Source organism: Hyalella azteca, unplaced genomic scaffold (genome assembly GCF_000764305.2).
Source record: "Hyalella azteca isolate HAZT.00-mixed unplaced genomic scaffold, Hazt_2.0.2 contig3814, whole genome shotgun sequence".
NCBI lineage: Eukaryota > Metazoa > Arthropoda > Malacostraca > Amphipoda > Hyalellidae > Hyalella > Hyalella azteca.
The window spans coordinates 199,631-271,719 of record NW_025934048.1 but is presented as its reverse complement, the minus strand read 5'-3'; the positions used below and the strand labels follow the sequence as shown (position 1 = coordinate 271,719).

At 37.5% G+C, this 72,089-nt stretch overlaps 4 protein-coding genes across 5 annotated transcripts; 2 read left to right on the top strand and 2 right to left on the bottom strand.

The window, feature by feature from the left end:
* Nucleotides 1-1,307: 1,307 nt before the first annotated feature.
* LOC108674958 (eukaryotic translation initiation factor 2A) lies at nucleotides 1,308-13,051 on the bottom strand. The gene is made up of 13 exons (XM_018162944.2): nucleotides 12,680-13,051; nucleotides 10,752-10,893; nucleotides 10,311-10,429; nucleotides 9,613-9,709; nucleotides 8,784-8,959; nucleotides 8,541-8,632; nucleotides 7,808-7,958; nucleotides 7,320-7,451; nucleotides 5,880-6,027; nucleotides 4,595-4,755; nucleotides 4,276-4,401; nucleotides 3,745-3,968; nucleotides 1,308-2,922 (listed from the first exon to the last, which is right to left on the bottom strand). Exons 1-13 carry the CDS (start codon nucleotides 12,714-12,716, stop codon nucleotides 2,797-2,799), a joined length of 1,731 nt encoding a protein of 576 aa, XP_018018433.1. The 5' UTR covers nucleotides 12,717-13,051; the 3' UTR covers nucleotides 1,308-2,796.
* LOC108674966 lies at nucleotides 12,961-23,656 on the top strand. The gene is made up of 11 exons (XM_047879779.1): nucleotides 12,961-12,990; nucleotides 16,719-16,859; nucleotides 17,329-17,483; nucleotides 18,052-18,240; nucleotides 18,486-18,644; nucleotides 18,854-18,935; nucleotides 19,279-19,418; nucleotides 20,026-20,117; nucleotides 20,633-22,527; nucleotides 22,695-22,768; nucleotides 23,145-23,656. The coding sequence occupies exons 2-11, from the start codon at nucleotides 16,736-16,738 to the stop codon at nucleotides 23,376-23,378; spliced, it is 3,144 nt and encodes a 1,047-aa protein (XP_047735735.1). The 5' UTR covers nucleotides 12,961-12,990; nucleotides 16,719-16,735; the 3' UTR covers nucleotides 23,379-23,656.
* Nucleotides 23,657-30,599: 6,943 nt separating this feature from the next.
* Nucleotides 30,600-46,034, bottom strand: LOC108674965 (serine/arginine repetitive matrix protein 2). 2 transcript variants are annotated; one of them, XM_018162951.2, is made up of 11 exons: nucleotides 45,760-46,034; nucleotides 45,104-45,546; nucleotides 44,094-44,249; nucleotides 43,438-43,614; nucleotides 41,977-42,270; nucleotides 41,407-41,633; nucleotides 34,674-39,811; nucleotides 34,426-34,484; nucleotides 33,983-34,111; nucleotides 32,650-32,800; nucleotides 30,600-31,892 (listed from the first exon to the last, which is right to left on the bottom strand). In XM_018162951.2, the coding sequence occupies exons 1-11, from the start codon at nucleotides 45,908-45,910 to the stop codon at nucleotides 31,879-31,881; spliced, it is 6,939 nt and encodes a 2,312-aa protein (XP_018018440.1). In that variant the 5' UTR covers nucleotides 45,911-46,034; the 3' UTR covers nucleotides 30,600-31,878. The 2 variants fall into 2 exon arrangements, with proteins under 2 accessions (XP_018018440.1, XP_018018439.1); XM_018162950.2 differs by lacking the exon at nucleotides 30,600-31,892 and having other exon boundaries at nucleotides 31,972-32,800.
* A 9,799-nt stretch (nucleotides 46,035-55,833) lies between these two features.
* Nucleotides 55,834-71,870, top strand: LOC108674961 (harpin HrpN-like). Its single transcript, XM_018162946.1, has 7 exons — nucleotides 55,834-55,856; nucleotides 65,825-65,929; nucleotides 67,189-67,314; nucleotides 68,073-68,493; nucleotides 69,444-69,706; nucleotides 70,039-70,167; nucleotides 71,227-71,870. Exons 2-7 carry the CDS (start codon nucleotides 65,834-65,836, stop codon nucleotides 71,590-71,592), a joined length of 1,401 nt encoding a protein of 466 aa, XP_018018435.1. The 5' UTR covers nucleotides 55,834-55,856; nucleotides 65,825-65,833; the 3' UTR covers nucleotides 71,593-71,870.
* Nucleotides 71,871-72,089: the final 219 nt, after the last annotated feature.

The following is a 72,089-nucleotide window of genomic DNA, read 5'->3' as shown; positions in this document are numbered from 1 at the left end:
ACTTGGCCTATCAAAGCAGACATCGATGTAAAAAACGGTATATTCCGGGTTTGAAAAACCCTTTTAACTTAAGTTACATCAGCATTGATTTATCATAAACATAGAAGGAAATAAAATAGAAGTGTCGGCACTGAAGAAATAGGCTCATGGCCTGATACCATGTACTGTTTCTTCTCGCTTCGAGTCACCGACATGTGGAACAGCCTCCCTGGTAGCATCGTTGACGCTCCGAGTATGAACGCCTTCAAGAACAGACTAGACGAAGCTATGCAGGAACATATATTCGGTCTTGAAATGCCTGGCACCTTACGGGCCTTGCAATAAGTCCAGCAGATATCTCAATCAATCGTCATTTATGGTAAGATCGGGTTCAAAAGGCCGGATCCCTTGTGGAATCAAGTCACGATAAGTACAAGAGTCGGCCATTTCTAGGTGTCGTAACTCGCAGAAACTGAGGACACGCATAACATAACATAACCTAGTGATGTCAGCGCTGAAGTGTAGGCCTGATGTGGCCTGTAGCCGATTCTTTTCCTTTTCGTGCCTTGTTCACAGAAGATCTAAAATCGTGTCATTTGACCGGATCTTTTCATGACTGCCGATAGTTTGAAATAGCTTCTAGATTCCACCGGGTTCGATATGGTGCTAGGCATTTCAAGTCTGAATTTATATTTTTCCATAGCTTAATCTAGTCTGTTCTTGAACGCATGCTGCCCTATGACTCTAAAATTGCAAGAATTATTTATCGATCTCGGGCAACGCCAAACTGTTACTTGAAAATTATACACAAAACTGTCTCTATATTGAGTTTTTAAAACGTGAAATATAATTGTGCCTAAACTAATTGGATCAGTTTCAAATTAATGTTGAATTATAAAGTAAATATAGCAATAGCTAGTAACTAATAGCGGTTCCATCGTTTATTAGGTCGTTCGGCCGTCGCCGCTTTTTAACATCGGTGAACATTCACAGCTTGTTACGATCTCGAACACGCAACTCACTGCTCCAATTCTGCGTTGCTAAACCGCCCGGCCTCCTCGTCGATTCTTACTAGACACTGGAGAACAGAGCTGGGATGAAACCAGCAAATCTTTGCTCCAATTCTGGTACCCTGAACTCTAAACCCTGTGCCATGTAAAATATAAAACGTTTAGTGAACTTGTTAATAATCCGAGATAGGGCGATGAATACGAAAACAGAAATTTAAAGAGAAATCACATGGCCAAATCGCGACAAGCCAAGTTCTTTTGTAACTCCTAACCTACTTTGCGGAGACTCTCGATTAATTAAAGGAATGAAAGTGGTCGTCTCTGAGCTTCAGTTTATTTCTTGGAACAAAACAAAGCGTTACACAGGAGAAGACAACTCACTCAGTCACAAAAGGCGCGGCAAGACCACAATTGAACTTCAACAATAAACGTAATGCTGCGGCAGCGGCCGCGAGATGGCGCTTCCAAGGTGGCGCGAATGGTGGCCAGACACCTCATCGTACGAGACATTTCATCACTATGTCAATTCACCATAAATTTTCATCATTGTATAAAAAGCATTTTATAAACATAAATATATGTAGGTTAGGCTAGGTTAAATTGGTAACGGATGAAATATCCCAATGATGAAAGGTTTATGATGAATTGTCAGGGAACCGACACGTATTCAAGATGAAGCAAATCGCCATAGCAGTTCTTGGTTTCGTAACCCGCAGAACCTGAGGACGCGCATGCTGCCAGCTGCCGTATTCCATTCATCAAAGTACACACGTGAAAGTTTGATTCGAGTATCGATTAAGAATTCTGCACCTTAGTCCACGACCACCTTCATCCTAGTTTTTCTAACATGAAATACACGAATTAGTCAACGAATGAAGATGTGTTCAAGTTAGAATGAGATTGGTTGTGTGTTTAATTTTTTTGTAGCTTGATCTCAAGCAATTTAAGCACTCAATGATCATATCTTTCGAACAGAGCAATTTTCTCAATATTAAAAATAGTTATTAGTAAAAAATCGAGTGCTCAAAGCTACCTACCTAAGTGAGTCTCGTATGCCCTTACCTTGCGTACTTCGCTTTTCCTCACACTCCGAAAAAAGTATATCACTATCAGCAGCAAATTCTATCGATATCAAAAAGGTAAAAAAACTCAAGTTACAATACTTTAAAATATCGACTGAGAAAATTTCACAGAAGCATAGTATTTTGTCATTAACGTTGTATCATGGAGGAGTTCGGGACGAATTAAAGTAATTTGTAGTTGATCCATTTAAATTCCTAAACCATTCAGTATAAGCTGTGAATGTTCTGTGATGTTAAGAATCGGAGACAGGCCAACGGCCTAATAATAAACACTGAAACCGCTATATTATTTGAATATCTTGGGCATGGCAATCAAGAAAACGATTACTGGGATAAATGAGTTTTGAAAATGGTGCTTCAACAAAGTGGATGCTCTCTAGGGGTTGGAGAGAAGTCACGAACGAAATTCTATTTCCAGAGCATTAGGTAGCCCTTGAAGCATATTCTCAAGCTGTAATTAAATAAGCACATAACTGAAATTCCAGGAGGTCAACAACTGAGGTTTACAATGCAAAATTCCAATAAGCGGCCCAAGGTAACTCAGGGACTGTGATCAGTGCCTCAAATTCCAATCGGTGGTTTTCCCCAGTCAACAATTAAAGTTTACAGATGTAGCACACAGGACGTCACCAACTGATACAAACAAATGAAGATCCAAAAGGTGGCACTCGAGGTCAACAACTGAAATACAGCATAAAAGTTCCAAAGATTAGGACGTCGAGAGGTCAGAGCGCAAGGCTCTTAAGCTGAGCCACGAGTTCGCGCTCCGACTCCAGCAGCGTCGTCTGCTGCTTGTCCAGTGCCTTGCCTTCTGCTTTATCCTTCCTTAGCTTCTCTATCCTCTGCAGCTTCTGCAAAAGTGAACACAAATTGGCTTAATTGCAATACAAAAAACAGTAGCACAAATGAACCGATCTCCTGATGCAGCTTCTGTAACAGCAAACGTAAATCAGTTATATACAATAACTTTCAATACGCAGGATCACAATTAAATCAGTCACCTAAATGGAGATGTATAATAAATTGATTTTTCACACAATTTATCAGAGTTAATTTTTAAGAAAATTTAAGTTATCAGCCCAGAAATACGATTAAAACCGTGAAACTAACTTCTTTTTAATCACTGAAAACGTACTTACAGATATAAAATGTGTCCAAAAAGAGATTAGGCATCCTTGACTTACGACACTAGTACCTTGGTAGTGTCTTATCATATCTATCTCAACTCGCTGTCCTAATCACATGAAATAATTACCCCAGAAACCTCCGCGCTATCAATAAATGTAATAAAATACTGTATCTAGATTTAAAACTAGTACCGTATCCAAATTACAATTTCCTGACTATTTGCATTTGAATATTCCTCGCAATCCATGGAAGGACCTAGAACAAGAAGAGTTATCAAACTTCATCAACTACAATAACCTAGCATACTTCTTTTGAAAAGTTAGTCTTAACAGTAAACGATATACTCAATTAAATATTCAATTCACTGCCATAAAACACAAAACTGAAATTCTATGCTAACATATTCCTTATTTTAATCTAGATAAGTTCAGTATCTGGCACGGTGAAAACGACCACTATTTGTTTAGCCTTTCACGCCAAGAAGTTGATTGGAGAAGTGAACATGATAGACGCTGAATAAAATACTCAATGCATAAAAGTCACACCTTCTTGATGACTTTAACTTTCTTTTCGGAGTCTCCTGATAGCTGGACGGTTGTGACAGCTGCCTCGACAGCTTCCTTCTTCTTGCTCTTCATCTTGAACTCCTCAGGCTCCTCGAAGACGGTCATGTTCTTCTCAGCCAGCGCCTGCAGCTCCTGGGCTTTCTTCGCTTCCTTACGCTTCTTGTTTCGGGCGGCAGTCTTGCTCAATGGCGCTTGGTTTGCAGCTGTAATTAACGAAGCTTTTCATTTTGGTGTTGAATCCCATTTGATAACACGGTAACCATTCATTGGCAATATTGTTGGTCATGTAAATGGTGTAAAATTTATCAAGCCAAATTATTAATTTACAAACACAGTAATGCAGGGTGAAAGGGCTATAGCACAAGCGAAAATCTAAACTACTTTTGATATTAGATGCTGCGATAATAACTTCAATTTTTAGGCTTATAAACAGAAAAGTCAAGGTTGGTGAGAGGTTACCAAGGCCTTTATTCGTGTCAAAAATAAACATTAATAGGATTAGTGACTAACCTGCAGCAGGAGAGTTTGGGTCGTACTTGTCTATTTGTCTGAGAAACTGCTTGCACGTCAACACGTATTGGTCACCGGCGCTCATCGCCGCCCGCTGCCCAGGAGGAATGTACCGCTCCGTTGACGCTGTGGGCATCATCATCAATACCAAGAATAAATAGGTATGTTTATTAACTACTAACGCTTCGTGTGCTTGCTACATAAATGAATATTTGGATGAATGTTAACACGAATATCATGACTCCAGACCAGAAAAATACACCTATTCTTTTCAAGGTATTGAAGTGAGATTCTCAACACGTAAACCTTTTGAGTGTACCTGTCTTGACTGCGCTGGTGATGCCAGCTACCTTGGCGGCAGATGGTACAAATGGCTTCACAGCAGCTGGCTCAGGAACCCATTGTGTGTTGTAGAGCTCAGTACCAGCTGGGCACAGGTACTCGAACTGCAGCGATCCCGAGTAATGGTAGATACGATACCTGGAACCAAGATGATATCATTCGAGATGTGGTTAGGGAGAATTAACAATTTTTTAGATCCACTCGGTCAACACTGATTCCTACTCCACAAGTCACCATTCTCCTCAAGATTCTTTTTTCAACCAGAACGTCATCACGAGTCATCAGTCACTAGTTTTCTGCCAAGCCCCTGTTAGTCATCACCCACCACACTAGTCTTCTTCCTTGTTAGTCATCACTAGCTAGTCTTCTGCCAAGCCCCTGTTAATCATCACTGACTAGTCTTCTGCCAAGCCCTTGTTAGTCATCACCCACCACACTAGTCTTCTGCCAAGCCCCTGTTAGTCATCACCCACCACACTAGTCTTCTGCCAAGCCCCTGTTAGTCATCACCCATCACATTAGTCTTCTGCCAAGCCCCTGTTAGTCATCACCCACCACACTAGTCTTCTGCCAAGCCCCTATTATATCATAACCCACCCATTGTGACCCACTATCGTAACCCACCCATTGTGACCAATAATAACCCACCCATTGTGACCCACTGTCATAACCCACATATTGTGACCCAATCATAACCCACCCATTGTGACCCACTATCATAAGCCACCCATTGTGACCCAATCATAAGCCACCCATTGTGACCCAATCATAACCCACCCATTGTGACCCAATCATAACCCACCCATTGTGACCCAATCATAACCCACCCTTTGTGACCCAATCATAACCCACCCATTGCGACCCAATCATAACCCACCCATTGAGATCCAGTCATAACCAACCCGTTGTGACCCACTGTCATAACCTACCCATTGTGACCCAATCATAACCCACCCATTGTGACCCAATCATAACCCACCCATTGTGACCCAATCATAACCCACCCATTGTGACCCAATCATAACCCACCCATTGCAACCCAATCATAACCCACCCATTGTGACCCACTGTCATAACCGACTCATTGTGACCCACTGTCATAACCTACCCACTGTGACCCACTGTCATAACCTACCCATTGTGACCCAATCATAACCTACCCATTGTGACCCAATCATAACCCACCCATTGTGACCCACTGTCATAACCTACCCATTGTGACCCAATCATAACCTACCCATTGTGACCCAATCATAACCCACCCATTGTTGACCCTGAGTCTGGGGGAGCAGGTGGAGGTGAGGAGGTATCGACCACAGGGCGACCAGTCCATGAAAGTGACATCAGGACACTCCTGCACGCACAGCCTCGACGCCTTCTTCAGGTCCCATACCTGCCGAACATTGGTGTGTTAGTGTCGATATTTGCGCCATGCACCACAAATCCACAATAAATAGAGAGTTATTACACAGGCGTTATCAATGTTTGGAAAACTTCAATAGCCGAACTTTGGTGTATTAGTGTCAATATTTGCGCCATGCACTACAATAGAGAGAGTGTTATTACACAGGCGTTATCAATGTTTGGAAAACATTAATAGCCGAAATTTGGCGTATTAGTGCCAATAATTGTGCCATGCACCACAATAGAGTGTTATTATTATTATTATTATTATTAGTATTAGTATTATTATATATTATATATTATATTATATTATATTTATATTATATTATTATTATAATATAATTATTATAATAATAATATAATAATAATTATATTATATTAATAATAATAATAATAATTATATTATTATATNATAGCAAGTCGCTCCTAGCATTAGTGTGGCAGACAGACCTCCCTTGTGACTGTATAGCAAGTCGCTCCTAGCATTAGTGTGGCAGACAGACCTCCCTTGTGACTGTATAGCAAGTCGCTCCTAGCATTAGTGTGGCAGACAGACCTCCCTTGTGACTGTATAGCAAGTCGCTCCTAGCATTAGTGTGGCAGACAGACCTCCCTTGTGACTGTATAGCAAGTCGCTCCTAGCATTAGTGTGGCAGACAGACCTCCCTTGTGACTGTATAGCAAGTCGCTCCTAGCATTAGTGTGGCAGACAGACCTCCCTTGTGACTGTATAGCAAGTCGCTCCTAGCATTAGTGTGGCAGACAGACCTCCCTTGTGACTGTATAGCAAGTCGCTCCTAGCATTAGTGTGGCAGACAGACCTCCCTTGTGACTGTATAGCAAGTCGCTCCTAGCATTAGTGTGGCAGACAGACCTCCCTTGTGACTGTATAGCAAGTCGCTCCTAGCATTAGTGTGGCAGACAGACCTCCCTTGTGACTGTATAGCAAGTCGCTCCTAGCATTAGTGTGGCAGACAGACCTCCCTCGTGACTGTATAGCAAGTCGCTCCTAGCATTAGTGTGGCAGACAGACCTCCCTCGTGACTGTATAGCAAGTCGCTCCTAGCATTAGTGTGGCAGACAGACCTCCCTCGTGACTGTATAGCAAGTCGCTCCTAGCATTAGTGTGGCAGACAGACCTCCCTCGTGACTGTATAGCAAGTCGCTCCTAGCATTAGTGTGGCAGACAGACCTCCCTCGTGACTGTATAGCAAGTCGCTCCTAGCATTAGTGTGACCGTCCGACCTTCCTCGAAACTGTGTGGCAAATCACCCCTAGCATTGGCGTGGCAGACAGACCTTCCTCGAGACTGTGAAGCAAGTCGCCTTTAGCATCAAAGACAGAACAGGCGGCCGGGTTGCTGCCGTGGACGGCTAGAAAAGTTTTGCCATCTGGAGACCAGGCTACTGCGTTCACAGGGCCATCTTTATCTGCAAAAAAAATATCATATATATACCAGACAAACCTTGAAAATATGGAGCAAAATCAGAAAAGCAGTGCCATGAACACAGTTTTGTTACCATGGTTTGGTGATCATAAAATAATGTAGTTTTACACTTCAGATAATATCTACAAAGATGATGTAGGTAGATATCGAGATAGAAGTTAATGCATAAAAAAATTAAAATTAGGTATCAATTTGATGCTCAGTTTATGCCTGAATGTAATTACCAGTGAATGTAAAATGCGTTTTGATTTCCAGGATATGCATAATTGTGACTCAAGTAAACATAAAATGTTTGTTGATATGCAGGTTAATCACAAGCTTTCATGAGATTGCACTCACTGAACGTAAGTCTGATAGCATCCTCAGTCTTGGCGTTGAGGAGGAAGACCATACGTTCACCATAGTAGCTGCCAGAGTTGCTCTTCTCAGCGCTGGTGAGCAGCAGGACTGCATTGCACTGTTTGTTCCACATGAACTCCACAGAATCCACCTGTCCAAGAAAAATTAACTTGTTGTTCTTGAGAACATTGATAAGTACAATCGGGCGAAAATATGCAATAAGAAATCCTACAGACATCAAAAATCATTTAGCAAGGTTTGATAGCAAATTTTGTTCAAAGAGATTATCACATAAATTACAAATAGTACCGTAGCAAATTGTGCCAAGCAAAATCCTTTGAAGAGTAAGGATAAAAATGTGGCAAAATGAATCCATTCAAGGTGAGCGAAAAGAATCTCTAAAAAATCTTCACAACAACATATACCGTATACTATAAGTTTTGCAGCATTAATTTCAAGTCAAGAAAAGAAACAAAGGAACAGTATGTTTTCACATCATGATTAAGCTGAAGCAACTGTTGATAGAACCATGAGCCAAAGCTAAGTTATCAAAACAAAATGTCATAAATACTTATACAGACCTTCCTACAGACAGAACATCTGATATCTAGAAGCGATTTCAAATCTACCGTCCGTGAGGCCAGTCTAGTCAAGAAAAGTACAAGAATCGGCGATAGGCCTATCCAGGCCTATTTATTTAATGCCGAAGATACTATACTATACTAATACTTACATTATAGAAGCTCTTAGACACAAGAGGGCGTGAGTTCTCCTTGAAGTGTGGGTACTTGTAGACATTAGCCAAACAAGGTGCACCTTTTATACCTGCCAAAAAACGGGTAAGTGTTTACAGACACGAGTAAATTTCCCATTTATAAATATGAACGTTACGAGAGAAAAATGCTAAAAATTCCCATTAGGTAAAACATAACACAATTTTGAGCAAATGCAAAAAGCTTTACTAGGTACTACTTACTAGGAGTAAAAAATGCGACAAGATGTCCAGAGGTAGAAGGGCTGAGTGAGAAATTCTTTAGCTTTGGTTGGACGCGCTTGTGAGCGATCTTGTCAAGACTCGGGCACTTGAAGAAGTGCACTTCATTGGTCACGTTACGACCCATCAGTGAGTCATCGCCTGTCCACTGCGGCTCCCTAGGATGCAGACATCAGTAATAATTCTATCAAAAGGACTTTGAAATTTAATGGAAGGTCTACAAAGCATTTAATACAAGACTCTTGTTAGATAGACTTAACAAGGTTTTTAAAGTACAAGCGACGTAGAGGTCAAATGCCTTACAGCTATGAGTGTCAAGTACAAGTTGATGTTATGAAGAGTGATCTCTACCTATACAAAAAATACAAACTAATTCTCTGGTCTTCAAGGAAACATGCTTAAAGGAACAAAATTTGCCAACCTATATTAACGTACAAAAAATTGTACAATTGACAGCAACTGAAAAAATGAAATGTTGGGAGTCACAACTTTGGGAGTCACGTATACTCTTTGAGAGTCACAACTTTGGGAGTCATGAAATGTTGGGAGTGACATATACATTTCTTAAGTATTTCATAAATGTATTTTGATGGATGCACAACTAGCATGAAATCAGGATACCAAATGCAGAAAATAATCATCCTCCATGAAAAAACATCGAAACATTTTGACCAAAATATAGATGGTAAGCCAGAAAAATACAAATTTTCATAAGCTTTCAAAAAGGAAAATGAAGTTTGAAGGTTCATAAACATTTGGTAACAATTATATTCAAGCATATAGTAGTTTTCTTAAATAAAAACACTAATACCAGTTGAGTTGATTGATCTGGTAGAAGGACTTCAAAAGAGTGCATCCTCCTGTTGTGTTGTAGATGTGAAGGTTTGGTGCACCAGTGTCCCCTTTTTCTGCATATCAAAACAATTATTAAAATATGATACTTCACAATGAACTATAAGTTACCATGGTTCCATCATAGTTCCATGTGTTACTATGAAGTAGGTTATAAAAATTTGATTAGAGGTGTAAGTGAGAAATTGGTGAATGAAGCAATTCTGACAGAAGATTGTTGTACGTAATACAAATAATTGCACCTAGTGAGCTTGAGCAATTTTTAGTTCATTATTATTATATATCCTTCTTCTGCAAAATAGAAAATACTTTTATTCATGTCATAACACATACCTATCACAAAACCTATATTAATCAAATATGTTACTACATAGCTTTTTTGTAGCATCAATTCTGAAATTTCATTTTTGTCAGTGGTTTTATAAAAAATCAGCTAATGTAACAAAAAATTATTAAAAGTCCAAAAATGAACCTAAAGTAAGGTAGAACAATAATCATTGAAAAGTTTATTGCCTATCACAGAGAATATTAATAATCTCTTACAACTACATGCAGAAACATCATTGGGGAGCAGCACAGTCCATATCTAAAGCTTCTCTTCTCCTTATTAATGAATCATGAAAAAGTATTAAATTGGAGTGAGATTGTGATACTCACTGACATAAAGGCACCAGACAGCCAAGTAATTGCCAGCAGGAGACCACATGATCTCCTGAGCTGTTGGATGCTCAAGTGTGTGCTCTAATGTCCATGAAGTTGAGCTCATAATCTGTATGCTAGAAAAAAAAGTAACACAATTTTAACAAATACCAAGAAACTTTCAGATAATACTCATACCAGAAAGTAAGCCAATTAATCAACTATTAAATACATACATATAATCATTGCAAAATGAATTATTATATGGTTGATGAGATGGAAAACAGTTTCAGCAGTACTCAGAAATTAATTTATTCCTTGCGTATTGTTGCATGCACAGGCAATCATACACCATAAACTTATAATATAATAGTTTAAAGCAAATGTACAGAAAATGAGGTCAATAAAAAAAACTCATCAATATTACTGCATTATAAAGCATTTGTATCAAAAACTTACCATCCATTGGCAATGAGAGCAAACTTTTTCCCATCTTTGGTAAAAGTGAATGTCTTGACTTTCCCAGCACACTTAAATTCAAGTTTTTCCTTTCCAAAGGCTGGCCATCCTTCCACCAGATGAAGTCCTCCAGAATCATGAACTAAAAAAAGGAAATGGTTATTACATTAAAATTAATAATACCTATTTTGAAGAATGAATGGAAAATAACATGAATTACTTAATGCATATTTTTTGCAAATCTGAAAAATGTTAATGCAGTGTTTATATTATATAATTCTCTATTTTATAACTTTTGTAGTCCAGAAATTTCCACTCAAAATATATAATTTCCAATGTAAATTTAACTGACTAGGTGTTTTTTTTAATAGTAGTTAAAAATTTGAATTGTTAACTTGACATTTTTAAAAGTTGAGTTGCTTTATTTGGAATGTCATGCAATTGCTGGAGCCTTCTTTATTGATATAGGAGCCTTATGCAAATGCCACCCAATAGTGAGATGAAAAAACCATACTTGTAGTTAATTACAGCCATTTCTAATTTTCTATGACAGTTCCCTTATTTTTTTATACACAATAAAAAAAATGTTTATTTTCACTAACAAGTTCAATAATCATACCTAAAGAGATAGTTTTAACTCATGCTTTTTGGAAAATTGTACCGTAAAATGGGGTAACTTAGACCACTTTTTTTTTTATAAATGATGCCATTTTTTTACTAGCTAAAATAAACTTGAATTGAAACATGCAAAATACAGGTCTATACTCTAGCTTCACTCACCATAAATTGCTGGCTCCTGCCTCTCATAGTCTTTATGTAATTTCAAAAAAAGTGATGGTCTTTGTTACCCCAGCTCTTGGGGTAACTTAGACCTTTCTCTTATACACATCTAGATGTGTATAAGAGACAGAGACTATACAGAGTCTTATATATGGTAATTTTAAGTTTTAACTTAATTTCCAAACCGGTCAATGTTATCCCATCACGGCTGCCATTAGGTGGTCACATTTCGCCCATTGGAGGGCGGCGCCCCCCATTTGCAAACTATGACACTTTCCTAAAATTTGTCATTTGCATATGTAACTAGAAGAGTTCTACTAGCTGTCTCTTATACACATCTAGATGTGTATAAGAGACAGGCGTTAGGTTGTGATCTCTCGATGTGGCAATGTATCTCCAGATTTATGGACAAAGAAGACGAAAATGTTACCCGTTGCAGTGCAACGGGTAACATTTTCGTCTTCTTTACCCGTTGCAGTGCAACGGGTTAGGCATTTTTAGCGCGATTTTTGGGTCGGAAAAAAATCGGTTTTCCGATGCCGACCGCCAAAAATGGATTTCAGATTCGTAATTTACACCCCAAAAAACATATAATTAAAAAAAACACCCTTTTTTTTGGATGTAGTTAATCTGCAATAATACCAAATACAATGCTATTTCAATCTCACAAAAAATTTTGTTCAAATTTGTTTAAAAGATAAATCATCTAAACTAAAGGCTGGGCTGCTAGCCCCTGATGACTGATGTTAGGTAGTAGGTACCATTAAGATGTCCTTAGTGGAAAGTGGAAACTTCATTGTCATTGATCTTAGATAACGGTGATAAGTACTTCACAGAACTGACAGGAGCAGATGGGAAAGTACCAGGTACCTAGATATTTACTAATTTACTGTGCATAATTTGAACTTTTGAAGTATTCTGCAATCTGCATCCCGTATTCCCGTTCATATAGGCTAATCCATTTCAAATTTCACCATGATTATTTTGACAAACTTTGTTTCTAGTAAAATGTGATCATTTCTAATCCTTTTACCTGTATTAGCAACTAAAGCAAGATACCAGCAACAGGCACACCGTTTACAATAGGCTAATTTACACATTTCTGCTCAGTTCTCAATTTCTCATTCTCCAGTCACTGTCAGACTTACTTGCAATTTGAAGAGATGACACAGGATTATCAGCCATTACGATATTTCTATGTAGCAAGACCGGCAATTATAATATTAATTCATTTATTTGATATAGAACATAACCAAATTTGGAATCTTGAACTTCGTAATGGGAACTAACCACAGTAATCAGATTGATTAACATTAAATGTTCGGGTTCGAATTGCCAGTGTAAACAGTGGACCTGTTAATCCTCGACTCGACCCTCGTGGTAGCTTAACTATCGTCGAATGGTAAAAGGTAGGCACTCTCCGGTCCCCACAAAAAGTATCTTTGTCTTATTTACGCTGGTGAGTGGTGACATCGGTGAAATAACATCAATCTAACAGCCAGTTCAAAATGTAAAATCATTACGTCACGCAAAGCATAAATATCGCATTTCATCAATGAACTGCGCTCTGTATTTGATAATTTTAGAAATTTGGCGAAGATTTTTTTTTTTGTTGCATTGATGATGTTATTGTTAGGTATCCACAGTATTCTCGGACAGTCGGACTTGACATAGAATTGTGATTTGGAAGAGTAGGCTATAATAAAAGCGATAGGGTCACGAGGTTTTTAAATGGCGTTTCACTGTGCTTGTATATCTCAAGTCTTTCAACCAACTATAAAAAAAGTCTGTGGGAAGAACATTAGCAGTATTTTTACCTAACTTATTTGTTAAAAATTGAAGAATATTAGAACCTCTCCTGCCTCCTGCTGGACTTCGTATTTAGTCTCGCAGTCACTTCGATTTAAAAGGCATTAGTCCCACTTTTAAGTGAATGTGACTTTGTGAGGCTGTAATATAAAATGTAATTTGTGGACTAAGATGTTACATGTTAGTAACTCGGTATTAGGAATATATATATTTCATAAATCATAAAATTGTTTTGTATTTTCTTCTCTCTACCGAGTGAAGATAATAGGAAGTTGATAGGTATTTACTGAGTATTTACGTCATGAGGCCCATGACCCAAGTCCCACTTTACTGTCACTACCTACTGTGCAGATAGAATTCAGTCCTAGCTCTTACACTACCTCACTACTAACACACTACTGCAGTACAGCAGTTAGCACTAGCAGTACAGTACACTACAACCTCAGCAACCTGTACAATGTAGGTAGGAAATAGGAACATCAGTCCATGACTGATGATGAGTGATGACTCCATGTACACTTGTACAGGTTGTACAGCTACCTACTTAGAAAGCTCATGATTGTGTGTCTTGTTGAATGTTGATTGACGTGTCTCAAACTCCAATAGAAACTTCCGAAAAAATTGCCAATTAGTGCTTAGTAATGGCTACTGACTAGTAGGTAGCCTATAAATATAATAATATGCCCTATATATATTATAAGTTGAGCAGCAAATAATCATAGTGAGTAGTGACAAACTACAAATTTTTAGAATCAGTTCATTTTAATTTCCTCATTTGCTCAACATTTAAACCAATATCTTGTGAAGTTATGCATGATAATGCTAGACTGCTAGTTGAGCAGATAAGTTGAGCAGCAAATAATCATAGTGACAAACTGACGAACTACAAATTTTTTAGAATCAGTTCATTTTAATTTCCTCATTCACTCAACATTTAAATCAATATCTTATGCATGATAATGCTGGTATCCAGATTCCACTTCCAGGATACTTGCTTACTTGGCATCTACTTATTTATAGGACTCGTTAACTCGAAATTGAACTTGAGGATGGATTTGGATTTGGGGCGTGGTGACTCTGAAGGGAAGAACGACATTTCAGAGTCAGGCCTTTGCAACGGCCATCAACCACGTATCACATTTTCATTTGTTAGTAGAAAGGAGGAAGAAAGGGAAACTATAAGAGCGAGGAGGGTGTGAAAGTTCGTGTTAGGGTAAGATGAGAGCTAGGTGAAAGGGAATCAAGAGGAAATTCATATGGTTTATTATTGCTATATCTCAGTTTTTGCCCTATGTAACTTTACAATTGCGTTAGTTATGTGGCCTCTAACGCCCTAAGTGACTGACTATCTGCGTTATATTGAATTATTATGGTTATTTATTTTATCTTTATTATACTGCTGCTCTCTACTGTCCCCCGCCCCCCGGCCTCCACTCTTGCCAGCCTCCTCCTCTTGCACTCTCCAGAAAACGCTTTCCAGTTTCCACTCTCAGTCATAGCGGCTGTCACCCCCATTGACAAGCCCGCTATCATTGCCATCCATTCATCTCCTGTTCTCTCATATACCACTCTGTCATCCTCACCTCTCTCATCCAGTATCACTCTCATCATTTCCAGTCTCTCCCGCTCATATGCGTCACACTCCATCATCATGTGCTCCACAGTTTCCCTCTCGCCTCTGTCACACATGAAACAAATATCCTCTCTTCTCTCATTCCACCTATATGTCCGCGCATTCACACTCAAAGCATATGCTCTCACACAGAACATTAGATCTCCACCTCTACTTCCATCATATATGTACTCATACCTTGGCACCTCTTTTATCCTGTACAACTTCAGGCTGTCCTTTCTTTCCATTCCTTGCTTCCACACTCTCAGACCCCACAGTTTCACTCTTTTCTATTTCCTTCTTCCATTCTTTGACGTCCCATTCGATCCCTGTTGCACCCTGTACTGTTATCATCCATTCCTCTCTTGGTCTATTATTTCCAGGGCGAGCCCGTGTTTCATGTAGTCCACACTTTTGTACTATTGCATGACACTTATGTTCCCATTTGCTCACTCAAATTCCACAGGTACACCTTACGTGCCCAGCGTGCATCATCCATTCTTTCCAGCCGTACTTTATACCTCAATCTCAATGTTGCTTTCATTCTTCTCTCTCTAAAAGTACTCCATCCCATATCTCCTCTCATCCCTCCACTGCAGTCCATCTGGGGGCTCCAAGGGCCAGTCTAGCTATCCTATTCTGTACAGCCTCCAATTTATCCAGTTCCCCATCATTCCATGCAATAACGTCCATTCCATACATGATCCCAGGTACCGCTACACTTTTCCATACTTCTCTTAGAACATCATATTTACTTGCTCTCACATTTGCTGCACTGCCCAGAATTCCTAACCACTGATTTGCTTTACTAAGGCTCAGCGCCTTGGTTCTCTCACATCCTCTTTGGTCAACACTCATTATTGAGTATCTGTACTCATTTGTCCTCCCAATCACATTTCCTCCCAGCTGCCACACTCTGTCCACATCATCAGCTGCTCCATTCACAACTAGCACTTGACTCTTCTCTGGGCTAAAGCACACATTGAAATCCTTGCCATATTCAGTTATACAGTCAAGCATACTCTGCAGTTCAACCCCATTTTCACTCTTTATTACTGCATCATCAGCATACAATAGCATTTTTAGTCTTTCATCTCCAACACACACTCCCACATCCATTCTTCTCAGTCTAGCAGCCATCTCTTCAGTGTACAGGCTGAAGAGAAGAGGCGACAGGATACATGACAGGATGAGTCTAAGAAACCCCAGCAAGTTATTAATAATGCCATTAAATTATTAAAAAATTGCTTTGTTACATCGTTTTCTATTAATCTAGCTTTTCACTTTAGAAATTCAATCTCTCTTGCCAAATTGCCTATGGCAAGGCCAAGGTGGGAAACTAGACATTTTTGCAGACTTGAGTAGTAAAGTATAGTTTCTAGGTAATAGGTAGAGGCTAGAGGCAATAAGAGGGATCAGGGATTATCTATTGTAGCAGCATTTTGAATTTATATACATCCATGCTCCATAGGATATTGAATAAAAATTTGATTTAGATCAGGGAATTTGGAATGAGCTAATCCTAAAAAATTATTTGTTTGCAACTTGCCAAATACCTAGCAAGGCTAGCTGCAGCTGGAGCCTGGAAGAAAATTTCTTCATTTCTTGATAACCTGCTAACATCTCTGAGTTAGAAAAAACCTTTGAATAGAAACTCATCACTATTCTGTTACTAAATAATCAGAATTATAACTTTCTCTTAAAAGTTAGTGAATGCAATATTGGCTTTTCATTGTTCTGCTTAGAAATGTTTACTTTTCTTTCAGAATTTTGCTCATTGTGGATGCCTCATGAAAACATGTTTCATAGTCCAGCTGGCCCAAGTGGGGCATCATCTGCTACCAGAAGAAGAAGAAGAATGATTTCTTCTGATACTGAAGATACCAGTCCATCTCGACTTAGTGATGGTGAGAGCTCTGATATTATACTACTTATACTATTTCCTCATTATATTGATTAGAAAGCTTTTCAGCTCTCAATGTTTTTTTTCAGATTTTTTCATATCATTATCTCTGAATGTCTTGCATTTGCTGCTGTTTTTCTTTTGGGCAAAAATGATTTGAGTATTTTATATATTATGCAGCAGTAATTCATTGTATCTCAGCACTCAGCAGACTAAATATTTAAACAGATTTGAATGTTTGCCTAATTCAATTTAGCCTTCAAAGTTAAATACTTAAATATTAATCAATTAAATTTTATTGAACCAACTTAGATGTGAAATGGAGAACCTTTATTAATTTTTTTCAAATTTAATATTGGTATATCTTAGCTGTATTCATATTTAATATTATTAGAGATGTTAATTAATAAATTTTAATAATAGGTAGATAATATTAAAAAAATGATATTAATTTTCATAATTTACTTCAAAAGATTCAAGCAGTGACAGCAATGACAGTTCTTCCAGTGAACACAGAAGCCGGCCATCATGCTGCATCTGTCTCAATAAGCTCTCACGACATGAAGTTGCCAGTCCAGAACTTTGTGACCATCTCTACTGCATCATTTGCTTACAGTCTTGGGCTCAGGTATACCTTGAGGTTTATAAGGATTTCTAAAGATCAGTTGAATTTTACATATAATGTCCACATTTATAAAAAAACTTCTATGGTGATTGATTTTATTGATGATTGATGAATTGATTTTCTATTGCAATATGTGTATTTATATGCTGTTATCAATTAAAATTTAAAATATACATGTGTTCTCTTTAATACTTGTATTTATGGTAAAATTTTCTTCTGTCTGTCAAGAGTTGATCCAAAATTATGAATAGTTGCAATGAAATTTTCTTTGCTAGTGAGACTAGATCTTTTATGCTGAAGTTAACAGAAAGTTGCTTAATCCAAATAAAAGAATTAGGCTGCTGTGATTGAGGTGGCTGTGGCCAAATGTTTTGAAAAAATTGTGTTTTTGCAGCCAAATGCTTGGGAAACTATTTATTGAAGATGCTATTTATTGAATTGACCTATAAAACTATTTATTGAATTGACCAACCCTAAAATTTTTTATGAAGGTATGGTATCTTGTTTTTTGTATGAATTAGGTGAATGTTAATTATATATTTTAAAATTTTAATTGCATCAACTATTCCAGGGTAGAGCTGAAGCCACTTGCCCCATTGATCGTCAGCCGTTCACAGTGATCAAAGTACGCAAGATTGATGACAGCACAGTGATACGAACTATTCCTGTGTTCTTAAAGGAGATACCTCTTCCTGGAGATGAAAATTTAGAAGCTGCAGCTTTAATAGAAATTGATGATGAATTCAACACGTATTGTGAGGTGAGATAATGACGAGGTAATTGCTTGGTGATATCAGGAATGGTAATGAATATCTGAAGGCTTCATTTGTATGCTTCATTCATTTCTTTCATTCATATTTATTTCTCTGCTTCCAATTATTTCAGGTGTCAATGTGAAGGAAATTACTGTCATAACTACGTAAAAATCTATTTAACCAGCCAGTGTGATCAATGATCACTGTACAAAACGAAAACGGAAAAGCTTAAATAAATTTAATATGCCAGGTTTGCCGAGAGTGTGACCGAGAAGAAGCAATGTTGCTGTGCGACAGCTGTGACTCAGGCTATCACATGGACTGTCTGGAGCCTGCCCTGGAGGTGGTGCCTATCGAGGAGTGGTTCTGTCCATCCTGCAGCCTAATAGTGGACGTCACAAGGGCCATGGTATTGTCTTGTATTGATTTTATGTGTTTTTTGGGTCACAGTGCTTCTTACCATATGTGTAGACTGAACATGGGTATTAAAAATACCATTTTACTTGTATTTCTGATGATTAATAACTAAAAATCAGCTTTAATCTTGTAAATATTGTAGCTTTTATATTTGTTTGAAGCATTTATGACCACAAAAAGTAAAGTTCTGTTTTTTTATAGGCATCTGTTAGCCAGGCTGAACCCACCCGGCAGCAAAGAAATAGGCCGCAAACAACGAACGTATCGCGGGAACGACAAGACGGTAACCTGAGTTTATTTATTGACTTAATTACCTAGATATTTTGCATATAACTCCGCTAATGATGTTACTGACATGATGTTAGTGACATGATGTTACTGGCATGATGTTAGTGACATGATGATACTGACATGATGTTACTGGCATGATGATACTGACATGATGTTACTGGCATGATGTTACTGACATGATGTTACTGACATGATGTTACTGACATGATGTTACTGACATGATGTTAGTGACATGATGTTACTGACATGATGTTACTGACATGATGTTACTGACATGATGTTACTGGCATGATGTTACTGGTATGTTACTGACATGATGTTACTGATTTGTGCAGGCGGCGGAGGAAGCAATGAATATGTTCACGTCCTGCCTCGGACTCGAGAAGTTGAGCGAGTGAGGAAGCGTGTGCACAAAATAAGGGAAAATAAAGCAAAAAAGAAGAAGCGTGGACGAAAAAAGAAGAAAAGGAATGAGGTACTCAATGTTGGCCTTGTTGCTATGTAGTTCTCCTTCGTATTAATCCTTTTTAGTGCATTTGCTTATTTATGGAAAAAAGGCGCCATTGTGCTCGTCATGTCCGTCTGTCCGTCCGTCCGTGACTTGTCGTTTTCGTCGATGAGAAAATGCGCTCTCTGTCGCTCACTGCAGTGAGTACCGAGTTATATTTTTTATTTATGTAGGTTACTCCCTTCCATAATCACTTGTAAACGACTAAACGTTTAACTCGATAAATTGCTTGTGAACGTTTTCTTCCAGCATTTCATAATTTTCAGAGGAATATTCTAAAATGAGAAGTAGTTGTTGGAGGCTGTACAAAAATTGCATTATGATTGACTTATTTTAATTATTCCGTATGTTATTTCAACATTATGTAATTTCATGTAACATGTAATTTCAACATTGATATGATTATAATATGCAATTTTTTGTAATGATAAATGAAAACATTTTTATTATTTTTTTTATGTGATTGCATCTACTTTTTTATTTATAATATATTTATAGTAAAATAATTAGCTGTTAGGTTGGCTTGTGAGAGTGAGAATTAAAATTGTATTTATTTTCCCATACATAATATCAGGGAGACAATAATGAAAACCAGTCGAACGCTTCCATCATCCCTCTACTGTATGCTTTTGGAGATGAATGTGGTGACTTCGATGCCATGACTACGTAAGTTTATTATTATTAATTAAGTTTATTATTAAATTATTTTATCTTGATTGAAACATTGATCATTTTACTCTCAGTTATATTTTATTCGAATTTGTTATGTGTCTCTTGAATGTTTTTTTTTCTTCTGAAGCTCTTTGAAGCCTTCAATTGAATATATGTAAATAAATAACATATACTGTATGATATCTGCCATCAGATGATGCTATTCATTCAATTCAATTTTAAAAGAATTTTTATTTATTTTTCCTTCAAGATTCCATAAAAAATTTTTGCCTCGATATCCGTAGTTGGTTTTCAAATTCTGTAATATTTGTTCCTTCTAAAACGAGTAAATTTCTTCAGTTATTTTTCCATATAAAAGATGCTTTTGATCGCGTTACATTAATGGTGAAGCTGACGTTTTCTGAACTCGTTCTACTCAGCCGAAATTTGTCACATTATATCAATACTTAACCTTATTAATTTCTTCATGTTTTCTAACTTCAATAATGTAAATTTTTCTGTGTTTGTAGATTCGATCCCATCGCGGAATCTCTTTTAAAGCGCTCTGGCAATGCAGAGACCAAAACCAGGGACGTGGCAAGCGTCGTCCGTGGTGGCATGTCCGTACCTCTTCCTACTTACTGCGGCGGGCGATCGGAGATTGAGAAACGTGTCGAGACTTGCTCGAGCTCCGCTGTAAACTTGCTTGATGACTTACTGGACTCGCAAAGTACGTTGTTGACCAAGCAAGTGGATATCACAGAAGAACGCAAGCTTGTTGCACGAGGCAAGAAAAGAGAACTTGCTGATTCTGACGATGAGTCACTTCTGTGTATGAGGCGACCTCTTCCTAGCGTTAGGATGGAGATGGAAAAACAAGAACGAAAGATAAGCGAAGAAAAACGGGAACTTGATAAAGCTTGTTTAAAAACAGAAAAAATAAATGAAGATGAAGGATGCAGTCATTCAGGTACAAGGAAACCCGCAGATGTTTCCTATGTATCGGTCGAAAGACAAAGTAAAAGATCTGATGAGAAGCGGAGGGATTACTGGCCATGGAATCGGTCATCATACTCGCCATCTGATAGTTCTGGCTTCCGTAAACGTGATCACTACAAATACCGTGAAACGAAGGAAAGAAATAGTTACGATAACCCCAGTATTTGCTGGGGATATCATGCCTATAATATAAGAGACCGCGCCCGTGAGGATTCTCGAAAATATGGTAACTCGCGCGAGGTTTCTCGTTGTGCTCATAGATCTGACGACAGATATGAAAGATACAGTCGAGATAGACACCAACGTGATTCAGGCAGATCACTTGCTAGTGAAAGATCTCATCGAGAGAAAAGGCATTCAAAGGTTTGGGGCTTTGGGCGTAGAAATGGCTCAAGTGCAAACACAATTCCTAGTCATTCACCTTGCAAGGTTATGAAACAAAATGCTGGTCCAGTCGATTCAGATATTTCTTCGTACCTGAATAATCGAGAAAAAACGACTAACTACAGCCAGCACACAATGATCTTGCCTAAAGCTTTGATGTCTTCCGTTGCTTCAAAAAATAAGGAATTCCCAGATTCTTTGTGCATTAGTTCCTCGATTGTGGGACCCGTAACGGAAAAAAATGCATCAATGAACCTTGGCAGAAATGAGACAAACGCTACGACTTCTGATGATTTAGCCAGCATGAAAGAATGGGCTCTCTATAACGATTCAAAAGCATTTCAAACTAAAAATTCTGTGAGCACGACAACTGGGAAGTCTGAAGATTCTGATCCGTATAAAGAAACTCCAGCCAATGAAGCTAACAAGTTTCTTGATGTACCTCTTAATGTAAACACTCGTAAATCTGAAGATATCGCCTCAAGGATGACGTTTCTTTTTGGCGACAATGATGATAATGTTGACACGGCTGAATCGTATAAATGCACATCTCAATCGACCAATAGAGGCTTTAGAAAAACCAATAATATAAACCTGATTAAAAGTTCAATAGATAAAGTCCGGCAAGCGGAGGCAAAGTCTCTTGGGTCTGAAAGGGAAGCTAACTGTGAAGATAATCTGCGGATATTAGTCCCGTCGAGCTGTAATGGTGAAAATTTCGCTATAAGTGAATCATTGACTATTCACGAAGAATTTAATCCGACTAAATCCAATGGTATGACAGAGAGTTCTGACGCTACATGTGCATCTATCGCGGTAGAATCGCCGTCTATGATTCAGACCAGTACTCGCATGTGTGCCTCTAGTGTCATCAGTTTGTCCGACACTGCGCGCTTGAGTGGCAGTAGCTTAGCAGACGAAGCTCCAGCAGCGGAAGGCATGCCTATTTTTAACTGTGTACGGAAAAAAGAAGAAGCAAGTGTTCCCAATCTTCGCTCCGATCACCAAGGAGAGAACAACGATGGATCGATTTTCGCTGCAAGTGAGGATCTCACTAAATCTGGCAAATTGTTTGTGGAATAATATTGATGTACGTATCTTACATTTTTTATGGCTGGCCTTTAAAAAATCTAAATGAAATGATTTTGAACAATGGTGGTTGCAGTTCATTTTCAAAGTTTTTTGTCAAATATTTTTTATCTGTCGTAGATGTAAATGCAGCAGAGAGTTCGTCCAGCAATGGGATATTATCATCATCTCCATTGGTCGTGATCTTGGATAAAGTAAGTGTTCTCGTGTAGCGCAATGGTAGCACCACCGAAATTTCAGGAGCTAGACTGCATGGCCTAATGTGCACCAAAATGAACTCTGGGCATGTGTTACGTGGAGAAGCTTAATGACTTGACAAAAGGTTTGCAGACCGCAGTATGCTGTATGCTTAAGGTTAATATTTCTGTTTGTTTCCTCTTTCACAATTGTCAGAAATCATGTTAGGTACGAGAGCCTTCGGCGCTTCTTGTCCATTTAAATCGTTAATTCACAAAATTTTCATCCATACGCAAGCAGCTATCGACTTCGAATTATTTGCTATGTTAAGAGAGTTAGCTTACAATACAAACTTCCATTAAATGCATAATCGGCTAATATCTGTAATTCCAGGCGAGCGTTGCATCGGTGGTGAAGAAGAGGCTCGATCGTCCCTTCCATGCAAAAGAAATCAACAAACAAAGTTACAAGGAGATAGTCTTCAAGTGCGTGCATAAAATAATAGAAAAAGACTCGGGAACGCATGCCGCTGTAGAAAAAATTAATAAGCTTGTCGACAATTACCTTCAGTTTTACCAACACAAGGAAAACAAGATCAAACGCAGAAGCACCGATGGTGCTCAGTGATATTTTTATTGGTTTGTTGTTACTGTGCAAGTAGTAAAGTAGTTCGTTGACGTTTGGAACTCGTGCTCAATTTTTAATAGTAATTTTAAAATTTATAATCAACCTTTTACCTCTACTGACATACCCTTGTCTTTTAATTGTACATTTGTTCATTGACTGCAAAGCTGGACAAGTATGAATTATATTGTGAATTGTTGAGGTTTTTAATCAGTCTATAACTGTTGTCTCATCTAGTGTTTTGTTAGGTCTTTCAATAAATTTTGAGTAACATTATTTAACGATGGTTTTGTTATGTTATTGTGAAGTATCTGATCAGACGTTTAATAGTTAAGCTCTCAACTAAGATGTGCACTTAATATCAACCAATTTTTCAAATTTAAGCCATTAGTTTCGATAACGATACATGGAAAACTAAACAAGCCAAAAATTATTCACACGTATAAAAATTGCTTGCTAATTTATGTTTTCATAGCTCCATTCAGGATAGTAGTTATTCTGAATAACGTACCTAGGCTACCCCAACGGGATAGTGAGAAAGCATGAACTATATATTTAATGAAAAATATATATAAATGAACAAGCTAATTCATGAGAAGTAAATCAGTAATCCTGTAGCTATAAGACCAGAAATGTAAAGTTGAACATTTAATTCGGCTGGACACATCCGTACGTCACCAGTGTTATCGCCGAAAGGAAGTCCCAGTCTAGCGGAGATCGACTAGGTCAAATCAATTCAAAGTGTGGGAATCTAGCGGAGGAGCGCATTGCTTGCCGAGATTACGCCGTGACTCTTATCCAACGTTGCCAACAAGTTGCAGCTTCATTCTACACTGTTCACCGAGTGGGAAGACAGTTTATGTCAAATAAACGACAGTCGTTTATGTTCAAATAAACGACAGTCGTTTATGTTCAAATAAACGACAGTCGTTTATGTTCAAATAAACGACTAAGTCCATGCGCCGTTCAGCGCAAGAAGCGGCACTGTCTTCGAGACTGGTCCTCTAGCTCCGCTTGCCTGCAGCCGCACCCGTCCATGGCCGACGGAAATAGTTATCAAATATTATAAGTTGGTTTTAAAAAAATGGTTGGCAGCTGCGTCGGAGGTAAATTCAAGGTATTTACTCGTCAGACATTCATTCACGTTAACTAGAACAGAATTTCATTCCCTGACATGGGTGATCAAGTTTCCAAATCAGATTCAGAATATTTCTGACTTAGTTTGAACAGCGCAATCAGTCTGAATATGGAATATTCAGATACGGCACCAGGAATATCTCCTATCAAAACGTCGAAAGTTAATTTTGATAGGAGATTTCTCCTATCAAAGCAGCATTATTAATTCGTTTTAAAAACACACAGTCCAAATTCACACGAGCTCTAGGAGCACTAATAGTTAGGTTATCTGCCGATTTCGGAGAAAATTTTACTCCAGTCATCTGACTTTTAGGCACAAGCGACTTTTTAACAAGGTCAGTTGTAGCACCAGTATCGCGCAAAATTTTGACTTCTTTCCCTATAAAAAAAAACAGATGTTACAGGCAAGGGTTCATCTCCCATCTGATTACTAAGATCGTTTTCATCACAACATGCATTAGAGGTACCATTAATTCAACCATGAGAGGTACCGATGTGACTAAGCGCGGCTGCTTGTGAAGGAGAAACCTCGGGCAGAATAGATGGCTTCACTCAAGGCGGGAGCTGCAGTGAAGAATGAAGGCACTAAGTTAAATGGAACATGCACATGATAAGCAGATTATATTTGACATGTAACATATAACTTTATATGATTACATAAACATTCGATTATTATACAATCGTGTGCATCGCAGGATTCATAAGACGTACCGAAGCGAGATGGGCTTAATTCCTCGCGTTATTTTGTACAACGCTGGTTGATGGCTTCTAACAGGATTTGGGTTCTAATATTGCGCTCATTAATGGGTTCCAAATGAGGGAATGTCTCTTGATCTTGTGTTAGGATCTGACATTACCTGGAAACTAGATTCTTAACGTTAGCTAAATGATGGTTCACAATTGTGGCTTCATCGAGCTGTAAGTTGTTGACAAAAGACGCGAACTTATTGCCCTATTGGAACACGCACTTCAAAGTTTCGTGAATCAGTGTCCCGCAGGCCTTTTGACTGTACGCTATCATCGCAGGGTTTAATTTTCTTGATGGATCCTGGTAATCTTGTCGGCCCTTTCTTCTGTCGCCAATGTAGCACGCGATTATGGTCAAAAAGTGGCTTCGTACTCTTCGAATGGATTATATCAATTCGATTATATTATATCGTTTAAAATATAATGCACGAATTGAAAAAAAATCGTTTGAATATTTTATTGTTCATCATTTTTGACGAACAATATAACTGAGAAGCGTTTGATATTATACTGTTCATTATTTTTGCTACTTACGAGTAGGTTAGCAGTCGGTCAAAGAGATCAATTTTTCAATTCCCCCTATGAGTCGATCCACCCTTTGCATTCTCCTAGTCGTTTAAAATACGCGTTTGTAAAAAACGAGCATGAAAATAAATTTGGAATTATTTGTGAAAGAACCTGGGATACAAAGTTACCAAGTGCTGCTATGGAGTTTTTGTAATTTTATTTTGCTTTACCAAGTTTGAGTAGCAGTGATACACAAACCCTCAAACGTCAACCTAAACTGACAATGAATTATTTCACCTCGTATTAATTTTGGAAAAAAAAATCAAGAAGTGCCGCTGATGATGTCGAAGTTATTATCAATCAGTGGAACAGTCGTTCTAATTTTGGTCCATCTGATGGCAAAACCAACTATATCATTGTCTAACGAAAAACTTTCTAAGAGATCGCAGTAATTCGCAGTTGTTATCAGCACGCCAACCGCTAGCAAATAGGAACATGACTTTGGTTTGAACATGACGCTTCAAAGTGAGTGTGACAGTCATCGTTTCTAAGGAAGCCTGAGGATAATGAGCAAGAAGGAAATGGCGTAAAAAATCGACAAGTACGGTTTAGTTTCCGAAGACTTGCTTCCGTCTTATTACGACTGGGATTACTTGTTCAAAGAATAGGGTGGTGGGTACGACGTTGGCTACTGCTTCAGCCTCGGATATTCTCCCAATTTGGAAACTCATCCGTGCAGTACGAGGATGCAGAGAAAGCATAAAGGTGTGTTCAAGTATTTCTACAAAACCAAGCCGCCAGGCAACGGCAACTTAGCAGACGTTTTTTAGTGCACATTGAATGAATATGCCGTTATAGATTTAGACAAGGCGTTGAAATATGAGCGTCACCTCTAAACAAACGACATGATATGCGTTGAAGTTGGAATAGAACAACACGAGCCAGCTACCGTGTCAACGGTTGCTGTGTGGCTGAAGAGAGGCGATACTAATGAAACAGTTCAAGTAAGCGACACGCTACGACAAGACGTGAAGTCATTCTTCTTCAATGTTGATGTTACAGATTTTACCTTTGATGAGTGCAAGTACTATTTCACCGAAGTAAAGCAGTTTAACTCTGGTGTTTTAACAGGTCAAAAGGAAATTGTGTCAAACTAAAGCTGCGAAAATGCTTTTAGAATTGCTACATTATAAAGGACTACTCGTAGTGCGGTAGAAAAAAGAAATGAGTTTACTTCCAACAAGGACAGTGAAATGCTAACAAAACATCCAGGAATCGCAAATCGTGCCTCAGGTCAACAACTGGAAACGGACGCGTAACATTTTCCCGCAATTTCCAGGTAGCCCAGATAGATTTGGAAGACCAAACATTCGCTTGATGAGTATGAACTGGAAAATATATTGTAATAAATGCAGAACATTAAGCCACCTTGTTACGGACTCCGATATACTGAGCGTCCTTCCCAAAACGAGCACAGATCTGCATACTTAAAACTCATGTCCCACGCTCTAGAAATTAGTCTGGCAACTAATGAAGGAGGGAAGCGCCCCATTTAATTGATTTATGAAATTTCCCTGTAGAAATCGGACGAAATTTTCACCAATTATACAGGTAGCTCGGTGGAAATTGACTTACGTGAAGTGTAACCTGGCTGGAAGAAGCGCATTATCTCAAAAATTCCCTTTAGGTGCGATAAGCGAGCCGAAGAGATTAACTGCATATTTGTGAAACCTATGGCTTACTGGTAAAAACTCGCCTCAGACAAACATTAGGAATTTCAAGTGCTGCCAAGTACAGCTGGTTGATTAAAAAGAAAGAGCTTTTGAATGCCGTTGCGTCACCAGCAACTAAACTTACCTTTGCCGGTACCGCTTATTGTGCGCCCAAAACTAATCCTAAGTACTTCATGTAGGTGAAGCTGGAAACGCTGTAATGAGAAAACTTTGAAAACGTGAATAAGCTAATCAGATTTCAGTAATAAAGTGTACTTTTTGGCGTTTACTTCTTTTTTTGTCCTCACTAATTAAACAAAATTATATTTATGATCTCAGTTCCGTTATGCGCTATATTTTAACTGTACCCCAATCGAAAGAAATTATACTCGCAGTGCCTCTTTGGGCTAAAAATATTGGTAAGTGATTGAAATCTTACAATATTTTTGGGATCAATTTTAATGTTCGTCTTTGACCAGAAAAATCGTCATTTAATGTTCGTTACGGTATTATTCAAGAATTTTCATTAGAAAAAAATGCTGTTGCCTACAGCTTTAAATTTGAAATCAATCCTAGAAATCATATGCCATTATGAGTTTTCGAACTATGCGAGTTAATACTTCTTGATTCACAATTAAGGAGAGCAAAGGTAATCACAAAAAAAGAGCAGAATTTTTCGCTGTATTTGCCCTAACGGACTAACGGATCAACCAGACTCTGGTCGTGGATAATATAAACTATATGTACATAGTTTTCATCAATACTATACTAATCAAAATCACATCCCCAGCAAAAAAAAAGAACATATGATTTCATATGAACAGCACAAAGAACCCTCATTAATAACATTATTATCGTCAACAGAGCCCGAAGAAGCTATATATATAAATATAAAATTGTATATATATTCAAAGATAAAATCATCTTATTTTTTTATACTCATAAATAGTCATTTATAAAACAATAATAGTGTACCAATCTCAGGAATAGATTACACTCGTATGGGAGAGTGACTTAAAATATAACTGAACAGGATCGAGGAGGGAGCACTGTAGTGGCGTTTATACTATATGGCATTGTAAGGTGAAAAATAATACAGTCAGAAGACATGAAATAATAATAATATTATAATAATAATAATAATTATAATAATTATAATAATAATAATAAGACATGAAATAATCGGAAATTTGAGATGGTGCACTCTGGAAAAAATGTGGTTCGTTCGACGACAAAGTTATAAACTCTTTGTTTGAGCTAAATCCAATAACTGAATAATAAATGTTGAATCGCAACTGAGGACTAACTACACTAACCATGAGTGACCTGACAAAACGCCGGTTGACTTGACTATAATGGATTTCAACAGCCATATATCAGTCGCAAAGTTAGTCAAGTTTATTCAACAGTAATTCATGGAACTCACAATAATCCAAGAATCAAAAATCAAGAAGGAAATTGATATTAAACTGCAACACTCCATTAAATAGAATACTTCAACTCAGTGGCAGAGGTGCTGCCAATATAACATCGGAAGCTTCGTTCCAACACAGTCTGATGAACGAGACGGGTTTAAGCAACGAATGCGATAACATACATAACATCGATTCAATATTCTTTTTCGTTAAAAGCAATGAATGTAACGCCGAAGCTAGTCTGCATGAGCAGAGTTTACGAGTAAAACACGTTCGAGTTGTAGTGAACTTCATCTCCATGAATCAAAGTCGACGCCTCTGCATATACAATTTATACCAATTCAACTCTAAAGCATGTAATTGGCATAAAAAATGCCAATTACATGCTTTACAAGCAATATGCGTGTAAAGTTAAGCAAAATAACCCCGAGAAACAAGTGGTGGTGGCAGAAGTAAGAATAGACGAACGAATGGCAAATCTGTCCGCGATGCCTAACAAAGTATGAACGCGTTCAAGAACAGACTAGATAAAGCTATGGAAAAATATATGTTCAGATTTGAAACACCTAGCACCATATCGAACCCGGTGGAAGTCTAGTAGCTACTTGAAACTATCGTCAGTCATGAAAAGATCCGATCAAATGAAACGATATTAGATCTTCTGTGAACAAGGCACGAAAAGTAAAAGAATCGGTGACAGGCCACATCAGGCCTACACTTCAGCGCCGAGATCAATATGTTATGTTATTACATGAAATGTACTTTCAAATAGTTTTTCACCAGTACGCATTTTGCACGCATCTTTGCACCGTTGAGTGAAAGGCTTTAGGTCTCTTGTAATTTGGACTTTCGCCTTCATATTGCAGGGAGCTTAATTGATTTTCTTTCTTGTTTGGATACGATTGGCTCTCTTGCCATTCAAGTGATAATTAAAATTATAATTTAAGGATTTTTCGAGAGCTAAAAGAGTGCTATTGTTCGTTGTTACGAAGTAGGGAGAGCCGAGCTACATATTGACGGTAACTAAGCAGTTCAATTAACTGCTTGCTGTAGAATTTCATCTTGAACTTCGGTTTCCACTATTATTTGTTGCTATGTGTTAACTAAGGGTTGGTTTGCAATTTTATTCAATTGTTAATAGATCCTTTTAAGCGCAAGATTTTTTTATGTAATTACAAATTATATTACCGTTGCATTAGTTAACGGTTGCTATCTTTAATTGCGTTATTGAAATTTGTAGAAGCAATACATTTCCTTCCTCGTGCATAAATGTACCATATCGTTTGCTATTCACTCACTGCTGAAACAGCCTGCTACCGCAATACTTTCTTCCTAACTCGTAACAATTTGAGATTATTGTTACTAATAGGACTTCTGCTCGAAGCCCACCAAGACGAAAAATTTCGCTAAGTTTAGAATTGGCGACAGGCAAAATGCGACTTGGTTCACGCTCACACCGCTGATACTGATACATATATGCATAATTGTTCCTGTACGACCGAAGTGCGAGAGGTGGCGCGGATATTTAATGTCAAGTAATAGGCTGTAAGTCTTTCCTTTGTAAGCTAGTTTTCATAAATAACAATTATAATCACTTTACTAGGCGCTTGAACCTTTCATTTAAATGAACAAGTTTCTGGTAAAACTGTTCTATACACATTTGTCCGCTAAGCGCTCAATTAGCACAGGTTTAATTATTAACACGATAAATTTTAATGGTTTTATTTCATAATTCAATTAGTTCTAGACACGAACATAAGTGTAATCATAGATAAAAAGAATTGAACAGAGGTCAGCTTTTCCTTGTCCTAAGGTTCGAGTAGCTGTCAGTGGCCCCCACCCTCTACTCCTCTCAGCAAGATAATTGCGCTATATGAAAAAAGTACACGTTTGATATATATTTATATAAATTACAATATTCACATGTAGATATCAACAAAATCCCTTAACAAAGACAGCAAACCCATTCAGAAAATTACTGGTTTAATTGTTCATGAGAATTTGATGCATACTATATCTATGATAGCAATACAAATAAAAGTTACATAATATTTACATGCTTCGTTAACCCATGCAAGGTTCGGTTAGAATTCTTTTCTGCTCGAAGTAATAAAAATGATTTTACGTACAGTAACGAATGCCTTGAAATAAATTAGCTGAGTAACACATTTTCTTATCAACCTTATACAAACTCTACCATTATGCAAGTGAAATACGACTGTATTAGAAGAAAATTGAATGGTAGCAAAAACGAATGAAAATTATAATTGTAAAAAATAAGGTAGGTAAAGCAACTGTAACTAATGTAACCTGGTTTTCATATCAGGTCAAGTTCTCACTAATTTTCGCAGCACAAGTAATTCGTGGAGAAAATAAGGTATCAATTCATCAACAAATTAAACTAACTTTACAATTCGATTTTCTGATGAACGGCACTAAATTTAGAAGTTCAATGAAGTTCGTTTAGCGAGGATACCGATAAAATTACTGTACGCAAGTTCATGGCAGAATCAATTACCACTACAACCATCATAAGATAAGTCTCAACGTGAATAAATACTTTAATACTTTTGTAATTACGCAATTGCCGTCTACAATAGCATCAAAAACCAACGGAAGAGATTGATTTTATTTGAATTTTCTATAATAACATTTTCCATTTAAAGTTTCTCTCGTGTACTTTAGTTATTCCGAAATGCGGACACCGCTTTATCCGATGCAAAATATGAATTCATATTAGATTTAGATAATTATCTAAAACACAAACACAAAGCAATTTAATTATCTTCGGTCCAGTATTAAAGAATTCATGTCAAGCACAAACAACTTGGCATCGTTATCTGAAATCGTTTATCGACGGTAAACTTATAAGCACCGAGGACCAATATTGATTGGTATTTACTTATGAAACTAGTCGAGTTAAGGAATATACATAATAGTAAGCATGAGTAGATCAGCCGCAGAAACTTGTGACGTTGGAAGAGTTTAACGAGTCCAATCTGCGTTAGAAGAAAGTACTGTGTTAAAAGGTTAAAAAATAACATTATTATTAACTGAATGAAAAATGAGACTTCATTCTAGGAAGTTTGAAAATATTTTGAGTAACGCATCCGGTAAAATAAATTATGACGCTTCGTTCGACACCAAGAGAGTTATTGACAATAATCAACTAAACTTCCGCGCACTCATCAATTGAAACAAACAAAAATAATATTAATAATAATAATAAATTATAAGCATAAATAAAAACGATATATTAGTGATTTACTCGTTCTTTTCTAGGTGAATTTCCTTCATAGAAGAAAGATGTTCCTACTTGTTGTGCAGTTCGGAAGACAACAAGAATGATTAAGCTTTTCACACACCTAATTGAATTAAATTCATGAAATGAGAACTAAAACAAACTAACTAGAACAATATTATGAAAAAGGCGGCAGTAATAAATAAATATTACGACTTAAGCTTTATTCTCAATAGAGGAAAAGGAAATTAAACTGCTGCCTTTAGCACCGCCGAGAAGTGCAGAGGGAGGCGGGGCATTATCACCCCCACCCCCCGAGTTCAGAAGAGGGGGTAACGAACTCAATGACCCCAACAAGGAAGGAGGCTGACCCATGCTAGTGTTTACATGTAAATTACTACCGGAGATATTACTAACGCTAGGCAAGTTATTATTGAGATTAGGGTTACTATCAGCGTTCGAGGCCTTGCTATTCTTAATAGTAATGCTATTACTAGTTAGAGCGTTAGTAATACTATGAATAGGCGGCGTAGAGACTGCGAAGGCGTTGGGGTGGCCAGGGACGTGTGTCTCTTTCTTACGGTAGTACTTGACCTTCTTGATGTAACCCTCAACAAGCTCGCGGATCTTCGTCGGGTTGATCTCACCCGACCGATTATTGCACACCTGTAACGAACGTAGGTATTCATTACAGTGATCGCATAATACATGGAAGTAAACTAACCTTTACCATGGCGACAATTTCATTTAGTTACGCCTGATATTCACCAAAGCTGACAAAGATATTCAATTGAGCCCAATATTCCCCAAAGTTATATATTAATTTAATTAGACCCGGTATTGCAGAAAGCTGCGAGTATATTCAATCAAGTCTTACATTCCCCAATGTTACAATGCTTTCAGTGCGGTTGCAGAATAACAAATGAAATTTTTTTAAACATTACTGCGAATGCACTGAAATCATAGTAAGATTCCTTGCCAGGTAGAAGAAAATGGACAGTAATAGTAAGTTTTCGAGTGCTTCAAAAAACATAGTATTTATTTGTGCCACATTATGCAATGGAAAGCAACAACAATTCGAATGTTTATAAGCTAATGAAGGATACTTTAGTGAAGTCATCATACAGAAGGGTCGACTAGAGAAAATAATTGTATCAGCATATTATGCAAATGTTGACGAATGTGTATATTTCAAATTAATATTGTCTCTGGTCTTGCGTTCCTGAAAAATCTTATTCAAATAGACAAAATCTTTTTCAATTGGCTACGTATCTCAATTCAAATAGACACCGGCAAGTGATCTTACATAATAGGTAACGATAATTTACACAACCAATTAGTGAAATTCTCTCGTCAACGAAGATCAAAATACTCTGAAACACATTCAAGAATATTGAATATTGAAAGACCGGCTGTTCGTACCTTTTGCATACCCTTCCTCTTGCAAGGAAAGATTTAATTTAATTACACTGGCTATTCGTACCTTCTGCACACACTTCCTCATGCAAGGAAAGATTTAATTTAATTACACTGGCTATTCGTACCGTCTGCACACACTTCCTCATGCAAGAAATGATTTAATTTAATGAGGCTGGCTATTCGTGCCTTCTGCACGCACTTCCTTAGGCAAGAAAAGACTTAGTTTAATTAGACTGGCTGTTCGTACCTTCAGCACACACTTCCCCATGCAAGAAAAGATTAGATACAATTAAACTGGCTGTTCGTACCTTCAGCACACATTTACCCATGCAAAAAAAGACTAGATACAATTAGACTGGCTGTTCGTACCATCTGCACACGCTTCCCCATGCAAGAAAAAATTTAATACATTATTCTGGATATTCGTACCTTCTGCACACACTTCCTCATGATGTCCTTATAGTCGTCTTTGCCGATGGTCTTGCGGTTATAGAATGGCTTGAGGCTGAGCTTGACCTCCTCAACCACCCGGTCTTGGCGCTGCAACTTCTTTAGGAACTGCAAAATGTTCATAGCGCTACAAAAATGCATTGGAAAATTTGTTCCATTGAAGCACACATCAAAGTCGAATATTTTTAAACGAAAAAAAATTGAAATTAATCCTAACAAGTGAAAGTTTCTTTTTTTATCAATAAGAATGCTAATGAACTAAAGTTAAACATATAAAATGACACACAAATTTTAGAAGCATTTTTTTGCCACACAATCAATTACTTCGCATATATAAGTAATGTAAAAAATCACAGTATTAAGCCTTGAAGAGTAAGTTATCAGGTAGAAAAAAAAAAGACTTAGTTGGTGCGAGCCTTCACCTTTTCTTTGACTTGAAGATCGACTGCAGAGTTGGGAATATCTTCGTCCACTCCTTTAACTGAAATGAAGACATCAGGTTTCATAAGTTTCATTGTTTCCAGAAGGTAAATATTCACCGCACTAAACATCACTGCCCATTTAACATTGAAATGTTCACACATTTCGCAACAAAATACGATAAATTACTGTAAGCAAAAATGCCAAAAAATATACCTGGAACATAACACAGTAAAAAATAACGTATTACCTGCACTCTTGAGCTTTGCAAGTTTCACGGCGTTTCTGTGCTTGCTAGATTGATGCCCCGATGAATGTTTCTTACTTCCTCCGCTCCCACCAAAAAGAGTGTCGAATTTGTCAGTAGGGCCACCAGATGATGATGATTTCTTAGAATACTTCTGAGATGATCGATGTTTACGCGGTGATGTGGAGTGAGAAGGAGAGGGTGGCTCAAAAATATCACTAGCGTCTGAGCTAGCAGGAGAAGTGGGCGACGCAGCGTCCAAATCGAAAAGAGAGTTTGATGGCATGCGTGGCAAAGGAAGGCTCAGCAAGCTACCAGGCTGTCCGTTTTGAGCAGGAACTTTGGAAGGTGGAGGCTGTTTGAGATTTGGTTTATCTGGTGGTGGTTTGCTCAAGTCAGGAAGCTGTAAAGGACGTACAGGTTGCATTTGAGCCTGCGCTTGCTGTTGCGATTGTTGATGTTGTTGCATGGCCGCCGCGGCAAGAGCAGCAGGGTAAAGAATATTGGCAACATTTGCTGGTAGGCCAGCAAAGAGCGTCTGTACAGGGTTAAGAGGCTGGGTGTTAGTCGCAGTCGTAAGAGTGGAAGTACTGACGGAAGGAGCTGGCGGCGCAACGACCGGGACGCCAGTAACAGAACTTTTAGTGGCTGGCGGCAAGGAAACAACGGTACTGGACGCCTCCTCTTCAGACGGCGGCGGTGGCTTTTTTGGTTCTGGCGGTCGTTCTTCAGGCTGAGGAGGTTCCATAGGCAGCGGCGGTGGAGGCGTTGAGTTCTGGGTTGCTTTTGAAACTTTGGCGTTCTTGGAAGGAGAGCTTTGAAGTACCTCCATGATCTCGATAGGAGAATTGTTTTGTTGTGAGGTAGGTAAACCACTCTGAGAAGACGATAGTGACTGAACTGAGCACTGTGCCTGAGCTGATTGAGGGGAAGGTTTTGGTGACTGCGGTGTTGCCTGGTCACTGCTGCTAACACGGGCTTCTTGCTGCGGTGAGTGCGACTCCTGTGACTGTGGGGCTGTTGAGTGCGATGGAGATGGAGATTTCGTTGGCTCAAAGGGGTCATAAACATCGGGTTCTGGAGAAGAGTTTGGAGGGGTCCCAGCAGGTGAACATGGGACTCCACTGCCTTCATCTTTGTCTCTGCCCTGCTCCGCACTTTCATCACTCTCGGGGGGAGGACCAGGCGGGGTGTTCGGGCCTCTTCGTTCCTCATCCTCTTCCCCTAGTGGGTTGCTTATGGGCTTCAACGCTGCCTTACTAGAAAGAGTAAACTTGACCCCAGGTTCAGGTGGAGTCTTGGGGCCTGTAGGTCGAGTGGGCGTGGGGACAACTGCGGCTGGGAGACCAAGATCTGGAGGCAGGCGAGTGATGCCCTCGTCTTCCGAGTCTGAGATGAGGATAGGCTCCTGTGGGGGCGGTGTCACCAGGATTACGTCCATGTCGCCCATCTCGGGTGATTTCAAACCGGAATTATCAAGACGCACTCCAGGGATGTCCTCCAAAGCCACTATTGGAATCAATCCAGTTGCAGGACCTCGACTTCTGGGTGACCACATGGGCTCATCTTGAAGAGGAGTATGCTTGCCAGTTGGCGATCTAGAACGTGACCTCGACCAGCAAGTTCGTGCATTGCGTTGGCTAATGGAAGAACCTGGCCTGTTGGTGCTTGCTCGAGGGGGGGCAGCAATGCTGCTGGAAGAAGCCTCCCGTCTTATCCTTTTTGAATTTGGCAAGGAATTATTCTGGAAATTTTGCGGCTGCTGCTGCTTTTCCACTCCATCAACGTCCCTGTTTTTACGTTTACTTCCGTTAGCGGTTCCCGTGACGGTGTTGGTTGTGTTGCCAGAGGTACGAGAAAAGTTAACACTTACCATGATACTGCCGCCCGCCTGATAAACTTCTTTGCTCAATTGTTCATTTCTTTCTCTCTTTCTTTTCTTCTTTTCTCCATCGATTCGTCTATCCTTGCTTTCAATTTCAGGCTTATTACGTACTTTTCTTTCCTTTTCCCGTGTTTCCTCTTTATCGACACGCTTCCTTCCCTTCTCAGGAACAGTTTCCTGCACTGATGGAGGCTGAGGTTTCTTTTTCAATAATTTTTCTTTGGTCTTATCTTTGATCTTAGCTACAGAAGGCGGAGCTGGCACTACTTGTTTTGCAATAACTTTACCAGCTTTTATACTCTGCTTGTTAGCACCCTTCCGCTTTACTGGAGATTTAGACCTGGATAAAGACTTTCTTCTTCTCCGACGTCGTTTATCTGAAGATCTTGAGCGTGAACGCGACACTGAAGAAGAGCTTGAGCTCGAGCTATATGAAGAGCTGGATGAAGATGAGCTGCTCGAAGATGAACTAGATGATGAGGAACTTGAAGAATAACTCCGTCTTCTTTTACGGACAGGTCGTCGGACCCGTGACTCGGCTTTCTTAGGAGACTTGGACCTGCTGCCTCCGCCTCGCTTCGATGGAGATCGCGAGCGTCCATCGGATCTCAGGGCAACGTCTCGTCCAAATTCGTCTTTCTTCTTGCGTTCAGCCTCTTTTTGTGTGATGAGCCGACGGACATTGTACCGTTCCATTTCTTTTCTTTTAGGCTCTTTCTTTCTATCCCATTCTCGCTCCCTCTCCCGATCTTTCTCACGTGTTCTTTCGTCGCCTCGTCTTCCGGACGATTCTCTCCCATCTCTCCTAGCTCTTCTATCAGGAGTTCGTCGCAATCCTCGTCGGTCTCGACTGCCTTCTGACATTCTCTCTCTTTCTCGATTTTTGTCTCGCTCTCTTAACTTCTCTTTACTATGATGTCGTTCATTTCTTTCCCTGTCTGCACTCTTGTCTACACGTCTGCTGCTTCTATGAATACTCTTGTCTCCATCGGTGTCCCGATAATTTCTATCTCTGTTGCTACGTGATATTTTCTTGAATGAAATATCTTTGTCTCGATTTCCTTCTCTTTCATCAGCCTCATCCTTCCCTTTAATCAATTTTTTGCCATCTCTATCTTTTCCTTTAGCTTTTTCATCTTTTGCACCAGAATTATCCTTTGAGCTTGTTTGAGTACCTGCAGCATCTGATAATTTATTCAAATCACGCTCAGGTATAACATTTTCTTTCTCATCACTTTTCTTTTCGTCGGATTTGCTGGCGGAAGAAGCTGGAAAATCGTCCGAAATATCAAGATCTTTACCATCCTCATGGTTTTGTCCACTGACATCGGCACTATTACTGCTCGTCTTGCTGACATCGTTGTCAACATCCAAAGTTTTTTCTTTTTCCTTGGACTTCATAGCGTCATCAACGATTTCTCCTTCTTCATAATCTCCGTCAAACTCTCGCAGAGGCGACGAAACTTCAATAGCGCGTCTCAGGCTCAAGCTGATGCGGGGGCGGTTGTGTGGTAGAGAAGACTGACTTGAACGAGGAGGTTCAACTTCGTTAGGAATCTCACCTTCTTCAATGATATCATTGTCATCAAAACTAAGATCTTCATTATCAGAAATGACTTCAGTTTCTAGCCCTTCTAATCCCAAGTTGGTACTTTGCTGCTGCATTCTGAGATGAGGAGGAGGTTGCAGAGGAGGTACTGACGCAGTCGAGGTCGCTAAAGGCACGCGTCCTCCTAACTTATGCACTACTGGGCCAGGGGCCAATAGCTGTTGAGTAGCGAGGACGGAATAGTCATCACGTGGTTGCAGAACTTCATTAGTACTGCTAGTTACTTCATTGTCCCCTAAATTACTGTCAGACAAAGACAAGCTGCTGGGAGTGTCGGGAGAAGGGCAGTGGAGCTCCGGGGAGTCAGTATCAGAGACAGCTTCTAAGTCAAACTGACCAAGAGAAGCTAAGCTACCGCCATCAGGTTGTGAGGGCATTGGGATGGCATGAACCATATTCATCTCACTGGAACATGCTTCAGTAGTTACATTTTTGTCCCCTTCTACTGTAATTCCACGTTTATTAGTAATATTTTCTCTCGAAAACTGGGCCTCACCTCCACTGCTTACTACACATCTGTAGTCACTGTCAGCACCTAGGGAAGGGCGACCAGAAGTAGGCTGTTCATCTAGATTTTCGTCACTAGAAAATTTTATATTTTTAGCGGCAATCGATTGTTCATCCCAGTTACCATTTCCGTCTTCATTATCACGCGTATGACCAGGACTTCTAGAGGCATAAGCCTGTGATTCATTCTCTACAATATCTTTTTCAACTGACGACTCTCGATCGCCATCGTCAGGCTCATAGTCACTGCACGAGTTCTCTTCAATTTTATTCATCTTCTCGTTTTTGCTGTCCGTTAGCCTTCTACGATCATTTCTAATGGACGGACTATCAGCTTCATCAATTAAAGGAAAAGTGGAGAATCTTTTGTTGTTATCACGATAATTACGATTCCTTCTCTCATCATCATCGTCGTCGTCATCACCAGCACCTCCTAAGCCACCCCCACCAACTGAACTCGAGTTCCCAGATACCCCAAAGGCACTCCCTCCACTAGCTGATGTGGAGTTTCCATTGTTTTTACTAGTTCCTCCGTCGTTGCCAGCACCTGAGCCGGAATTAGAAGACTCACCATTGCCGCCTTTACACTGTTTCCCAGAAGCACTTGTATTGCCAATTATTGTTGGTACAGACTCGGGTATTTTCTTTGTCAAGAGGCTTGAAGACTTCTCATCTTTCGAGGGTCCCGAAGGAAGAATTTCTCTGCGATTCTTACTAATGATGAAATTTCCAGAATGTAGCATATCTTGACTTTGCATGATGGCATCAAGCAGACCAATAGAATTTGAGTTTCCATCTAACTTGGAAAACTTCGAAATTGCTCGCGGTTTTTCAACTTCAATGACTTTTCTCCTGACCAATTCTTTTTTTCTGCTTTTTTCTTCATTCCGGGCCATAGAAGTTTGAATTGCACTATTGATGGAAGCAGCAATGCTGTCTTTAGAAGAAATGCGTTTCTTAGCAGGTTTCAAAGGCCAGCGTCGTACGCTTGCAGCCATCAGAGGCGAGTGCGACATGCGTGCCTTTAGCGACAACGCGCTGGCCACTCCTGCGAGCGGGCCGGCACCTCCAGCACCGGCTTGGGTGGACCGCTTGCCGGGTACTGAAGTGCGGACGTCACAAGGGCTTGGGTCCTCAAGTCTGCAGATATAAATTGCGATTAGATGAATCCCATAGAACCTTGTTACAATATGAATTGTGTACATGGTTTTCAAGTCTGCAGATATAAATTGCAATTAGATGACTCCCTGGATCCATGATAGAATATGAATTGTGTACATGTTTCTCGAGCCCAGAGATACAAATTGCAATTAGATGAATCCCTTAGAACCTTGTTACAATATGAATTGTGTACATGTTTTTCAAGCCCACAGATACAAATTGTAATTAGATGAATCCCTTGGAACCATGTTACAATATGAATTGTGTACACGTTTTTTCAAGCCCACAGATACAAATTGTAATTAGATGAATCCCTTGGAACCATGTTGACATATGAATTGTATACATTTTTTTCAAGCCTGCAAATATAATTTTTGAGTAGATTACTTCATAAAACCAGGCTGATGTGTATAACTGGCCTTCGTTCTTCAAGCGTGCAGAAACAAATTTCAATTAGAGAACTACCTTATGCAATGTTAATATATAATGATAGTCTTTGTTTTTTTTCTCGATTTGGGAAAAGGTCTGTTAGTAGTAGACAATGATTTTGAATATGGTGTCATCATCTTATACTCAAGAAGTTCGCTGGTGTAAGATATCAAAGTTTATTTATATACCAGAGACCTCAAATGATTAAGTAACATCGCCAGGAAATATATACCTAGGCCTGAACCTTCAACCAGCCACGGGAAATGAATAGAAAGGCCATAACCGCTGATTTCTGGCCTTTATAATGTGTCTTCGTGATTGACCATGTACAAATATAATGATTTGATCTTTAGAGTAGAGCCCCTAATTTAGATAAGTTAGATTAAGAATAATGTTATTTTTATTTACTGCTTCTTTAGAGTTAAATTTCTCTAGTTGTCTAATAATTGGTATAACAGTAGGGTCAACAGCTAGAGAAACCAAACTGTAAAGAAGTTGTAAATAAAATGGCATTCCTTTACTCAATATAATTATGAATGTACGACTATTAGAAAGTGAAGATTGTACATCAACCCCTGACCAACTGTAATTGGAAAACAAACGCTACCCTTTAGTTTAAATGACAAAAGTTAAACATTGAATTCAAGTAGCTACATTTAATGCAAGAAAAAATTAAAAGCTGAAAATCAAAGTTGAGAGCTGAACAAAAACGTACCCCGAATAGTCGGAAATAAGAACTGGATCCCAGGAGCGTGAGAGGAGCTACAGCTAAAAAGTTTACAATTAAACAAAAACGTACCCCTGATGGTCGAGATAAGAACTGGATCCTCGGAGCGTGAAAATGGCCACAGCTAAAAAGTCGAGAGCTAAACAAAAGAACGTACCCCGAATAGTCGAGATAAGAACTGAATCCTAGTAGCGTGAGAGGAGCCACGGCCAAAAAGTTGAGAGCTAGCTAAACAAAAACGTACCCCGAATAGTCGAGATAAGAACTGAATCCTAGTAGCGTGAGAGGAGCCACGGCCAAAAAGTTGAGAGCTAGCTAAACAAAAACGTACCCCGAATAGTCGAGATAAGAACTGAATCCTAGTAGCGTGAGAGGAGCCACGGCCAAAAAGTTGAGAGCTAGCTAAACAAAAACGTACCCCGAATAGTCGAGATAAGAACTGGATCCTAGTAGCGTGAGAGGAGCCACGGCCAAAAGAGCAGAAGCAGAGGTACTGCCGGCGCTGGCGACGGTCTTGTCATGGACGTTACGTAGACTGGGTAAGCCGAGCTGGTAACTCTTGCATGGAGCTTTCAGGCCAAGGACTGATGCCAGGCGAGACTTGGGTGTCTCTTTGGGGATCATTTTCTTGCTGGTGCGGCGTTTCTTGAATTTGTTAAAAATATTACTTACGTCATTTAATCAACGTAATATCATATTTTCTATACATCACTAGCTAAACAGAAATCTAGAGAAGCAAATCGTGAAAATTTAAGAAAAAATAAACGTCTACAGAACTGTCATAGCTAAAATAAATTTATGAAACCTGCTCTTTGCTAAAATATAAATAGCATAGCTAAATTACAATTGTTAAATACTCTCGAAGACGTCGAGTAAGAACATTTTGCTCTGCAGGGTTCCCTTTAATCGTTACTGAAACGCCATAAAACAAAGGCAAAGGGGAAAACCTGCTACTTGAATTTTTGGAGAATTACTTCATAAGACTTACAAATTTCTTGCCAGCGGTGCGCCTTTTGGTCCGATACTTGCGTCGTCTCCTGGAAGTTCCCTTCTTTCTTCTCCTGGCGCCTGCAGGTGCTTTTCGTGACGAGCGTTTTCTCCCCACCTTGCGTTTCTTCTTGACAACTTTTGTAGTGGTAGTCGTGACCCTCTTGGTCGAAGTTTTGACCTGTGTTTCAGAGGTGATTGGTACATCATCCTCTGCTGCAAGCAACTCGTCCATTTCATCGTCAGTTTCATCAGACTCGGTGGTTGGGTTGAAGTCACTTTCTTCATTTGATTCCTGCAAAGCATGTAACTAGCACCATGACAAATGCATTATAACATGACTTATAGGCTCAAGTCTCCAATTAACAAAGTTAAACATTAGTCCTAACGAAAATGTTAATACAGCTGTATAGAGTACCAAATATGTTGTAGAAACTATAATAGGTTTAATTGACCACTAAATTTGAGCTGGACTGATACATTGCAGTTTTTCCAATAAACTTAAATCTTATTTTTTCCAACATACAGATAAGTGTGAAGACCAGGCAAATAACATAAGAGGGGCGTTCTGTTCATCATAGATAGCACACTACATTTATATCAAGAGACACCAACTTTGAACTATTTTCGAGCACATTTTTCCAGGAGTACCAAATTCTTCATGATGTGTTGATACTGGGGATACATATATTGAAGTCATTCCTTGTCTTGTGTGGCATAGCGGGAATGTCTAGTCTTCATAGCAGTATGGCAAAGAAGCTCTTCTTTGAATTAACCATTAGCTTTATTGTGACCAGCAGCATAACCCTACACCAAAAATGTTATGAATACCATAGGATGTTTGCAGTAATAAAACAATAAACGAACAAACAGTCATTGTACAAGCTAATTCATGGTAATTTTGCTTCAAGTCGCACGTTACAGCTCTTAAAAATATGACATTAATCTAACAACTTACCTCAATGTCGTCAAAAACAAAGAAGTTCTGGGCTGTGTGTCTGTTGCTGTACATTAATTTAATAGCTTACCTCAATGTCATCAAAAACAAAGAAGTTCTGGGCTGTGCGTCTGTTGCTGTACATTAATTTAACAACTTGCCTTAATGTCATTTAAAACAAAGGAGTTCTGGGCTGTGTGACGCTTCTTGCACATTAGTTGAATAACTTACCTCAATGACATCAAAAACAAAGAAGTTCTGGGCTGTGCGACTGCTTGTTGCGCATTAATTCAACCACTTACCTCAATGTCATTTAAAATAAAAGAGTTCTGGGCTGTGCGACTGCTTGTTGCGCATTAATTCAACAACTGACCTCAATGTCATTTAAAACAAATAAGTTCTGGGCTGTGCGTCTGATTGTTGTACATTAATTGAATTAGGTACTTACCGGCACCGCAATGTCATTTAAAACAAAGGAGTTCTGGGCTGTGCGACTGCTTGTTGCGCATTAATTCAATAACTTACCTCAATGTCATTTAAAATAAAAGAATTGTGGGCTGTGCGTCGGCTTGTTGTGTGTTGGGACCGTGTGATCCGTGACCGCGTGATGCGAGCTCTCACCACTTCAGACGCCCGCGTCCTCGGGATCAGTCTGCCTCCAGCCCTAGGTTGCTGAGAACGAACATCTGCTGCAGTTTCACCCTGAAATGCAGGAAGTTTTCATCAGTTGGGCCTGAATCAGATGGGAAAACTATTATCTATACATTCAAACTGTATATTCAGCTTTTTTATACAATTTTGCGATTTTCAAGTTATATATTACCATTTATTACCTGAATGCAATATGGCAAATATACCTACTGTGAGGACAATCTGTTTTGGCCATTCAGAACTATCCACATTTGAAGTACCATAACTGAAAAATCATCTCAACCACAGGGAAATGAAATAAATTATTAAAGTATGGTTGTCTTTACTCTTTATTCAATTTCACACTAAACCCAAGAAGTGACCAACATCATCACTATTAATATCAACTATTACCGGTACTATTCATCTCACTATCAATGTCAAGAATATAAAAATCGTCTCAACCACAGGAAAATGAAATAAATTAATAAAGTTGAGTGGTCATTACTGCTAATTCAATTTGACAACACCACATCCCAGAAGTGACTAACCTCGTCACTATTGTTGCTAGCAGGGGAACATGTGGGGCAGAACCACTCGTGTACAGGCACAGCTCGTAGAGAAGGCTGGAGACATGACATGTGGTAGCCGAGATCACAGCCATCACACAGCAACAGCTCAGCCTCACGATCACCACGCTGGCACACCTGCAATAAAAAATGCTTGATTTTGTTCACATGGCCTTGAGTGAAGCTCATTATGATAAGAATTACGATTCTGAGACATTTGTATGAAATAGAAAATGCATGGTTTTGTTTCATTGACCTTGAGTGAAGCCCATTGTGATAAGAATTAGGATTCTGGGTCATTTGTATGAAATAGAAAATGCATGGTTTTGTTTCATTGACATTGAGTGAAGCCCATTGTGATAAGAATTAGGATTCTGAGTCATTTGTATGAAATAGAAAATGCATGGTTTTGTTTCATTGACATTGAGTGAAGCTCATTATGATAAGAATTAAGATTCTGAGACATTTGTATGAAATAGAAAATGCATGGTTTTGTTTAATTGACCTTGAGTGAAGCCCATTATGATAAGAATTAAGATTCTGAGACATTTGTATGAAATAGAAAATGCATGGTTTTGTTTCATTGACATTGAGTGAAGCTCATTGTGATAAGAATTAGGATTCTGAGTCATTTGTATGTTAAAGAAAATGCATGGTTATGGTAACATGGCCTTGAGTGAAGCTCATTGTGATAAGAATTAGGATTCTGAGTCATTTGTATGCAATAGAAAATGCATGGTTTTGGTAACATGGCCACGAGTGAAGCCCATTATGATAAGAATTAGGATTCAGAGTCATTTGTATGCAATAGAAAATGCATGGTTTTGTTAACGTGGCCTTGGGTGATGTAAAATTTGATACAAATTAGGATTCAAAGTCATTTGTATCAAATTCTGAAAATGAGTGGAAACACAATTAAAATGGACACACTAACAGCTTAAGCATATGTAACTAAATTATAATTGAAAATCAATTAATTAATTAACAGATACCTCACAGCGGGTAAAATCCTCGTCTTCAGGTGGTATATCACTTGGCTCAGCCTCTGCTACCTCTTCAGTTCTTATTACTGGGCCACCCAGTCTTCTTCGTACTAGAATTTTGACAAAGCTAATTCTATCTTGAGGACAAGAATTGTTGTTCTTTGCCCATTCAAGGATGCAGTCAAGGCAAAATGCATGGTTGCAGTTTTCAGGAGATCCAATAAGTCCCATTGACATCCCAAGGCAGATGGCACAAGGGTCTTTGCTTGAAGATGAAGCATCATCTGATTGTGTATCGTCACTGGTGACTGATCCATGGTCATCATCCGAACTGCTGATCACTCGTTTAGTGTTCTTCTTGCCTCTTATCTCCAAATCAGATCCTTCTGCTCCACTATTAATTTCATCACCTTCTTCTTGAGTTTCTTCATCACTTTCATCTTCTTCTGAATCTGGAATACAAAGCAAGTTTAACTGCATGTATTTATTTAGTTTCATAATTAATTGAAAATTGAAATGCTTAAAATGAATTGAAAGAAGCCAAAGGGAGAAAATATGTCTAAGGGAATACTCATGAAAATGCTTACATATACAATAGAAAATACAAATATACACTAACATTATGAATAGACAGACAATTTGAACAAGTAATCGTTTCCACTCACCATCAGATGAATCTGAGTTGTCAGAAAACTCATCTGGCCTGATGACATTTCCAGAGAAAGTTGATTTGGGATGCTCCATCTCATCATCAGAGCAATCAGACAAGGTGCTGAGAAGAGGCATCCCAAGTTCTCTGATGTCTTCAAAACCCATACCTAACAAAACTAGCCACACACAACTTGAGCAGCTCCATTGAATAAAAATTCTAGATCATGAAATGAAGCAGATTGAGATCATGATTACATCCTGTGGTGTAACTTGCTGACATGAAATTTTATTGTAGCTCAAATCAAACCTAAAAATCGGAACACATCTTAGCGATTTCAAGACAATTTGTATGTAATCAATAACCATGTTGAATAACCACTTGTATTAACAATACCTATTGGAAGCCACTAAGCATCACCAGATCATGTAAAGAATTCAGCAATTCACTTTAGTGGGCAACAAATTATGTACAGTAATAATAGTCTCAAGCCAAAATTATTTTAAAAATGTCTCCTTTCAAATTGTACTATTCTCAAAGCATTCTGTACATTTTGGCACTTTCTCTGTAGAAACTGGAAAGCACTAATACCTCAAGTAAAAATGCTTGCCAAAGCTAAACTTTTTACAGATGGCAATCAACACCCAAGAAAAAATAAATAACTTATTATGACCACAAATGTTTTTTTAGTGGGCAAATATTTAAAAGATCTTTGGCAACAGATCAGCATCAAAATACGTATGTATGTATCTCCAGAAGATTTTGCATTCTTGCCGCCAACACATTTCTGTTTAAATACAAATTTACATATATATTTTAGCAAGAAATCTTGAAGATTTAGATCATTCTTGTGCCAAGTGACACCATACAAAAAGATCATTGAGAGAGTTTTATGTAGAGCAACCAAATTAATACCAGGTTTGAATGATCCCTAGTATGAAGAGACTTGAGCAGATGTAAAAACCAAGTATGATGTACAGAAGAGTGAGAGGTGATACGATTGAGTGGTACAAATACACACACAATATTAATAAGTCGGATAACAGTATACTCAAACTGGGAAAGCAATGTTGCAATACAACTCTTTGTCAAAAGTTTTTCACCCAGCGTGTGGTGGAGAGATGGAACAAACTGCCAGCACAGGTGGCAGAAACTCCCACCACTTTTGCGTGTGTGGAAACTCCCAACACATTTAAGGCTGGTAGTCAGAATCAGCCTAGATGAGGTAAGACAGGACCGAAATCACTAACAAGCCCGTAGCATCTATACCATGAATAATTAAAAAATCCTAAACCTATCACAAGGTGTATCTATGCAATGGGCTTCTAAGCTACAACTCTGACATTTTGTATCTAACATAGTTTTCTGTACAGATTAAAAAAAGTGAGCTGGTCCCATCTTACCCCATTGGGGTAAGATGGGACCAGGCTGGGGTAAGAAAGGATCAACTGGTAATTCTTATGTTACAAGGTTTTTAATAAAAGTACAAATCTGATATTCAATATTATCCATCTAGAAACACATTATTTGATTAAACAACCACTTGTTACTGTTTTGTGTTGCGGGAAGTCAACTATAATATCAGTCAAATTGGAGTTTTTGTCACGAGAAAACTTTGTTAAGCCTAATAAAGGTGGGTTGGCTTTGGTTCATTGTAGAGCACTGCTAAATGCGTCCTGTATATTCCATTACCTAGTGTCATTGTCTGAAAAATTTTTCAAATTGGTAATAAAACCAATGGATAATAACTTAAGTTTCAGACATCATGTGTTTTCTTGTTAACTGCATTTGTGGTGCACTTCTTCAAACATAGCTCATGCCCTCTCACAGAGTTGTGATCATAATTATTTTTCATGTTTCACACAATGATTTTCCCCCAGCCAATCTTGCACATAGTTCTGCAGGTCAATAATGGGAAGTGACATCCCTATTTTCTCCATCCCTTTGATGCAATTTAAAATAGTGCACTAAATTTCTCTAGTTAAAAGAGCTAACAAGTTATAATCAAGTTTGAGCCAAAGATAAAAATTTTGACCAAATTTCTCCATGTACTGAATGCACAATAATATAATCGTTTAAAAACTATTTTTGATAAACTGTAGGGTAATAGAGGACCATTTGTGGAGTAAGACAGGACCATTTGTGGGGTAAGATAGGACCACTTGTGGAGTAAAACAGGATCATTTAGTGGTCCTGTCTTACCCATGTCTGGTACCATAAAATGGGGTAACTTAGACCGGCGGGGTAACTTAGACCACTTTTCGTTTTTTGAACAAAAACCCCCACAACTCATTTTTTTGTTCCTGGTCACCATTTATATATAAATAGCTGGGTAAACATGGAAAAATCCATATTGCCATCTCATTTATGAGTGGAGTAAAGTCCAGCCTAATTTGTGAAGAAACTCATAGGGAAGAGGCGAGCCTGTTCGAAACCTCACGGTTCTCAATCAGAGCCTTAAGAATGGACTGGATAGTGTTATGCCAGAATTTGTGTACAGTGTAGACAAGCCTCCCACCTTTCTCAGATCTGATCAAAAGATCATTAGTCAGTATAGACAAAAAGACAGGTAGCTATGAGGCGCCAGAGGTGGCCAAAAGATTTCAGTAATAAAGAGAAAAAAAATAAAATCATGGTAACTTTTTAGTTCTCAATATCACAAGAAAGGCTTTTTTAAAGTAGAGTAATATTCTTTTCTCAACTACTGCTACTGGAATGCTTCTGAAATGGTCAAAATTTCAACATGAAATAGAAAAGATTATTCAAGACAAAACATTATTTACAAAGCAGAGCCTTTTTAGACTATTTATTTGTTATTTCAAAAACTAGAATAGAAAGTAGACTGGTAAAGTATCAAAGATTAGATACCACTCATACCAGCATTATCACTTAGATTTATAAATATAAAGTTAAATTTTATACTAGATAATCTAGATTAGATCATTAGAGTGCTAACTTTTTTCAGGATGTTGCATAAGAAAATTGTTGAGCTTTTTTTCTTTTGATTGCTGTGAAAATGTTTAATTGAACTTTTTGTTAACCTGTGAGTGTGAACTTTTAATTTTTTGATGCTAGTAAAAGAGCTTCTATGCAGCAAGTGTGACTGTGTGACCAATTTAAAGGTCGTGATTGGAGGTCACCAATCACCATGCACCCCAATTCCAATAAAAATGGCACAGCCACAGGTTTGAAAAAATTGTTTGATTGCCAAATGCCAATAGGCACTGCGCGCTAAGAATTCTTTGTATTGTATAGTTTCACAAGTCAGAATCACAACACCGTTTGCGCTTGCTAGTTGCTAAAGTTAGTTATGTTTTTTACTTTGTTTGTATGTTTTATTTTACTTTCATAACTTAAATAAAAATACGTACTTGTTACAATTTCTGTGACTGTTTCACAAAAAGATTGATTCAATTTTAAAAACGATATTTAGTAACAAACTAACAATTAATCATTGTTCAACTTTTAATTTAAGGTAGCCTACTTCTTCTTTTGTTATTTGGGTACCTACATGCTTCATGAATCTTCTGTAGACTAGAGCATTTTTCTTCTTGTTCTCACTCAAGGAACACATTTTAAAACGTCCTGCTGGTAATGAGGTTTCTCTCGTTAATGCTGTAAGATTCACCGAACAACTCGCTTATTAGATTAACTCTCTAAATTACAAATACCGACTTATTTTTCATATTCATAAATCTTGCACAAGGAAGCAGGGATAATTTTTTTATCCATAATGAACAGCATTATATAATCAGTGTAATTGCAAGCTTTAGAGAATATGCATCCAAAAAGGAAGAAATTCTATGATAAAAATACCTCTTTAACTATCGAAACACCAAAGTTCAGTGCACTGGCATTCGGCAAATCGGCGTCAGCCATTCTGGGTGCACAATCTTGACAATTTAGTCAGAGTTTTCTAAAAAGCACCTTCGGACATGTTAACATATGAAGGAACTTTAAACATAGAATAAAGAGAATTAAAATTAAAAAGTTATTCTGTGGGATATGAATTTTACTCATAAAAATTTATCACTGATTTTTATCAGATTAATAATTAGATTATTCAGAAAGTGTCAGTTTCCGATTCCATTTAAAATATTTATTTCTTAAGTGATGGCCATTTATATAATATCCAATCGATTCTGCACTCATGACTTTTCACGTATTCTATTACACGTGCATTTGATTATAAAAATTGGCAATTTGACTTCGCTAACTAACCAAGCTAAGCCAGTGGGAAATTACCGGAAAGCTTATAATAGCGGTTAATAATAATAGCGATGTCGCCGATTCTTAACATCGCAGAACATTCACTGCGTGTTGCGAGCTCGATTCTCGAACACGCTGCTACAATTCTGCTGTGCTTTAACCTCCCCCTCCTCGCCGCTTAAGACCAGAAACTGGCGCACAGAGCTGGGATCGAAACCGCACCTCTCTGCTCCAATCCTGGTACTCTGCTGAACTGTAACCACTGGGCTGTAAGCTTATACGATTTAGCAACAAAAATTTAAAGCGACATATTTGGAGCAAAGAAAAAATACTATAAGTTGCCATTTTTACTGAAATAAATCCTGTAACTGCAAGAAGTATTTTCCACTCGCTTATGATGACTCTCAATTAATTGATATCCGACACGAACTAACGCAGCATGTGAAAGAGGATTTCTTGTAAAACCAAGCTGATCCTGACGGTGAAAGATCTTAACGCGAAGATTGACCGAAGTGGCTAGACCAACATGCACCAGCTACATTTTGCTTGAGCTTCTGATAAGGTTTATCATCAGCGCGTACTCATCAAGCTAGAATACGGGATTAGGTGCAAAACCAAGAGATCGATAACCAAGTATCACTCAGACCGCATTCAGCATGTCGTTGTGGGAAGTGCGAATTCAAACATCGAATCAGTCGTCGTAGGTGTGCCCTAAACTCCTAAAGGTTCCGTTTCAATGCCTACTCTCTACTCAATCTAAATCAACTATTTAAGTGATGAAACCCAAACCAAGTTCGAGCTTAAATTAATTGGTTAACCCTTTAATTTACTCTGGAATCCGTCACGGACGCCCAGCAGCTTGGTGTTATTATAATCAGCAACCTATACAGGGGGAACCATTATCACGGCAGAGGCTACAAGAGCAAGCGTCTTCACTTACCGTAAATTAAATATCTAAACACCGCGCACGATCAGGCTCACTACGCTGATAGCATAGACCGACCGATCCTAGAATACGCATCATCGTAATTGTGCGACGCTCCCTTCGCAAAAAGAAACTTTTGTTTGTGATGAAGGCAGTCGAGCTAGCGCTGATCTGCAGGTCATATATTCAAGCTATCGTCAGTTTTAAAAATATCCAGTCAAATGACAAGATTTAGATCTTCTATGAACAAGGCACGAAAAGTCCAAAATTCGGTGAAAGACCAAATCAGGCCCTACTCTTTAGCGCCGACATTACTATGTTATGTTATCGTCGAGGACTTCAGCTCAGAACCATGCGCCTCATATAACGGTGGTTAATCCATACCTCGTGCCTCTCGAGCATAGACGAGAAGCTAAACGTATCTCAGCTAAACTACTGCATAGAGCATAGGGTTATGGTTCTTTAAAGTTCAAGTTAGTGCACATTTATGAATGCAAGCTGCCCTACTTGATGATTCGACATAATATAACAATTAAACACGATCATTAACGATCGGAATAAAGCCGTCATTCAATGTGTAATTAGAAACACTACGCATATTACGTTGATTGAAGTGTTTATTGGAATTTGATTCAAGTCTAAGAAGTTCACTTAAGTTTGCTCGAAGGCCAGAGAATGAGTTCCATTTATAATCTGTTTGATGGCTTCTTCAATAAACCAGACCAATAAGAAACTTAAAAAATAAACAAATTCTGTGCATGGTCTTCAACCAAACTCGTATATAAGAACGAATTCTGAAATCCTGTACTAACAATTTAAACTGTAGACGGTCTCGACTGCCGCGATATTCCCCGCGAGGGAATGACTGCTCAGTCATTATAGATGTGAACATTAGGAATGAGGAAGATGACGCTGTCATGATACCATAGCGCAGCTCAAAATAGCGCTGTAATTTGCCCAGGATTCGCTCTAAATTAATGGGCCGGCTGTAGGGTCCCGGGGGTTGATTCCCGTTCATATAAAAAGTATAGGTTAACTTTATTTAAGATCTGCTGGATACATATTTTGATTTGATTTTCGATGACCGTTAAATGTATTTATTATTATGCGTTGTTTTTTATGTTAAATGATTTATGCGTATTATTGGACATCTGAACGTTCTATACCCTTTATGGTTCGTTGTAAGAAGGTTATCGTAAAAAAATTACTGTACCCCCAACATTTCCTGATATTGAAGATTTTAGTGTTTTTTGTGTGTGCATGTTATCTGTCATGTTTAAATATTTTTTTTTTGTTTACGACTGCTAATAATATCCTGCTGTTAGATTGAAATTAATGTATTCTAGGATTGTCATCAATACCTATAAAAATGTAATTTAAACAAATAAAAGACATTAAAACGACATAACACAAACCATTGGATTATGACATCTATAAAAATAATGACAACGACGTAACTGAATCATGTAATTGGCTATTACAACTCGTTGTTGATTTTATTCATTATAATGATATGGAGCTTATAGACCATCACACAGCGTCGAATATAACTGCAAGCTATACGACTGCATATAAAATGTCCAGGTACTTATTTGAAGTCTCTTTTCAATTTTACGATTTTCATCATAAATAAATCGAGTCTTTGTTCATTGCTTCAAGCCTCTATTGATTATTACGATCACAATCTTCAATAACTCCAATCTACGTGCATTTTAGCAAGTCATATTTAAATATTACAATCTAAATCCTCAAGAATTCCTGCCTCCATGCAGTGCAACAATTCCTGTTTCAATAATAATATCTTATTGCTCAAGAAATCCTGTCTCCATACATTGTAGCTATTCTTTTTATTAATTATTATCTTGATACTCAAGAAATTTTGTCTATATAATATAATATATCTTAATATCTTAATCTTTATATCTTAATATCTTAATCTTTAAGAAATCCTTTCTCCATACAGTGAAGCTATTCTTTTTAGCGCATTTCCTCATTTATGGAAAAAATGCACTATTGTGCTCGCCATGTCCGCCCGTCCGTCCGTCCGTCCGTCTGTCTGTCTGTCTGTCTGTCTGTCCGTCCGTGACTTCACGTTTTCGTCGACGAGAAAATGCGCTCTCTGTCACTCACTGCAGTGAGTACTGAGTTATATTTTTAAATATTAATATCTTGACACTCAAGAAATCTTGTCTCCGTACAGTGAAGCTATTCTTTTTAAATATTAATATCTTAATCCTCAAGTAATCCATTTTCCGTGAAATTACGTAATTGCAATTTCAAATTACGATCTAAATCCCACGGAAATGAACTACTTGCTCTAAAGTGCCTCGGCATTCGATGCCGGTATCAGTCAAATTCAAAACAAAAATTTTGATTTAAGCCATACGTTAGCAATTTACGTAATTAACGTAAAATTCGATGCCGATATCAGTCAAATTCAAAACAAAAATTTTGATATAACGTAAACGTTGGCAATTTACGTAATTAACGTAAAATTCGATGCCGATATCAGACAAATCCAAAACAAAAATTTTGATTTAACACATACGTTAGCAATTTACGTAATTAACGTAAAATTTGATGCCAATATCAGTCAAATGCAGAAAAAATATAACTCAATACTCACTGCAGTGGGTGACAGAGAGCGCATTTTCTTGTCGCCGAAAACGTGAAGTCACGGACGGACAGACAGACAGACGGACAGACAGACGGACAGACAGACGGACATGGCGAGCACAATAGTGCATTTTTTCTATAAATGAGAAAATGGCTAAAAAATTGGACAGCTTCAATTAACGTAAAACCGTTAGCATCCATAAGCTTTTACAGCGTAACAGCGCAGGTATATACCAACTGTCATGAGGTCATCCATTCCAAATTACATATCCTTGAGTCCAAAGTTTAATTGCGCCCGATAGAAACAATACAAATTATTATGTTCATAAATTAAAGTTTTGAAGGATAAACATGATTAAAGAAGCGTCCTGTTCCTGTTTACCACTTGTTATTAATTCTAGCTGTTGTCTTTTTATAATTGGCACGAAGGTTATGTCAGGTGGTTTTAGATATTCTTGAAGTAAAGATTGTTTCAGAATGATATTTACATAGAAATTTTCATGCAATAAGTGATATGAAAATTAAAAAAACAATAATTAATTCAAATATAAACGTACTCTATTGTTTCATAAATTTATCTAAGATATTATATCAATTATGGAAAATATGGTATTAGAATATTCAGGTAATGATGTATAAAATGACTAATTTTTAATTATAATTATTCAACAATAATCATTATATGATTATTTTATCCTTAATTCAACAAAATCGACAGGTGCTCATAATTCCAGTAACTACATTATAAGTAAGAATTATTCTCTCTAGTCTATTATTTAGTATATGTGCAAGGAAACGACCCAGAGAACACACAGAAAAATAAATGGGATTGTCCAAATCTAGATGCATTTTTTGCCCTAGTGTTGTTGATTTTGACCCAATTTCCTTGGAAAAAAGAGCGTATCAATGGTACTAGAATAAAGTGCATCACTTTTTCGACAATTTGTCCCATAGATTTTTTTGAGTGAAGAAGGGGACGGAAGCCAGCGACTGAAGACTTGGGGTTTCTACGTACAAGGATGGCGCTGTAGAGCGAGGTCAGGGCTAACTGTGGGAAACTTGAACTTGCACTCACGATCCCCTTTGTATTCCTGCAACCAGTTATATAGATGCTCATTAACATAATGCAATAACAATTTGTTTTGTTCGTCACACTTATGAATTGTTTTTTATATGAGGAGCGAAACATTGGGATATTCCATTGCTTAATTTTAATTGACTGTGTAGTAGCATTCAATGAGAATATATACCTAACTGTATCAGAGATTTGAGATTTAATACGTTTTGAAATGCGTTTAGAATAACTTGACGTTACGTTATCATTATAGTTTTTTTTATCGAGAACGCATATTCATTTCTCTCTTTCATGTAAAAAAACACTTAGCGTATAAATTAGCGTGCAATTTTTCTATTAATGAAAAAATGTATATAACAATGATACCTGTTTTAAGGATTTTTATGCAAATTAGGTCGAGCACAATGCAAGAAATATGACCACTTAAACGTATTTACGTGTCTTCGGAATTTTTTCCCTCGCTAATGGCTGATTGATTGTCAAAAAATTGCTCAGGACTGGCAATCATTTGCTCCAGGATGATGACTCCTGTGCTAGCAATCATTCGTTCCAGGACAATCCAGGTTGGGGTAATTGGTGGATTGCAGAGCAGCCAGAAGTGCGATGGGAGCGACATGATCGTTCCATAATTTAAGGATGCATCCGTATTAATTCCATAATATAAGGATACATCCGTATTAATTCCAGACCTAATTGCCGGTGGCGCCTCTCGGGGACAGATTCTAGACTGGGTCCCGGATGCAGTAAAATGATTCATTGAGCCATGAATATCAAGTACATCGTATTATAGTATTTCTATCTATCGCAAATTATTCGCCGGTATTTATAGTTAATCAACATATAGTAAAAATTGTAGCACAAAATTTTCCTTTTTCATTTTTAGCGCTTTTCTCATTTATGAAAAAAATGCACTATTGTGCTCTCCATGTCCGTCGGTCCGTCCGTCTGTCCGTCCGTTTGCCCGTCCGTCCGTGACTTCACGTATTCGTCGACGAGAAAATGCGCTCTCTGTCACTCACTGAAGTGAGTACTGAGTTATATTTTTTACGGTTTTATCAAGTGTCGCGGTTTTATAAAATTAACTGTCGAACAAAAATTACGGAAAATTTATCCGGCTAAGATAACATTAAGCGCATTATAACAGTTAATTAAGTTCCATCTCCAGTTTGGTTTGAAATATTTCAAGTCATCGGTGAATTTTTTTACGCGTCGCCAGCGACTATATAAACGAGCGCAACCTCCAGCCGTGCACATTATCGTGCCAGTCGTCGACGAGGACGCGTGTCAGGTGGGTGGCTCGCTCAGTTGACTTGAGACACGAGTTGTAGTGTGAAATATTTCATAATACCGTCAGGAAATTAACGCAAAATTGAAATAAAATAACCTTCAAAAATTGTCAGGCAATATATCAACTGAAAAAATATTTAAATGGAAATTGAAAAAATATATATAATTTTGATACAAATTTCACAATAACTACGGAATAGTTTCGAAAATGTTCATTAGCTAATCATTATTTTTCTCTATTATTTTTCATTTTTGCGAGTTCAATGAACAAAATAACTTAACTATCAAATTATTAGCTTACACTTTGATGCAGTTAAATACACTTTGATGCAACAGTTAAACCGGTATGAACTATGTATAATGTTTTTTGTCCCGAGAATTATTTATTTGTTTGTCTTTTAACTTAAAGAATGAATTTTTTCGACTCAAATGAATAGGAAAATAACAAATCTTTTCCACGGAGTTTCAGGATCGTTACTCATGTTTAATGACGCGTTGAAGTCACTCATGAAAATTAAAGTGATATTAATACGACTCGCCGTAACATGTAATTCATCTCTCGTTGTCATTCAGCTTGATTACTTAGTTCTTAATTGACAACATTTCAAGGGTCTCTGATTGCTGGTAAAATGCGGGCAGTTTCTACTTTATGATATTAAAAATATTTTGATGTTTTGAACAATCAGATGCAATAAATCATTGTGCTGCATTAGATGCAATAAATCATTGTGCTGCATTTGATGCAATAAATCATTGCACTGCTTTATTAATTTTGTATTCGATGTCGGTAAGAAAAGGCCATATCTGACTGATAACATTTGAGAGAATTAGTTTCTTAGTAGTTGACTTAAAATGGGAATATAAGAATTATATTGACCTTGTATAAGCCATGAGTATACTTGTATACTTCAATTAGGTCCCCACCCAGACGTCGATAACTGAGGCTTGGAAGCTTCATAATCTTCAATCTTTCTTCATAGGACTTGCCCTTCAAGCCTGGAATTATCCTTGTTGCACGTCTTTGAACATTCTCTATTAAATTTCTGTCCTTTTCAAATCTCGGTGACCACATAACGTTTCCAAACTCTAGATTCAGGACATCGTGTTGTTTGAATAAAAAAAGTTCGCTCGTTGATCAATTATATAGTTTTGATATTTTCATTGCCATGAAAAACAAAGTATACGTTGATAAGAAGAAAGAATATTTGATAATATTTGATCCGTTTAATTATTTATGAGATGCCGATTCACTTGAACAATTTTCTGATGGAACAGAATCCGAGGAAAGCATTTATTTTGAATTGACTTAAAAAATAAAAATATTTACAATAACTCATGTACAACATGTCATCACCTGCAAATCAATAGACTGTCTGAAATCAAATCTACACACTGATTATAAACTAAAAAAATTATTAATGTAAAGAAGTAGTTGAGTGGATCAATGTCTGCGGGCAATGTGACTTTTTGCTCATGCGACATCCGCTGTTCGATGGACCGAAGGCTCGGAAGGAGATGCAACCGGTTGGAAAACTTAAAAAAAAATTTTACCTTTTTTCGAAATTTTAATTTAAATTTGAATTTTACATCTCCATTTAATTTTTAAATAATTTTTTATATTAAAAAAATTAGTTTCTGCTACAATATACAATCTCATAACTCACAAAAAAAACGAGACTGTAAATTGAGTATGAACATAAAATTTGAAGGAAAATTTTTTCTTTGCTGAAAGAAAATATGAATAAAATTGCATGTACAGTCAATTTACATAATTTCCCCAATTTTTTAACGATGGAAACAATTTTTTATCCTGTATTACTGCGCCCGATATTTCGGGAAAACTTCAGTCGAAAGTTATACAGATTTGTTGCACATTATTTTCGATAGAAAGTATTAAGTGCAAAAAAAGGCATACATTTTAGCCACTTTATACAATTTACGTTAAGCACAATGACTGCAATACGCGTATGTTAGTGTATGTGGCAGCGCGTATGTTAGTGTATTTGGCAGCGTATGTTAGCGTATGTGGCAGCGCGTATGTTAGTGTATGTGGTGCGCGTATGTTAGCGTATGTGGCAGCGCGTATGTTATTGTATATGGTGCGCGTATGTTAGTGTATGTGGCAGCGCGTATGTTAGTGTATGTGGCAGCGTGTATGTTAGTGTATGTGGCAGCGCGTATGTTATTGTATATGGTGCGCGTATGTTAGTGTATGTGGCAGCGCGTATGTTAGTGTATGTGGCAGCGTATGTTAGTGTATGTTAGTGTATGTGGCAGCGCGTATGTTAGTGTATGTGGCAGCGCGTATGTTAGTGTATGTGGCAGCGCGTATGTTGGAATTTAAACTCACTAATTGCTGATTGATTGTCAACAATTTCTCCGATTTCCTAAGACAATTTACGTTGGGATAATGATTGCCACAATTTATGTAAAAATGTTAATATTAACAAATAACTACGAATTACGGACACATAATTTAAATAGGAGAGAATTCTTAATTTGTTCAAAACATTTAGACGAGTATATTGAATTTTATAAATTAAAATAGAAGTTTTTTTATAGTTCTCAAAATAACTTAATTTGATCTCGTTTCTATCTGTGCTCAAAGTTGAACATAATATTTTCGGGTGTCCATTACGTAACTCAAATTCATTGAAATCTAATTAATGATATAAAGCATAATAGCCGAGGGGATTAATCAAAAATCGTCCTATTAGAAAAATTTAAAGAAGTTTTATTTTAAAGAAGGAACGAAGGAAGGGAGTTGCTCGTTAGCGGTTCTATTTTTCTCAGGAGTTTTTACCGCTGAAAAGAAACGCAAGGAATGACCGCTTCCTGTGAATTCAGCGACATCCTGTGCTCGATTTAAACGTTCAAATTAAACTAATTCTTTGGGGACGCCTCGAAAACTTTTTTATCTTGTTATACCTTCCTCTAGATTTTACTTAATAATTAATTTGATTTTTCTGGTTTTACTGAGAGGAAACTAAAACAGCGGATAATAATTACAAAGAACTACCAAACAATAAAAGCTCGTTTGCCACGCAACTTTTTATGATCGACAAAAGCGGAGCTATGGTGAAATAACAAATATTATTTGACATTTCTCCATTAAATGTACTCTACCGATCATAGAAACTGCAAGTCTAACTTAATTATGACCCTGAATTGTACAACAGCTGAAGCGGTACACACACCGAGCTCTGATCACTGTACTTTGTCACGCAAGCAACACGTCCGGTGTCCTAAAACTCGGAGCAATTTAGACGCAAGACTGTGACATGTGGATCTGACCACATGCAATGTGCATTAAATGCTTATCTCAAGCAACTACATGCGGTAGTCTCGGCTTGCATTTTCCATGCGGATTACATTTTTTTCTGAAAAATTTGCATGATTTCCCGCAGAGATTATAAAACGTATGTTTTTTCGTCAGTTGCGTGACGGCACACAATGACGTATTTCAGCACATGTGCTAACTGCTCTTAGGCAGTTAGCAAATTATATATCCTGCATCTAATTACATCTTCTTTAAAGACAATGTACAAAATTTTTACCTATGTTGTACTCCGTCTATAGTTGAATACATTTAGCCTACAATTCCCCCTCAACTTAATTGAATACAGTTTCGAAAAGTTTTCGTTCAGTTAAGCCCAAATTGCTGTGTCTAATAAAAATTTTAATGTGCAACAGTACATCCGCGTACCATTCAATCGTATGTCCACAATGTATTTTTCATCGGCAACAAAAATTCGTCTGATGGAATTTTTCAATTTATAGGAGTAACCACATTATATTTTTACGACGACGCTAGAGCGAGAATCGCCCTTTTATTAATACATTGTAATGCAGGTTCATGCTCAATTTAATGAATAAAATATAGTCTGTCCTGGCAGTTTTCGTTCCCAGCTGAGGAGAAACCCAGCACTGGCTGAAGGCTGTGCAGACAGATTGATTGATCACTGAATAGGTTTACTGAGGGAAACGATCGGATAATTTACCTTGAAACTTTCATCTATAGCATAAATGTGAATAAACTGATTGTAAATGTAAATTTATAAAAAACATATGCACGTGAATAAACAGATGCATATTAAAATTGAAAATTTTTTTACAGTAACATGATCGAATAATAAATGTTTTTTTTTTCTTAAGTCACAAGTTTTACACAGCAACAATAGTTTGTTAATAATCGTTTATTATATCACTAGTTATAGTTATACTAGATACAACAAAACATGAATTTATTAATAAGTCTCTATTAAATTTTATTTGTCATATGTATGAAGACAAGAATTCACGCCTTGACGAATAAATATTTATTTGTTAATATAGGAAATTCAAATAAGTTTCACTACGCAGGCTCTCGCAGCAAAGCTCACAGAAAATTTGAAATCGTTCAATCCAAAATTACCTATAGAACACAAGTAACAAATTGTATACATTGCAAACATCGCAATCATTTGGTGAATTTTATTAGATAATATTTATCAGCTCTTCTGAACGAATTTAATCGCTTCGGTATTACCAGTGAATTTTGTACCTGATGTGAATTTCAACATTATCTATAAATCACTATATATTTTATTATAAGTGTAACCTTTGCTATCAAAAACAATTTCCACGTATCTTGTGATAGACCACGAAAAAAGTTTAATTCAATTTTCCATGAAATATATTTCTCGCAACTTTCATCTTCTATTAGGTATTGACCTCAATAGACTCAATCATTCAAGAATTTCTCAAGCTCATAAAAATGGCTATTTAACGTTAACGGCATACTTTACTGTTAAATTTTTGCATTTTTTATTCATAAAAAATAGCTATTGACGTTAACAGCGTACTAACTGTTAATGTTTTTTGCATTTTTTATTCCGAGGAACTTCTAATCTTATTTTATCCCGTATAGGATAAAAGCAAATTACTCTACGTCGGTAAATTTGCCTTCCCAACGCCGGTACAAAGTCAGGGTCTGTGTAGAAGTCATTATTTCCATCAAGTGGCGTCACTGCGGAACGGTTACGCATGTTTCCATCCCGCGGAAATGTCCCGTACGCGGCCTCCTTAGCTTCCGCTTCGTAGCTTTGCTGGATATGAGTCCTGAAAAATGGGAATTATCCTGTTTTATTCTGAATTATTCTATTCCACTCCTAGCAATTATCCAATTCTACTCTGCATTATCCTATTCTACTGTGCATTATCATATTCTACTCTGCATTATCCTATTCGACTCTGCATTGTCCTATTCTACTCTGCATTGTCCTATTCTACTCTGCATTGTCCTATTCTACTCCGCATTATCCTATTCTTATCCTATTCTACTCTGCACTATCCTATTCTACTCTGCATTATCCTATTCTACTCTGCATTATCCTATTCTACTCTGCATTATCCTATTCTACTCCGCATTATCCTATTCTACTTTGCATTATCCTATTCTACTCGGCATTATCCTATTCTATTCTTCATTATCCTATTCTACTCTGCATTATCCTATTTCACTCTGCATTACCCTATTCTATTCTGCATTATCCTATTCTACTCTGCATTATCCTATTCTACTCTGCATTACCCTATTCTATTCTGCATTCAGATAATTCTACTCTGAATTATCCTATTCTACTCATACAATTATCCTATTCTACTCTGCATTAAGGCTGCAGCGACAGTTTCAGATTTGTCCTATTCTCACAGAGGAACTATTCAAAAATAACTATTCAATATTCCGCGCAGAGGAACTAAAAATATTCGTTAAATTTAAATGACACGCTTAAATTTCCTTTTCGTTTCTGGGTGAGAGGACGCATAGTCGGCTTCACGCAATCTAGGCTTATATAAGCTCAGTCGTATTCTTTCCATCGATTTTAAGAGCATTTTATCGGTTTGTACTTGGAAAATCAAAATATCTTCTCTAAGATATCCGCTCATTATTATAACTTTGTTGATTACAGTCAGAAATGTGATTATTTTGTATTAATATTTTCAAATTATGTGTTAGACTAAAGCGTTTACTTTCAATGAAATCTAACCTGGACACGACAAATGGTCCTGCCATTTATCGAAACACTACGCCAATCTACAGAATTTATTAGCGAAGAAATTTAACATATAGAGGGAAAAATCGTTTATGTAAAATCGGCAATTATGAAGGCGAAATTAGTCTCTTGCTGTCACATTATGATTTCCATATTTTTTAATAATAGTTGCCCACAATTGGAATAACTGATAATTAATATATGCCTCTAATCGATGAAAAGAACTAAATTTATTTTTTAAAACTCTTCCCAAATGTCTATCCAGGAAATAAATATTATAACAAATTCCCAAGGAAATTTGTTTGTCGTGTGCATAGTTACATACTTTTCGAATAAAGCTAAGAGTTATACATATCATATGTGTGCTGTGATACCGACCGTTTACGCAACTCAGTTCCGCTAGCTGTTGTGGGTGTCGGTCAATTAAGTCTTGTCAGTGTGTTTGCTTCACAATAATTGATCGATTCAAAGCTTAGAAAATCTAAGTAAATGTCAAAGAATCGATCGCTTCCAAGCTTATAAAATTAAAATAAATTCAATATTTATTTTATTAACAAAACCAAAGTAACGATATCGAATTTCTGAAAAATTCCGAATGATTTCTTGTCTCTGAAAGCGCCCGAAGTGCTCTGTAAGCTTATGGAAACATAACCCTGAACTATAATATCTTGCATTCTTTCTATTCTAAAAATTTATACAAAGAGGGCAACAAATTAAAACATACAACATTGGATCAGTTAATTTCAAATATATGACCATTAATTTAAATTTTCTTCCAATTATTTTAAAAAATTGAGAATTGACCAGCAAGAGATAAACCCTGCATCTGAACATTGTAAAAATAATTACACATTTAATTGAAACAATAGAGATAAAGTTTCTAATTTCACCACAAGACTACGACGAAGATTAGGAAGCATTGGCATTAAATAGATCATAATAGACGAATGATTCGCTCGGTCACCGGTTTTCGAATTGTCAGCATTTCAATTAACTTTAACCGTTCTAAAGTTATAGGGGAAAGTTGTCAAAGTGCAGAATGTTGTCTCAAGTGATCAACAAACTGAAATGTAATCGTTAGCTTCTTCTGTATAATGACCCTTACAACCTCAACCATTCTTCCCTACACCCTTGACGACCTCATTGCTCGGGTAACCTCGAGAATGCATGGGTGATAAGACAGCGACCCATGGACGCGCGTATGCTGCTGATTTAAGGCCACACAAAAAAAAAAAAAGTAATCTTCTAGCAAGTGCAAAACATCACATTGCATCTATTCCAAATTGATAAAATGTATTTATTGGAAAAATTTGTCAGGCAACATTTATGCCGTTTCATAGCGCGGTCATCATACTCGTACCTGGTCAAAGCGCTGTCTTCATACTTGGAATAAGGCCATGTATCCGTCCAACTGGACAAATGAGTTTCATAAATATAAAAAACGTCTTTTTTGTAAAGCGACATATATGTACAGCCATAGATCCTATAGAGGCTTTGATATACGTAGCAGGCTATATGTAATTAAGAGCACGTAGCGGCCTGAATGAACGTGGTGTATGATTTACAATTAACGGCTGATTTCTCATCTGCGATTGGTGGGTTCTGCTTAAAAAGCCGTCAGTGATTGGCTGTCAGAGTTACGAATAACCAGTTTTGATAGTACGGTCCCTGGACATACTTTCAGTGTCAGAGTACTTTTCAACACTGGCGTAAATCTTTCACAGCAACATATATTTCTTAGTCAAATTTTTACCTCGTGCAGTCTGAATTTATTGAACTATTGAATCCCATTTTATGCGTGACGAATTTCTTCGCCTCTGTTAGTGTATTTTTAAGTTTCAGACTGTGGATAATATGCGTGGATTAACATAAATATTATTATGGATAATAGTATTTTCATTGTAAGTAAAAACATGAAGCGCATATATAAATGCACGCGATCGCACCTACACATTGCCATTCATCGGAAGAGAGGCGACGGTAGAAAGACCGGCTATTATCAAAAACATATAATATATTTTAAATAGAAAATGGTTACATTTTTCTATGCACTTAAATGTTGTGGTAGCGAACCTTGATGAGAATAATTTGTCAGACGGCATAATTTTTCTTAAAGTTTAATTTACATAAATCAAGTAATGCTCTTTACTGACCGCGACCGGCGTGTTTGCGAGCACCAAAATTATATTATGTAGAATTATTTAATACACATAAACCATATTATGTCAATTGATTCAATAAATCAAAATATTATATATGTGTTAAGACATTATTTCACTGATCAGGCTCTCAATCTAAAAACGATATATTCATTGATAGTATTAGTTGAAATTAAGTTTTTATCGATTTTTTAAGTTTGCACAAACCGGTATGCTTGCGAGGTTAATCAATTTAAAATGAACCAACATAAAATGAGGGATAAACGCAGAATTAAATTTAATAATAAATGTAGGAATTAATTATACTTCTTCTCGTCCAACAATTAAGCATGTTTAAGAATAACAATTAAGAATAATAAAAAATCTTGTTTCATCATTCAACTATGATATAAATCAGTTCATTGAGTTCATGCAATGAAGTAATTCCCGAAGCTTTCAGAGTAGCGATGAACTTAAAATTGTAAATTTTTCGAAGTTTGAAAGTAACCTATGGCAATAAACTTTTGGATTATATAGTTTCTACGCTTTAGTGGCCGTTATCATAGTTTCGATAAGCTGCATAAATTAGAAAATTCACTCATTCAGAAATTAGAAACTGCAGAAATTAGAAAATGCAGAATTTGGAAAATTCCCGAGGTTTGAACGTTAATTATGGCAATGAACATTTGGGTGAGATTCTGTATGGAGCTGAATGGCAATTTTCACGGCTTTGATGAGTGCAGAATATAGAAATTTAATTTATTCAGAAATTAGAAAATGCAGAAATTGGAAAATTCCCGAAGTTTGAAAGTAACTTAAGGCAATAAAACTTTGAGTTCGATTCTACGCTTTAGTGGCCGTTCTCATGGTTTCGATAAGCTGCATAAATTAGAAAATTCACTCATTTCGAAATTAGAAAATTGCCGAGGTTTGAAAGTAACTTATGGCAATGAACTTTTAGGTGAGATTCTGCATGAACTTGAGTGACAATTCTCACGACTTCGATAAGCTGCAGAGCTGTCGACGGTGCCGACTGAGAAGGTCAGGAGTTAATGTCGAACATTGCGATGTTATCAGGAGACGCTCACGTTGAGGTAAAGGTGAAGCGTTAACGTGTTATTTCCAAATTAATGTTAATAACGCGGAGTTCACTTGTAAGCGGAGTTTACAGTAATTAACGAGGATGAAAGGTGTCAATATATACCAGGAAATAAGGTGTCAAGTGTCAATAATTAACCAGGATATAAGGGGTTGTATTTTATTTTTCTTCGTATTTTTGAATTGGAAGAATTACATACAGTTGGAGTGGAGCATTCTAGTTCATTGATTACTGGCGAATGATGAGACTGAAAATTGTGAATTTTTTTTTAGAATTTGGGAATTTTGACTCAATGTTTACGTCTGAATTGTCTGTGTGATTTTAACTTACAGACAGTCAAACGTCAATACCAATTGACCTCCACATATATTACGTTTTCCTCATTTAAACTGATAACTAAGAAATTTATCAATAGTATTTTGGTAGTAACATCAATAACATCATCATTTCCTTCACTTATTCATGATTTTCATCAGTCATATTTAGCTTTATACTACTGGAATCCAAATTAATAGGAAACAAATGTCCAGTTTTCCAGGATGCGATTCATGATTTTCATCAGCCATATTTAGCTTTATGCTAAAAATCCAAATTAATGGGAAACAAATGTCCAGTTTTCCAGGATGCGATTCATGATTTTTATCAGCCATATTTAGCTTTATTCTGAAATCCAAATTAATAGGAAACAAATGTCCAGTTTTCCAGGATGCGGTGGTGTTTGTTGATGACAGCGTTAGCGCTAACGCTCAGAACAGCTACGCCACAAAATGCAGACAGCGAACGAATCTTTTTGCAGACTCAGGTAAATATGAGTATATATGATAATCATAGTATAAGCTAACTTGTATTGAAATTTGAATATTGATAATAATATCAGTGAAGTATATGCGAGTTAATTTCGCTACCTAAATGTATATATTTTACTTTAGGGTTGAAAACGGCAGTTTGTCGTGCTGAATATATAGAGTGAATATGTAGATAATGGTTGACATGTGACATTGAATTAACGTTGATTAAACGTTGTTTTAACGAATTAAGTTGATGTAACGAATTAAGTCGTTTTAAACGAATTAAGTTGTTTTAACGAATTGAGAAGTTTTAAGGAATTATGTTGTTTTAACGAATGAAGTTGTTTTAACGAATTAAGTTGTTTCGCCGAATTAAGTTGTTTCAAATGAATTAAGTTGTTTTAAAAAATTAAGTTGTTACAAACAAATTAAGTTGTTCAAACGAATTAAGTTGTTTTAACGAATTAAAACGTTTTAACGAATTAAGTTGTTTTAAACGAATTAAGTTGTTTAAACAAATTAAGTTGTTTCAACGAATTAAGTTATTTTAACGAATTAAGTTGTTTTAACGAATTAAGTTGGTTTAACGAATTAAGCTGTTTTAACGAATTAACTTGTTTTAACGAATTAGGTTTTTTTAACGAATTAAGTTGCTATAACGAATTAACGTATTTTAACGAATTAAGTAGTTTCAACGATTTAAGCTGTTTTAACGAATTAAGTTGTTTTAATGAATTAAGTTGTGGTAACAAATTAAGATGTTTTAACGAATTAATTTGTTTTAAACGAATTAAGTTGTTTCAACGAATTAAGTTGTTTTAACGAATTAAGTTGTTTGAATTAATCAGGTTGTTTTAACGAATCAAGTTGTTTTAACGCATTAAGTTGTTTTTACGAATTAAGTTGTTTTAGCGAATTAAGTTGTTTTAACGAATTAAGTTGTTTCAACGAATTAAGTTGTTTAAACGAAATACGTTGTTATAGCGAATTAAGTTGTTTTGACGAATTAGGTTTTTTAACGAATTAAGTTGTTTTAACGAATTGAGTAGTTTTAACGAATTAAGTTGCTGAACGAATTAAACTGTTTTAAGTAATTAAGTTTGTGTTTTAAGTAATGACGTTGTTTTAAGTAATTAACTTTTAATTAAGTTTGTTTCAACATTTGTCCAGAGGGAGCATATACTGCATGAAGGTACTATACTAATTACTAATTACTTCATTACTATTCATTACTAGTAATGAAGTTACTATACTAATTCCTCGCACTGTACAGGTGATGGCGAACTGCCTAGGTCAGGGCATCATGGACCAATACACGGCACACATCATCAACGCCGTGCGCCGCTGCGAGCAGTTCCCTCCACAGCTGACACGGGACCGAGCACTCGAGGCCTTAGTGGTGAGCAATGCTAGTGATGACCTTAGTGGTGAGCAATGCTAGTGATGACTTAGTGATGAGCAGTGTTGGTGATGGCCTTAGTGGTGAGCAGCGCTGGTGACAGCCTTAGTGGTGAGCAGCGCTGAGCTGCCCTATCAAAATTTTGAGTTGCTGGCGACCTTGAATTAGGAACCGCCTCTGGGCAGCTTGCTAGCTCGGTATGACTCGGTTTGGCTTACTCTTGTCATTCTCTGAGGCGACTATAAAGTCGGAAAGGAGATACTGACCAGAAACTGATTACGATCGGTTGGCCAAGCAGACCCAGAATAACTCTGCGCCCAGACCCAGAATAACTATTCGGCCGAACCCTAGGCTGTCCCCGAATTTTGTTAGGGTGGTGACGGCCTTAGTGGTGAGCAGCGCTGGTGACGACCGCCATTAGTGCTGTAGTTACTAGTGTTTTTAGTACATCAAGGCCTAAATTTCAAGTCGTTGTGGTGACTACCGCCCTCAATGCAATAATTATTAGCATCTACTTGATTGAAGTATTTTAAACTCATTCCCCTTGTTTTCTCTCGTTAAATACATGAATTTGTTACATAGCATAAACGATGAGCTGTTTCGTTTAATTATCTATGTACAATTTCAACTGCCAATCGTAAGAATCATCGAGTTTATTTTGCTTAAGAATTGCGCTATCTACTATAAGTGTATACTGTATGCATTAGGTATTGTATTTAAATGAAATTAACACATTTATATCGTGAATTTTCTTGCAGCTCGACTTGTCCGCGCAAGATCGCGGCGTGGTCTACGTCCCAGTGAACGTGGGCTCCGGTCTGGGGGGTAGTGCTTTAGGTGGTCTAGGGGGCTTAGGTGGTCTAGGGGGATTGGGTGGTCTTGGTAGTGGCATTGGAGGACTTGGAGGTCTAGGTACAGGACTTGGTAGCGGACTTGGTGGTGGACTTGGTGGTGGACTTGGCGGTCTAGGTACAGGACTTGGTGGTCTTGGTAGCGGACTTGGTGGAGGACTTGGTAGCGGACTTGGCGGCGGACTTGGTGGCGGACTTGGTAGCGGACTTGGTAGCGGACTTGGTGGAGGACTTGGGGGCTTGGGAAACACGTTTCCAAACAATCTGGATACTTTTGACAGATTTGGAGGAGTCAGCTCAACCCTAAGGCCAGGACTCAACGATTTAGGTGAGTCTTTTGCAGTTTATTTTTCTACATAGCTTTTTATATTCTTACAGAGCTTTTTTATTCTTTTTATATTTTTTTTCAACCAAGCTTTTTGTATTCTCTTATTTTGTATATTTTTGCAGCTAGATTAGTCATTTGAGTATAAAGAGATTTTCTCATATATCTATTTTTAAATTTATTGAGTTCCTGCATAATTCCAAATTTTATCTCTTAATTATGTGAGCCTAAGCTTGTTTTTTAGGATTACGCATATTTGTTGTAGGATGATCAACAGAATCTAGGACATGAAATTACTATTCGAAAGAAATATACAACGAAATAATATACAGAATGCATCAAAAGTTAATCAAAATTAGAGATCATTGATCATAACTGTTTCACCTGAAGGCTAACGAATACCTCTAAAATATGGAAATGTTGCGTACATGTTCGCTTTTATTTCAAGGGCATAGAAATGTTGCGTTAATGTCAGCTTTTGTTTCAAGGGGCATAAAAATGTTGCGTACATGACAGCTTTTATTTCAAGGGGCATGAAAATGTTGCGTACATGTCAGCTTTTATTTCAAGGAGCATGGAAATGTTGCGTACATATCCGCTTCTGTTTCAAGGGGCATGGAAATGTTGCGCAAATGTTCGCTTTTATTTATTTCAAGGGGCATGGGAATGTTGCGTACATATCGTTTCTGTTTCAAGGGGCATGGAAATGTTGCGTATATGTTCGCGTTTATTTATTTAAAGGGGCATGGGAATGTTGCGTACATATCAGCTTTTATTTCAAGGAGCATGGAAATCTTGCGTAAATGTTCGCTTTTATTTATTTAAAGGGGCATGGGAATGTTGCGTACATATCGTTTCTGTTTCAAGGGGCATGGGAATGTTGCGTACATGTTCGCTTTTATTTATTTCAAGGGGCATGGGAATGTTGCGTACATATCAGCTTTTATTTCAAGGGGCACGTCAGCCTACCACCATCAACGCCTTCCAGAATCCTAACCTTATAGGCAACCGGTTCGGCAACGATGTTGGAACCGGAGGTGTTTTGGGTCTCGGTACCTCCATCGATACGACCAGACGACCCGACAACTTCAACAGAAACAACGATCGTGACCGCAACAACAACCCCTTCGGTTTCGTCTTCGGTAAATCCACGTCCTCAGACTTGCCAGAGAGAGCAGCTATCGTCAAGGAAGACAGAAACAACGAAATCAACAGCGTATGTGTGGAGGGTATTTTATAATTTTTCATCTTAGGTTCCATGAGTAGAGAAAATTGAACATTTTTACTTAAACAAAAAAATTGACAGCGTCTATTTGCTAGTTTTTAATCTTAGGTTTCATTAGCAGACAAAAGTGAATATTTTATAGCCGAGTATTTTAGGAGGATTTCGTTTTTATTGCATTTTCATCATGGGTCGAAAGTACCTACAACAAACTTATTTGGGTTTTCGAGTGAACCCTTTCTTATGAGCGACCAATATTATTGATATGGTAAAATGCTTTATATTTTTACGACAAAAAGTATTTAGAACTTTATCTGTACCACCAGACGGACACTACGAACAACGAAGTTCACGAGCGGACCAAGCGTCAGACGTTCTTGAATAATCAGAGGACTCGAATAGAGGCACTCAACTACCTGAGTAACATGACGTGCGTGCTGAAGGAGGCCAACATGGTGAGTCTTATAATAATCAGAGGACCCGAATATAGGAGGCCAACATGGTGAGTCTAATGATAATCAGAGGACCCGAATATAGGAGGCCAACATGGTGAGTCTAATGATAATCAGAGGACCCGAATATAGGAGGCCAACATGGTGAGTCTAATGATAATCAGAGGACCCGAATATAGGAGGTCAACATGGTGAGTCTAATAATAATCAGAGGACCCGAATATAGGAGGCCAACATGGTGAGTCTAATGATAATCAGAGGACCCGAATATAGAAGGCCAACATGGTGAGTCTAATAATAATTAGATGACCCGAATATAGGAGGCCAACATGGTGAGTCTAATAATAATCTGAGGACAGGAATAGAGGCACTAAATCACTTGAGTAACATGGCAGAAGGAAGCCAGCACGGTGAGTTTAATGCAAGAAGCAAGAAAAATTCTAAGATGTTTCAAAGGAGATAAGCTAATCATAACAATAGTCAACTCTAGATGATGCGAGGAAAAATTGCCCAATGAGTCGAGATTATTGCTTTGTTCAAATATTTGTGACTTGGAATAATCTGTATTGAGCCGCATTCATACAGGGCCCAGTAGGGAGTTATCCATGAACTGACATAATAGTTTCACATTCATTATCCAGCTAAAATGTAATGAAATTCTTTTAATGTGTGTCTTGGATTCCACCAACGAAAAACCAAAAAGAATAAAAAATCAAGTCCATTTGACATTTGAATTAATTTTCCATTTGAAATCCGTCACATGACGATAGTTTTTCTCCATACACTTCAGCTCAAGAACGTACTTAGAAAGTGCCTTTAATATTACCTTTCTGAATATTATCATCAAATTTGATTGAGAATCCTTGCGATGACGCCAGCCTCCATTATCTCTTCTTTACACTTACAACGAATTATGTCAGCTCTAACTTTGATTTTACTCAATTGATATAAAATTTTCTCAACTGATATGAAAATAATATTCTTTGATTTTACTCAATTGATATAAACAATTAATAACATTATGTGGTTGGGTTGCCCTTTTACATTACTGATATTTTTCAGATCGATCACAACAACCTTCCGAACTACCAATTCTTCGAGAATGAAGTCAGGCGCATCCAAGTGCCTCGAGAACTAAGACAAGACCTTGCCACAGGCCTACAGTTCTGCAAAGAACTCACCCAATGTATGCCCATAGAACGCCTCACCCATCCATTGGCCCGCGAACTGGGCCAGGCTGTAGCGTATTTCAGATGCGTAGCAAGGACCAGCGTAAAGGCTTGTATGAACGAAGAGACCAGAAGATCTACTGGAAACTCAAGGTTACTTGGGGCTTTCAATTTCTTCAACGGTAATGGGCTTGATTTACTTAAGTCTGTGACACAGTTAGCTCTTGGAGATGATGCACTTGGCTTTGAATTCTTTTAAGCCTGAATGAGCATTGCCGTAATCCCTAACAAAATTTAGAGTTGCCCCCAGATTCTGGTAATCCAAAATCAGAAGCTGCCGCGTCTGTAAATTTTTACTGGGAATCGCATAAGTTAAGGAAAATAGCTTACGGAAGTGAATATGAGGAGCATCGAATGGATGACCGGTTACATGTTGTACAGTTCTGATGTTCGCATTCATTTACTTCATTTAGTTTTGCAGAATTCAATTGCTATCTAATATTTAAAACATTTTAAAAATTCTCCATCTAAAAATTGTATTCTAAATTTGGAATAAAGCCAAATTCTATTTTTTTTCTGGAGCTATGCAGAAAGCTCATTCAAACTTTTGTATTTCCTTAACTTGTTTCAATTTTGAATGTATTGTAATAAGACATATATTAAAATTAATTTGATGCCACTAAGCTTATTGCCAGCCAGAGCTAAATTTCATGGATCAAAAGTTCCTCTTGATCCCAATCAACTATAAAGATATTT

What these genes read in the sequence shown, in the direction of transcription:
- LOC108674965 (XM_018162950.2), bottom strand. Translation starts at nt 45,910, where the DNA reads ATGGGTTTTGAAGACATCAGAGAACTTGGGATGCCTCTTCTCAGCACC. An exon ending in TGCAAAGCTCAAGAGTGCAG is followed by an intron (nt 34,485 to 34,673) that starts GTAATACGTTAT and finishes TCTTCATTTCAG; the next exon opens with TTAAAGGAGTGGACGAAGAT. An exon ending in TGAGGAAGTGTGTGCAGAAG is followed by an intron (nt 32,801 to 33,982) that starts GTACGAATATCC and finishes CGTTCGTTACAG; the next exon opens with GTGTGCAATAATCGGTCGGG.
- LOC108674961 (XM_018162946.1), top strand. Translation starts at nt 65,834, where the DNA reads ATGCGGTGGTGTTTGTTGATGACAGCGTTAGCGCTAACGCTCAGAACA. An exon ending in GAATCTTTTTGCAGACTCAG is followed by an intron (nt 65,930 to 67,188) that starts GTAAATATGAGT and finishes CGCACTGTACAG; the next exon opens with GTGATGGCGAACTGCCTAGG. An exon ending in GAGCACTCGAGGCCTTAGTG is followed by an intron (nt 67,315 to 68,072) that starts GTGAGCAATGCT and finishes ATTTTCTTGCAG; the next exon opens with CTCGACTTGTCCGCGCAAGA.
- LOC108674966 (XM_047879779.1), top strand. Translation starts at nt 16,736, where the DNA reads ATGCCTCATGAAAACATGTTTCATAGTCCAGCTGGCCCAAGTGGGGCA. An exon ending in GCTTACAGTCTTGGGCTCAG is followed by an intron (nt 17,484 to 18,051) that starts GTATACCTTGAG and finishes CAACTATTCCAG; the next exon opens with GGTAGAGCTGAAGCCACTTG. An exon ending in AAAAGAAGAAAAGGAATGAG is followed by an intron (nt 19,419 to 20,025) that starts GTACTCAATGTT and finishes ACATAATATCAG; the next exon opens with GGAGACAATAATGAAAACCA.
- LOC108674958 (XM_018162944.2), bottom strand. Translation starts at nt 12,716, where the DNA reads ATGGCTGATAATCCTGTGTCATCTCTTCAAATTGCAA. An exon ending in TGTCTAAGAGCTTCTATAAT is followed by an intron (nt 7,959 to 8,540) that starts GTAAGTATTAGT and finishes TTTCTTGGACAG; the next exon opens with GTGGATTCTGTGGAGTTCAT. An exon ending in CACCAGCGCAGTCAAGACAG is followed by an intron (nt 4,402 to 4,594) that starts GTACACTCAAAA and finishes TGATGCCCACAG; the next exon opens with CGTCAACGGAGCGGTACATT.